We start from the raw sequence: 70784 nt of genomic DNA on the forward strand, positions 1-70784 counted from the left end.
AGTCGAGGGGGTGACACAGAGGAGAGGTTGGCTGCTCCTTCAAGACCTTATTCTTCCTCAATACTTTTACATGCCCATAACTCAAGCAGCAAAAGAACCCAGCTTGGGGCCTGCACCACCAAAGAAAGGGTGCAGAGAGAGCCCAGCTTCAGGCTAGCGCAGCCGAAGAAAAGGTGCAGGGAACCCAACTTGAGGCTCACACCGTTGAAGGAAAGGTGCAGGGAGCCGGAAGTTGAGGAGCCTACCCCAAAATTTGCCTGCGACAGGGCAGACGGCGCTAATGGCGGAGAATCTTTCTTCTGACACACCAAAAATCTGGCGTGAACAGAACCTGCTTCGGATTTTGACTAAAAGAAGGAGAAACCCCATTTCTCCCTTCATCAAGACAGAGTATTTTCTTGAATCTGTGCCCCCCATGCCCAAACCATACTACCTTGAATCTCGTAAGGACCCGGCGCCGCTGTGGTGGAGGGAGTGCTTTCACCCCAACCCGCGCCTCAAACATGTTATACTAAGGGAAGATAGCACCGGATAGTGGAGTTGTAATTATGGCTTAGGGATTATGGTTTGGGAGGAAACTGAAGGATTCGTGTGTAGGTAAAGCAACTTCCTCTCCTATTTATTTAAAAAGATAAGGAAGTGGCATTTAATTCGCGCAGTGTCCCAAGGAACGCTACAGACAAAATGGCTCCGGCCCAATCTCCAACGCCACCTGCAACCATAAGATTAAAGGACTCTCGTGAAAGCGCATCTCGAATACTGGGACGTCAAGGGGGACCGCGTGACCAAGGAATACCAGAATGCCTCTTAGTCCGATATTGTGGGGCTAGTGAATTCGCGGCCCAGGCCCGTTCTGCATGGAAGCCCAGGCGCTATGGCCCACGCCGAGGAATAGCCATTGCCGAGGACAACCTCCTGCTCGGCACCTCATGAAATACCTGAGGAAAGGGAAAAACTGAGTTCAAAGGCAGAACCAAAGCATTGCATGGTCCTCGGACTCAAGCCTATGGGGAAACCAACTACTTGGACGACGAAACTAGGTTTTGGACAGAACCAAGGCGTTGCGAGGTCCTCGGACTCAAGCCTGTGGGGAAACCAACTACTCGGATGGGGAAAGTCCTCGGCTCAAATACTATAAAAGGTTAAGACCAATAAGAGTGTTAAGAAGATGGCGAAACGCCCCAATATTCAGTGGCCTAAGGAGGCTGTTCATTTTGCGGGTGATATGTCTTCGGATGGTTATTTCCTACACCGTATCGAGCCTCCAGTTCTCATCTCGGCTAGTTTTGGGGTAAGTATCGTTCTTCACAAGTCGGCATTGTTGTGCCAAACAATTCTATTAAAGTTATGGCGACATCTTTTTCTTAGCAAGTATTTTGGCCCTAGTTGTCATTGATTCAAATGCTATATTATTGTGCCGAACAGCACTTACAAATTCGTAAAAACGCTCTTCTCTTTGATAAGGGGTTAAGGACCTAAGTATTGTACTCTAAGGTCGGCGGTATTGTGTCCGACCGATTCGGGCAAGATCTTTTTATTAACCGTAACTTCGGTCCTAGATGTCGGTCACGGTTTAAAAACAAAAAAAAATTTACAAGATTATATGTCTATGCATTGCGCTATCATTTTGGAAACATAGAGATAGAACATGCGAAGTAAAATAATAACAATTTTTATTAATATAAAGATGTATTACAACGTACAAAGAGGGGCTTAAACAAGCCTATACAAAAAGTGAACTGCCGAAACAATAAAAAAAAAAAAGAACATTAGCAATACAGATAAGTAAACGGTCAGGTGTCTTTTAAACTCGTCTCCGAGGTCCCTCCAAACTCTGCCTCAGTATCGCCCATATTGAGAGAAGGACTTTCTTTAGAAAAAGATGGAGGAAATGAATGAGGAAGATAGAGGAGATGAATGAAAAGAAGGAGGAGAAGAAGAGGGAAGAGATGAAAAGAAGGAAAAAGGAGCAAAAGAGGGAGAAGGAAAAGCACCAGGATGGATCTGGTGGTGGAAAGAAGAAGAAAGAGAGGTAAAGGGAGGCGCCAGTGAACGAAGAGAGGAAGAAGCAGGGGCACTTAGTCCCTGCCCCAGTCCTGACTCCTAACACACCGGTGCCATGTTAGATATGCTCATGAGAGAGCGGGTGGTACTGATAAGGGGTGTCCTCGACTCAGTCACGCCGAAAGTGAGACGTGACGAGGCCCTGCTTCGGATTTTGGCTGAAAGGAAGGTGAGGCAAATCTTGAGTCTCCGCCATCCTTGCCCTGACTGAGCCATTTCGAGCTTTATTAGAACATGGTATTTTTGGGAGGGGAATGACTTCTTCATTGCTTATGACTATGGTGAACGTATTACAGGTTAAGGTATAATCAGAGGGTAAAAGTAAACTTTGGGAGGAATCTAAGGATTTCGGATTTCTGGGAGATTAAAGGGATTCATATATGGGAGAAACAACTCTCGTCTTTCCTCTTTATATAAGGGACGAAGAGGAGGGTACTAAATGTGTTCAGATCTCCAAGGAAATCTGCAAACAAGAATGTGCCCGTTCCGCTCTCCCACACCATCAGTAACCATTGAATCTGAGAGGTCTCGTGAAGGGAAACCATTAAAGACATGTTTCGGATAACCAAACGGCATGAACGTATTGTGAATAAATCAAGAAGAACATCTCGTAGACCGGTGCATTTCCTGGGCAGGTGGAGAATTGCCAACGTCGGTAAAAGGTTGAATTAAATGAGCCGTAATAAAGACTCGGTATTATCAAAACCCCCCTCTCCAACCAAGAGGTCGGACAGCATGGTTTTGAGGGGCTATTGTGGGGCCCAATAATTTATGGGCCAGGCCCACTTATTCATGGGGAGTCCTAAGGCCCAAGCCAAAGAAGACTATAGTCCAAACTCAATAATGTAAAGCACAAAATGGCCCGGAGAAGCAGCCGAGGACAGTCCAGTCCTCGGCTGACCCAAAGCTCCACCGAGAAGAGGGGCAAAAACGGTATAGGGACAAACTTGAAAGAAAACCTAAAATATCTAGGAAAGGCTGCCCTTACTACCCTTCCCATACACGGCTTTGCACCTAATAGAGCCGTATTTTTCAGCTTTATCAACCACTCTCAACGACTTTGGTTTTGGACTGATGGGACAAGTATCAGTCTTGGAAAGGTCGACCCTACACGTGGACGAAGGAAAGCGAACACAAGCTAGTATAAAAGAAAAAATAAGTAATCTGGATAAGGGGCTGAAAAAAAATGGCCAAAAAAGAAGGGGCCTCCCAGTCCACCTCCAGGAGAAAGACTCCAGGGGTGAAAACACCTTAAACACATATGAACACCACAAAAAATCCACCGCTGGGTAACTAAGGCCTAGCCTTTCAAACCCACTCTCTACAAATGATATTGTATGGGCCTTTTTACGTGCGAACCCAACACTGTTGTGGTTCATTGCGTATCGCGATCCTACAGATGACTTAATTGAGAATAAATGAAACTTAGAGGATTGAAATGACAAAACTCAAACTTAGAAGACTGAAATTAAAAAAAAAAAAAAGGTGAAACTTAGAGGGTGAATTTGCATTTTGGCCTATATTTTATTATTTTACCAAAATTTTTGCATCTTCAATAATTTTAATTTCTCTTTATCAAATAATTGTTGTTTTTCATAGAAGTCCCAATCTCTTGAATATTTGAATTTAAAAGGTCTTAATTTTTTTGTTTGGAGAGCTCATAATTTTTTGGGGGCAAGAGCACAAAATAAAAAATAAAGGATAAATAAATTGTCAACATTTTTAAGGACATGGTCCCACCCCTCTCATAATATTTTTCTTTTGTTCGCTGTTTGTTTGCTATTAGGCTATCAGCAATATTTTTCACCTTGATGAATACGTTTTATCTATCCCAATATCCCTAAATTATTTCCAAGCTTCTTCGTTTGGAACTTCACTTTTTTTTTTTTTTTTTTTTTACAAGATAGAAATTTTACTCTAGTCTAATTTAAGTGTATATGTATGTGAAGTGTTGTATATATAGGTATATACAAGAAAATGTTGTAATAATAATGTTTAAGTTTGGAGAATATGGATTCATAAAGTGAAAATTCAAGTTCTGGAATTTTCTAAGTGAAAATTCGCAAAATCAGTATTTTCGATCGATCAAAACTTTGGCTCGTTTGATTGAAAATGGTAAGAAAATAATTTTGGAGTCTCTGGATGTCTCGATCGTTATTTGATTCTTGTTCGATTGATCAAAGAGAGCACTCGATTGATCGAAAGGAATTTTTGACCGATTGAAAGTCGTGAAAAAGGATTTTCTGAAGAATTTTTTGGTGATTGTTCAAAACGATTAAAGATGTTTCAAGCCATGTGAACAATTTTATGAAACATTTTAACTCTCTATACGTGCCTTTTGATGAAATATAACCCTATAGATATAAATAGAGGCTTATGTTCCACAAAATAGTAAGTTAGAAAGAAACACAAGAAATCCTGTGGTCATTCTCCAAAATTGTTATTTGTAGAACCCAATATCTTGGTTGTATCTTGGGGACAAATTTGCGATAACTCTTTAACAACAATAATGTAGGGGTGAATATTGTCTAAGGAAAACGATACTGTGCCTCTAACATTGTTCATTCATTATTACCTTGTGTAATAATCCTAACATGAAATTCTCTCCTGGAGACTTGAATCCTGACCCTTGTCCCTCACACCCCACAAGCACTTATACTTGTAGAGTGATAATTGCACCAAGTTTGGAACTTCACTTAGTACCATTAAAGGTTAAAAAAATTAAAAGATATGTTTTGTGCATTTTTTTCAAAGGATGGGTAATAGAATGAGTATTTTTACCTATTTAGAAGACGCGTTGATCACAAATTTCACATATGTAAAATTATGGCCAAAATGTAAAGTTTATCCTCTAAGTTTTACCTTTTATCATTTCAGTCCTCTAAGTTTATTATATTCAATTCAATCATCTGTTTACTATATGTTAAATTGCACCATTAAATTACCCAAAATGACGTTGTTTAAACTGTAGTTAATATACATTTTTTTTTTAATTTCTAAAATTTAAAAAATAAAAACATTAATTAAAAAAAAACATAAAATAAGTCCACTTCCGTGTACTGAGGACACCACTAAATGGAGTCCAGTTGAAACCCAATGAAATTCAGCAATACTCAATAAGTCTTGCTTTTACCGATCCTCAAGAAATGAGGAATGAATTTTTGGGGAAATAAAATCTTCGCTATTTTCTTGAAGGGCAAAACTTAGATACAGTACCTTAGGTGCAGTTCCAAAGATACCTCTCTTAAATTTTAGATATTTGTCAATTTTAAACATTTCTCTAAACGGCGTTTAAATCCTCTCTATTTGTTTACTTTTCTTTTTTCTTTTTTCTTCCTATCTCACAAAAACTGAAAAATCCAATGACTAGATTTCTTTGGACTTCTCACACCCAATCTGATGAAAAACTTCTTCAGCAAAATCCATAATCCATAGGTTGTTTTTGAAATTATGAAACATGTTGGCTTCAATTTTCATTTAAAATAGATTTATTGGTTGGAGAGATAAAATTTGCTATACAAAAACTTCCAAGACCTTGAACATCTGATTCTCTCTTTGGACCAACAATTTCAACACTAGAAGCTCCCATTGATGCCAAAAGAGAAACTATCACAGATATTGCGTTACCACCTCTCATGGATGTCTTCCACTATTATGTTTGCTGATTGAGATTGCTGTAAGAATTGAAGGAATTGCCGATGTAGTCAACGAGTTGGAAGGTCTGGCAGATTTCGCTTGCAGTGGACCAAATCTGAAGGATTACAAAGGGATTGTCGGCCAAATTTCTTATTCATTTTGAGATGTGGAGAGATTTGAAGCCATTGGGTTCTCTAAGAGAGAGAGAGAGAGAGAGAACTAAAGCAAGCCAGAGACTGAGAAAAACGAAAAAAAAGAAAAAGAAAAAAAATGAAGTCTTTAACGCTGTGTGGAGAGATGTTTAAAATGAATGTCTAAAATTTACAAAGCTACTATATTTAAGTTTTGCCTTTTCTTGAATATGGCAAGCAAGCATTTGGTGAATGCTGGAACTGAACAAGTGCAATGATAGAGACAAGAAGGAAAGTAGTAGTGTAAATCAGAGCATTATTCCTATGTTTCTCCTTAGTCCTTAGTTCATAAGAAAAGGGAATAGAATGGAATGAAATAATAATAACGGAATGGAAATGAATGGAATGGAATGGAATGTATTTAAGTAAGGGAAAAGAATGGAAAAAAATGGAATTAAGTAACCTTGATTGGATGTTTTAAAATAAAGGAATGAAAATGAATGGAATGTAAGTAATCTTGTTTGAAAGCAACATGGAGGGAATGGAACGGAATCATTTTATGACAATATTACTATTAGACCCCTATTTTAAAATAAAAAGTTGAATATACAGGGGAATTTTGGGAGTTTTAGTAAAAAAATCATTAAATCTAACTTTCATTCCCTCCAATTCTTCCCAATTTCAGGGGGAATGAAAATTTGAGGTTTTAAGGGAATAGAGAGGAATGAGTGTTCCCTCCTACCCATTCCATTCCCTCCTACTTAAAACTCCTAAACAAGGGAATGAACTTTCCATTCCCTCCATTAAAACTTCCAAACAAGGGAAGGGAAGAATATTCTAAAATGATTCTTTTCATTCCATTCCAATAAAGAGAAAAAGAGTTGCAATGAAAGAAAGCAAGGTGGTTGTCGCGGAGATGAATAGCAAGAAGAAGCCTATTCTCCTTTTGCACGGGAGATATTTGAGGAAATCTTCATACTCGAAAGGAGATGACAAGATCGAGAGGGTTACTATGGCGATGATGATATTGATTGTTGTGCCTATAAAGCAACAAGTCTTGTTTCTGCTGTGATTCGCTTCCTTTGTGATTTGCTTCCTCGACAGTGGGTTTAGGTTTTATTTATTTATTTATTTAACATTTTTTTTTCTAAAAAAAAAAAAAAAAAAAAAACTATAGTATAAAACAGCGTCGTTTTAGGTACTTTAACAATGCAATTTAACGGATAGTAAACAGAGGACTGAATTGAGTATAATTAAAACTTAAAGAACTGAAATGAAAAAAGTCAAACTTAGAAGACTGAAATGACAAAATGTGAAACTTAGAAGGTGAGTTTTGCATTCTGACTTAAAATTATTCTATCCATTCGGTGTATTACATCATCTTTTACTCTCACATAAAGGTAGATTTCAGCTATGAGTCCTACAAATGTGGACCATGTGTCTATTCTTATTACTACTAATTAATAAGTTTATGATGGAACTCAAATTCATGTAAAAGGAGTGAGCATTGGTATTGAATAATTTTTCATGTGAGAGGGAAGCTTAATAATGGATATTAGGAATGAATTGTCCTATAATATTGTAATATAAAGTCAAAAGGTATTTCAATGGAGACGTTTAGGTTCAAATCCTCTCCCCCAAAAAAAAAAAAAAAAAAAACTCAACCAAGCCCATATCAAACTTATTATCAAGCCAATAAACCAACCTAAGCTTACCTATTTTTTATCAAGTCCTATTGTTCACATGCTTTTTTATGAACAGTTTTTTTTTTTTTTTTGGGACTCAGTTCATTTATTAAATAAGCCTAAAATTAAGGTTTAAACTTGGCTGGTTTATAAATAAATAAACATAAACAAGATTTTTATTGAGTCAAGTCGAAGTTGTTTATAAACGGCTTATTTCATTTACAACTTTACATGATACTCATCTCATCGAGAATTATAAACAAAATATGCAGTTACTAGGCTCTAATTTGCTTCCTGGTTTTCGTTTGTACCATGCATATCAATTCTCAAATGAGATGTCTTAACTCTAAAGACATGTGGTACATTCAATTTGTTTCTTGTTCATGTAAGACATCTCACTATTCAATAAGGGAGATGTGATGCGAATAAAGTTTCTCTGCTATGGGAAAATCTGATAATAGTATTAAACCATGACATTCTTGACATTAATCATTGCCAAAATTAAAAGGAATACTTTTTGCTCTGTCATTAAATTATAAAATATATATGGATATTATGCCATGTCAATTGGTATGAATTACGAACTTGAGGACAATTATTTTGATTCTTTTATAAAATAAAGTTTATCCATTATTATCTCTTTTTTTTTTTTTTTGAGAAAGTATCCATTATTATCTCTATTGTGAAGTTGTCAATTGTTTTTATTTTTTTCTTTAAATTTGTTATGATCAAAATACTACCAAAAAAAATCACCATTATTTTGATATGATTTTTGATAGATTTATGTTTTCCTTCTAGCACTATCATTAGTAGCATAAAATCTTCCTTATTTAGTTATTCTTTTAAGCATTATAAGGAATTTAGTATTTTTGAGTATCAATCAAATATTTGCAAACAAAAATGAATTACAGAATGTGACTAAGGACGTCACTAAAGCAGGGTTGGATCATGGGTGTCACGTCTTTCCTTTAGAATGGGCAGGTTGAAGATATTTTACTAATCCTAATAATATAAATAAAAAGGATAAACATTAAATATAAATGAAAATGATAATTTTAAGAGTATTAGGAGAGAATTAGAGACAAGAAAATCCGGGAGAGACAGAGTGGCGCAGGGACAAGGCATTTTTGCCATCCTCAAATGTGACTCGTTCTTGTAACTTGTAAGTTTGTTACTAAGGAGTAGGCTTTAACAGGCCCAATTAAATTATAATGTCCAAAAGCCTATAGCCTTCCCCGCCAACCTCAAATCTATATATCATTCACTCTCTCATCACTCTGCGCTAAAATTCAAAATCATTTTGCAAATCTCTCTTTCTCTCTCTAGCTCTCACGTAGTAATATTTCCATTTCTAGGGCTTAGATCTCACCGCCTCTCCAGCAATCCGAGCGGTTAGGTTAGGGTTTCCTCTCCCGATCACTCTATGGCGGTGAATCTGACGCCGAATGCGATCGCGGCGATAATCGCCGGCGACGTGAACTCGAAACCGCTGGTTCAAGTCCTTGATATCAAGCTCATCGCCGCCACGGCGCAGCCTAAAGAGCGGTACCGGTTGCTCCTCTCCGACGCCGTTTCGTCTCAGCACGCCATGCTCGCCACTCAACTCTCCGACCGAGTCAAGTCCGGCCAAGTCCGCAAAGGCTCCGTCGTCCAATTGATCGACTACATTTGCACCTCCTCCCAAAACCGCAAGTAACTAAACTAACTAACTAACTTCCTCTTATTCCAATTACTTAATTAATTATTGCTTTAATTCTCAATGTTTTTGCTGTGCTCTTTGATTCGGTGGAAATGTGAGTTTGAGCCTTTGAGGTTTTGAAATTCTTCTTATGAACGCTCTGATAACTTTGAATTTGAAGCTCTGAGTATTTACTGCAATTCGTTTTGCTTTAATTCGTTTTTTTTTTTTTAAATTAATTGATTAATTATCGGCTTAATTGTTATCGTTTTGAGATTATCACATATTGTAGATATTAGTTGTCATTGGATTTTTCACTGCGTTTTTGATTTGGTGCATGGAATTTGTGTTTTGTGTTTGAGGAGGTATAATTTTTCTAGCCTAACGCGAAATCATTGGCATTTGAAGAATGTGTTTTTGAAGAGGAAATTTTGTTTTGAGAAGATTGTTAGAGCCGCCATCATCACTGGTGGAAATTATTCGCTAAAATTGATTATAAAAGGAAATGTTAATATGAACAAAGAAATTGAAATAAGAATTTGAGAACCGGGTTTAGTTTTTGTTGATTGATTGTTGCCGACTCATTTTTCTGACTTGGTGGTGTCAATGAATTTGGGGAGAAAATAAAGTCTTATTATTCATGCTTTAGAGATGTATAAAAAGTTGGATAAATTGTCTAAAGCATAAGCCATGATAAGGCAGTTTGTATTTGTAGAGAAAGAAGGTTGGAATTTATAATATTGGAAAATTTGTACGAGTGATTGTTAAATGATTACCTTGTTGCCTTAATGATTCATGGCTACTTAGCTGCAGGATTGTTGCTTTTTTCATTGATGGTCTTCTAGTGTGAATTTTGACATGTGCTCTTCGTACAGGATAATTGTTGTGCTGAACATGGAAACAATTATACTGGAATGTGAGATAATTGGGAATCCAAAGTCACTGGTTGAATCTGATTCAACAGCTCAAAAACCGTTGCCCAATAGTAGTTTAGATCACTCCACAAGGGTTAGCAATAACCGCTTCAATGCCCAAAATCCTGGTCAGAGTGTGCAGAGTTTTCCACCAACTGTTCAACCTCCATATCAACCACCTCCAAATTATAGAAATCATGGTCCAATGTTGAAGAATGATGCGCCAGCACGTATAATTCCAATTACTGCTTTGAATCCTTATCAGGGGCGATGGGCTATCAAGGCAAGAGTTACTGCAAAAGGGGATATGCGTCGCTATAACAATGCACGGGGAGATGGGAAGGTGTTCTCTTTTGACCTCCTTGACTCTGATGGTGGAGAAATACGTGTCACATGCTTCAATGCTGTTGTTGACCGTTTCTATGATGCTATTGAGATTGGTAAAGTTTATTTGATCTCAAAGGGAAGCCTGAAACCTGCTCAGAAGAACTTCAACCATCTGAAGAATGAATGGGAAATATTTCTGGAGACAACTTCGACTGTGGAGCTTTGCCCAGAAGAAGATGGTTCTATACCAAGGCAGCAATTCTCCTTCAGGCCTATCAGTGAAATTGAGAATGCGGAGAACAATTCCATACTTGATGTTATTGGCATTGTGATATCTGTGAACCCCTCAGTACCAATTATGAGAAAGAATGGGATGGAAACTCAGAGAAGAATTTTGAATCTGAAGGATGGATCTGGCAAAAGTGTTGAGCTAACCCTTTGGGGGGAATTCTGCAACAGGGAAGGTCAAAAGCTGAAAGAGATGATTGACTCTGGGTCGTTTCCAGTTTTAGCTGTCAAAGCTGGGAAGGTTAACGACTTCAATGGGAAATCAATAGGGTCAATTTCTTCTACACAGCTCTTCATAGACCCAGATTTTCCTGAGGCTCGTGGCTTGAGAAACTGGTTTGATCGAGGTGGAAAAAATGTTGCTTCTGTGTCCATTTCTAGAGAAATTATGCCAGGAGGATCTAAGAATGAGATACGTAAAACAGTGTCTCAGATTAAGGATGAGGGTCTCGGAAGATCAGATAAGCCAGATTGGGTCACGGTGAAGGCAACCATCTCTTTCATTAAGACAGATACTTTCTGTTATACAGCTTGCCCATTGATGATTGGAGATAGACAGTGCAATAAGAAAGTGACAAAATCAGGAAACATGTGGACTTGTGACAGGTGCAATCAAGAGTTTGAGGAGTGTGATTATAGATACCTTCTTCAAGCTCAAATTCAAGATCATACGGGACTGACTTGGGTGACAGCCTTCCAAGAATCTGGGGAAGAGATCTTAGGTTGCTCCGCAAAGGAGTTGTACTTGTTGAAGTATGAAGAACAGGATGATGATAAGTTTGGAGGAATAATCCGGAGCAGACTATTTAACCAGTATCTTTTCAGGCTTAAAATCAAAGAGGAAATGTATGGTGATGAACAAAGGGTGAAGATCACCATAGTTAAGGCAGATAATGTGAACCATTCTTCCGAGAGTAGATACATGCTTGATTTGATCTCAAAGTTTACTAGATAATTAGTAGTTACAAACCAAATTAAATGGGTTAAGATGCAGTAGCTTTCTATCTGTGGAGCTGATTGACGTCTTTTAGTTAACTCATTTGTTATTCTATGAATAAAAATCAAACGAATTTGTGCCCTGTAAAGTGTAAACCCATACTCTAGAATTGAGTTTCATTCTTTCCCCAGTTCGGTAAAATGGTGTAGTCTTTATCTTTTACTGACCTTTGAATTTTACACTGGCATTGATGTAATTCTTAATACAAATATTATGATGTTTGAATACCTAATACAATTGTTATAAAGCATTCCGACTTTCTTTGTAGGATATAATTCGTAGTTTGAGTTGCTTGCCTGCCGTAATTTCATTGCATGCATTCAACTGCTTTCCTCTTTGGAGTGCTTATTAGTTTGAATTGAAATGCTATGCAACAAGCAAAGTTTAGTTTTGGATTTGTTCTTGGCTATCAAGTTTTTCATTGGGCGGCTTTGTAACTCCTCTTTGCTTTTGGAGTTTTGTTACACAAGGAAGTAATGCTAGTGTTTCTGTACTGTATACTAATGTATGTCTCTTGGGTACAATTGATTGCTGAGAGGGGTTGCTTCCCCCTTAGATTCCCCAGACTCCTGATTAGCATTCTGCAGTACAGAGAATATGAAAGATGTATTTCTTTGTCGCACACCAAGATTGAAATTAAAATTTCAGAATTCAGTTCCCGGACAAATTACAGCTTAAAGAGTGACATATCACACAATACAGAGATCATTACTAAAAAAAAAAACATTAAACAGATACATGAAAGTGAAAATTTATAAATTTTCAGCATTCTGGGAATTGGTCTATCAGCCACGCTTGACTGGGTCAAAGTTGGCCACTCCAATCACAGCACCAACAATCACAGTAAGCACAACTCCACCAGCCACAATGCTGAGCAAAAAGTTCTTGAGGGATGGAGAAACCCCAGACCCAGCAGCTTCAGCCACTTCTGGGATCACCATCGAGGCTGTCAGCGCAGCCGCTGTGAGTCCTGTGACCGCCTTCTCCTTCAGAGAAGCCCTAACTTGAAGCCTCCCACTTGATTTTGTTGCAGCTATTGCCTTTGAGGGTCTCACTGGAAGTGGCTTGAAAAAGGCCTCTGAGGTTGGAACCCTCTTTTGGCTTGCATAAGATAATGGCATAGCCATTGAGACCGCTGAAGTAGAAGCCATATATTTCACTCTTAGTTCTCTGCCCTCTCTATGTGAATTTTACAGTGAAATTGAGGGGAAAGGGTTTAGTACGAGTGTTTTTGGCTTGAGAAGGAACGAGTGGGGCTTAGATAGAGATGGTGTTGGAGGGAGGAGGGAAATGAGAGGTGGAAATATTTATCATCTTTATCTCTGTCCTACGTGGCAGCTTCTCCGTTCGAAACCGTGGATAACGTTATCTTATTGGTCCAATCACCATCAAGTTTGATAGTTTGTTTGGGCTTCTCATAGTTGCCCTTATATGCCTGTGAGTGTCTGTGGCTAATAAAAATTTTGTTGTACTTCTAGTTCTGTAGTTGGGTCCAGGCCGATTCATGCTGTGCCCAATAGATGTCATGTTGGGCTGTAACTCATCGAAGAGAGATTGGTTGGAGCACAATCTTCAATCTTTTTTATATTGGACATTTGGACTAGTTCATGCTTAGGCCTTAGATACTTCAATTTTCAATTGATTGTTATATTTTAGTTTTAGTTTTAATTTTACACATTCAGAACTCAATTTTTGTACTTGTAGCACAGTGGAATTTTGGGACAAAAGAGCACTCATATTAAACTCTAGGTGTTGAGGCAACCTACCCTTATTAAGGCAAATGATTTTACCTTTCGCCCTAATAAACTCTTCCTGACAACCATTACAAAAGTAGGACACCTCACAAAACACTGGTATTGTATTGATTCGGCCTTGCTGTTTTAAGGGCAGCAAATGTCGTCACGATAGATCTCCAATTCAATTTACAACACTTTCCACTCGGCTGACAAAATATAATTAATTGTTGAGGGCGACTATGTATTATTATTGAGAGAATAAACTCTGCCTTAGAACTTGTGGCTAATAATAATTCAATTGATGAACATGAACTCACCCAAAACTTGTACAATAATTTTTATTTTTATTTTTGAAAAACACAACAATCATGTTTTTCAACAAATCATAATCACACTAGCGCCGCTCATTTTCATTCTCTGGCCAGAGAACATTGCTCTTTTTATTCATTTTACAGGTAAGAACTGGGATCCAGCTTGAATCAATCATTCTTCTCATCACTCTTCCTTTAGATGAATTACAAATCCTGCTCTTTGCTTTACAAAACAATGGAACTCTAGGCACCCCCCCTCTCATTTGCACATGCTCTTAACAAAGAGATGAAGCATTTAAAATTAGTCACAAGTCAATTGATCCAAAACTGTTAGTGATGGCAGTTTAATTAAGGCAACCTCATGAACAAAAATTAAGTGATTCTTTAAAATGTAATCAGCATGAGTGTAACAAAATTTGGGAGTCTACTCCTTGTGCATTAAGTGGATCATTAAGAGTGAAAGGAACAGTTGGACTACTGTAGTGGTTGAATTTATTTTGGTCTTGATTATGTCTTATTCCTCAGATCTCTGTATGATTGGATGTCTACCTTAGGCAGAATTCATTTCACATCCTTTATACAATTTATTTGATCTCCAAAACACTAGATTGTAATATTTTGGTTGTTCTAGAAAACTTCTTGTGAACAAGAGCATTTTTCTCTTTCTTAACAAAATAGTTCACTTGCCAAAGAATAAAAGAAAACGAAAAAAACCATTTGACCATTAATTGCTACAAAATCCTTTTGGTATCAGAAATTTTGAACCTTCTGAGTTAATAATATCAGAGAAGAACTACACGTACTTGCAGCAGAGGAGTATTTTAGCACAATGAAGAGAATTCGTCACCGCTAAGGTTGAAATGCTGGAGGTGCTGACCCAACATATCTGAGATGAACTTCTTGAGGCAGCAGATGATATTTAATACTAAGCTCTTGGAAAATTTTCTTCAGCTCTAAGACCAGTTCCGATCTCCGGCTGTTTCTGTCTCCAGCGTTCTGAAAGTTTATGGTGTGTGTAACATACAGACCCATTTTCATCTTGTTCACATCCTCAATCTCCTTAACCTGTATATTGTGGCCAGGACGCCAGTGTTGAGGCTTACTCTCCAAGTACCTAAAGATTTTAGAGAAGACCATCTCTATTAAACAAAGTATTTTATGATCCCAAATAATGGAAATAATGGGAATATGACTCAGAAATTTAGCAGTGTGACAGTACCTGGAAAACATTAGTTCATCATTATGTTTACCAAGATCAACAAATCTATGTTTGTTAAACCTATGTGTTCATCATTAGTTTCACCATAAAGTAAAAAAGTATTTTGTACATTTGACTATTTTTTAGTACTGTTGTCTCTTTTGATGTAATCTTCTTTAGATATACCCAACTGTACAAGGTCTAACAGAACATTATTTGGCTCTATGCATCCAGTACAGACAGTAAGTTTGTTACTTTTTCTTGCATCAATCCAGTAGAGATCAAATTCTTGTTATATGCTCAGTTGCAAACTCCAGAACAGAAGTCAACAGAGGCCACTCATTTCCACATTCAAAACCCCACAACATAAGTGCATTAAACAATCATAGTCATGAAGAGGCTAAAAAATGTTGACAATTAATTTTCGAATACTGGCAACTGATAATTAAGAACCATGGTAAGTTTCACATACGTTTTTATTCTTGCTTTTAAAGCTCCAATACTCTCTATTGATGTAGAAACATCAACAGCAAATTCCACAGAATCACTCATATCCGGGCTCCTGTAAAAGTTGCTGATGGGCTTTGTCAAAAGAACTGAATTTGGATAGAATATTTTCTCATTGTCATATCTCAAGAATACTGTCGTCAAAATGTTCATCTCTTCAACAGTCATCTGTGAGGTATCAACACGTCAAGCAAAGTGATGAAGATCTAATAAAATTAATGCATTCTTAGGATTTGGGAGTTACCTGAACTCCGTCAATAACACAACGGTCCCCTACATCAAATGGATGCATCACAAATACAAATATGATGGCTTCAAACACAGTCTTGGCAGTGTTACCAAACATAAACGCCACTAGTAGAAGTTGAGATGAAATGAAAACTAGTATCTGAGTTGTTAAAAATCCCATCAAAAGTAAACACACTATAATGTCCACAACAAGCACAAGCACTGAAACAAGCTTGTTCAGCTCATCTACGGCTGTTTTGGTATCATTTAAGGAATGTACCAGTGATTTGCGTTCAAGGTAAACTTTCACCTGCAAACAAGAAAGAGGTTACAAGAATATGATTGGAAATTTCAAACATGAAAGTTTCAATTTCATAACTGTGAAACAGATATCTCTAAGCTCCTATGCCTATGCTAACTGTGTGTTTAAGCTAAGGTTGTGTTGAAGAGGGTTTCTACTTTATAGATTTAGAACCAAAAAGTATGTGAAAAGTTGATGTCACAAATACTTAAATAGTTAAGTGTATCTTGTAGTACAACATAATAGTGTTGGGGGGTATTATATATGTACCATTTGTACACAGCACCAAGAAATATTATTGGCCTTCAAATAGCCATAACAAAGTTGAATGAGAAGGAAAATCATGCAATGAAGATACCACACTTGAGTAGAATTTTTTTTTTATTTTAAAAGGGATGATAAGAAGGGGTCATGGATGGGACAGGAAAATAATTTGCTAGAGAACTTACCAACCAGTTCTTCAAAGATTTTCTTTTGATCTTTCCACTTTCTACTGCTCCTTCAAATAGCGGAAACACATTGTCCACCTCTTCCTTTTTCATGAAGCGCAAGAGGTCCTCCTCTTCCATGTACCTAAAGTCCAAAATTCACAGTGGGGAGATAATTAAGAAAAAAAGTTATATCAGTAAATAAATCGGAGGAAAATCGGAGGAAGGTGATTTTCTCACTTGCTACCAGGCTTTGCAACATTATGAAATATCCGATAAGCAGCAGCCTTTGCTTCCCACTCACTCGTAATTTCCTCATCTCTCTGCTCGCCATCATCAGTATCATAACTGTCTAGTGTATTAGATATGGTAGACAGTCCAGAATCCCTTATCACATTAATCAACCCTTTCATGGTCCAAGCAGAAATTTTCTCTTGCTTCATTTTTTTGAGCTTGTCCACATCAATTACCTCTTCTTTTGCATCAGTTTTTTCTTTCAAATTCGTGAAACTCAAATGACCCGTACTTGCTGTGCTCCCAATTTTTTCCGCCATCTCCATCAATGGAGGCCCGGAAAGGGTTCTAAGAACGTACTGATGAAAGATTGATTCCTGAATCCGGTCAAAGAATCTTGTACACTGGAAAGAAGAAGCCAGTAACTTCACCAAAAGATTCTTCACAAGCCATATAGCTGCCCCAATAAAACAACCAGCAAGAGCCCTTGTAATATAATTTAGGATCCGAGAAGTTCTCTTCGTTCTGTTTGTACCCCCATCGAATAACAAGCCCCATGCTAGAAGAATCAAACCCAACCAAATAAAAACCTGAACACTCTTTTTCAACCCATACACAAAGTACAAGACCTTCTTCTTAAGCAGAAAGTTCAGTTCAATCAAGAAAACCAGAACATTTATGAACCATTCAGTGACCAATCTACCACAGAAGATTACCAACACCAATACACTCCATTTCCACAGATGCAAACTCCAAATCACAGCGTTTTGCAACTTATGAAAAATTAAGCTAGCAATCAAAACCCCCATAATACAAACAAAAGCAATCCACTCAACCAAGGCCATTTTTTTAAACTTCTTACTATTTATTTCATACACTTTAAGATTGGCTGTCATGTACACTTCCTCATCATCTTCCTCCTCTCCTGTTCCAATCAAAGGCGTTCTTGGTGTGATCGGTGCTGATTTCAAGTTCTCACGTGGATTACCCACACTGACTCTGTGACTTGGGGAAGCCACACTAGGTGAATTCCTATTAGAGGTACCTGTATTTGTATTCCCCAACTGGGTTTTCTCTGCAGCCAAATATTCTTCACCACCATAAGAGGGTTCCACAAACCTCGACTTGGGTTTTGAGAAGGCTGACCTTGCAAGTGATTTTCGTCTTGTTAAGGCCTCATTTGGGATCTTTGGAGGCTTATTGGCAGTTGGACTTGGTGCTGGAGAAGGAGAGCTCGAAAATGTGGACATTTGGACTCTGCTCTTGAGGTTCTCAAGCTCTATATGCTCAAGATTTTGATCTTTAATCGATTTAGGCGAAGACCCAAATTGGGAATTCATTGAAAAAGAGTATGAACCAGTTTCATTGACTGAAGGGCCTTTTGAATTGGAATCTTCACTACCCCGAATCTGTAAAACGACCTCGTTTGTTCCTTTCTTCTCTGCCACCACGCCTTTTCCTCTTTCCATGGAGAGCTCTCCCTGCCACTTTTCCGAGCTCTACTTTTGGAATTTCATTCACTCTGCTTGTAGAACAAACTCTTACAAGCAAAAACACACACAAACAGAGAGGAAGAAAGAGAGTAGGAGAAGAGTTTCAAAACCAGGAATAGCTAATATGGTTGTTTGGTTAGCAGGAAATTTTTTTTTTTTTTTTTTTTGGGTGTGCGCGCGCGCGCTTATAAAGGCACAATGCTTGATGATAAGAGGCTTTAGGGTTTAGGCTCTGTTTCAGTCTCTTAGGTGTTTGTTTGTTAAAATGCAGCAAAAGTGTTTGATTAATAATAGTAAGAACTTTTGGTTTTGGGTCTGAATCTGAAATGAGAATAATTGACTGAAACGAAGACAAGAAGTCAGAGACAGCGGAGTGGAATCACAGATTTTTTCAGAGTTGTAGGTGTTTATTGTCTTCCCGGGTAAGAGTATTTAAATAATATCTCACCACTACAACCAACAAATAACGTGTACTTTTATTGATCGTTGACAGAAAAAGAAAAAGCTAACTTGTACTTCCAAATAATCCTTCAATTTTTCCTTAAAAAAAAAATAAAAAATTATCCCTCAATTATATTCCTCTAATTTTAAATTAAATTATTTTTTATATTTCATTTGAGGATTGATTGCAAGGCTTAAATTGATATGATTTTAAAGTTCTAAGGTTTAATTGATAATTAACTACATTATAGTAGGATTTAATTTGTTACCAACATAATTTTAATATTTAATTATAAAAATTTAAATTATAGGGTTTAATTAGAAAACACCCCTAAAATAAAAGATTTAGAATGTAGTTACTTATGACATACGAAAATCAATACGCTAGAATACTTTGGGCTATGGTGATGATTGTAAGTCTTGAAAAAAGAGAAGGAATTGTCAAAGGTGATTGGTGTGACTCGGCCAAAGATTCTCCGACGGTTAAGTTAGTTTTCTCTCTAAAACACAAAGATGGAAAATAGTGAATGACTAGAACTTATCTTGGGTGAATGAGATTTGTTCCTTTTATAAAGAGTTGGTAGTGGGTTTACTTGTTTGGATCCAATATCATTGTGGATGACATGGGTGGTTAATGGAGAAAATGAGGTATGTGGAGTGAAGTTCGAGGAGTCCCTTCCACGTAGTAAGAGAAATGTGTTGAGTCATGATTATGTGGAACTTTTGGAGAATTCTTCATAGGATTTATCAAGTATAATTCAATCGTCTATGCCTATACATATACTCGTCCATATATTCTAATCGTCCATGAAGGAATTCTGGACTAGATCATTTCGTTGTTAAAGAATGAGTGCTGTTTCACCGTCATTCTTAGATTGCTTTCTTTGGATGTGATATGGTCATGGACGACATCCAAGGACGGGTTAACCTTTATTGATCCCCATCAGATATATACTAGTAGATTTGTGCCTATTGCATACTCTTTATTTAGGAGTAAGATCCAGTGCATTAGCTAGAACTATTACACCGTACAATCCCTCTCACACCACTTCAACTTTTTCAATTTTTTTTTAACTCTCTAACTTTTTTACTTTTTCAATTTTTGAAACGTAAAGATGTCAAATTATATCTGTCTGCATACTTATTGTACTGTACACATAGTATTTTACTAACCATATAGTCGCCAAGTTAGCAAATAATTGATGTAGCCAATTCTTTATAATAGCTAATTTCATTTATATGGTCATTAATTTTTTTAAAAATAACAATAATATTATAAGAATTTTCAATATATATTTTAAAAACGATGTTAACCTAAACCCACAAAAAGTGTAAATATAAATTTATAGATAAGAGTTGTAAGGACCAAATTTGGATTTTAGCCCAAATGATAAATGGACTCAAGCCCAAAAAGCCTAAAACAATGAATTTGTAAAGAGTGGGTTGGAAATCTGGATTTAAACGAGTTGGATGACCAATAGAGTGGGTTCCAATGGCAAGAACAAAAAGACAGATTGATTCAACTAAAGAAAATCGTCCTCGGCACAGTCCGAGGAGATTAGTTCTTATATATTCCTCTTAAGTTTGATTACAAATTTGTTTCTTGATTGCTACAATATTTCTCTCTTGATTTCTCCCCCCTCCCTCATCTCATTGCCTTCTTCTTCTTTTATACTCTCTTCCCCTTTCATCTCTATCCTCCACGTACAGGTCAAATGGTTAGTGTTGATACTTGTCCCATCAGCACCTTTCTGAAGTCTTTGGGGGTAGCTATAAGATTGAAAAACACTGTTCAGAGATTACTTCCTCATTAATGCAGCTAGATAGTTAGTTATAGAGCATTCAACGCGATGGTAGCAGCTTTCTCTTAGATATTTCTGAGCTTTCATCCCTCCTGTACGTTCATAATTCACGTCCCTATCAGTAGAATTTCCTGGAAGGTCACCTTGAGCGATAGGATATACATTTGGTTTGCGCTTCGTTTATCTAAGGATATACTACTCCTCAGACCACCTCCCCCAACCTTTCCATTTTCCACATACCCACGGGACTCTAAGCTTAACGGCCTTACTAATGTTTATTCGTTTTTAGACCAATCAACATTCTCGACCAAGGCCCAAAGCCCAATATATAGTTTTGGGCCCTTATCCCTACAAGAGTATTTTAGGAAATTTAAAATTTTGAAATACACATTCAGGGTTATATACTCATATGTATTTTTGGTAATATTGATTTTTTTTTTTTTTTGATAGATTGTAATATTGATGCTTATTTCTATGTAATAATCATTCTTGTTAGATGTTGGAGAGAGACTGTCGAATAATAGTATGTGGGACTACTAAAATAAAAGTATATATAGATTTGATTTTATTATGGCCAAACTTTGAACATTAAAGATTAAGGCTATATTTCTCTCAAGGGGAAAAAAAAAGGTTTAAGGCTATATAATAACTTTGTATTTTTATTGACAATTTTCTATATATAAAAGGAGTCTAAAAAGAAAGGGCTTTGAAATGCAGAATTAGTAGTAATATATTATAACTATCTCGGAAAAAAAAAAGTTTGAATTAACTTCTTCTTTTTTTTTTTTTCTTTTCATTTTTCATTATATTTTTTTAATCTCACTTTTTAGATATAATATAACTATATTTTATTAACTTTCAATAAAAAAAATAAATATGCTTTGAAAATGATAATAAAAATAATCAGTGGAATGGTCTAGGCTAGAGTAGTTGAAATAGCTGGTGTGCTGGAGACTGACATTTGTGAGGTTGCAGACCATGTGTTAAGCGTTTATTAAAATGAATTGAGAATGCATGTATATACATGATTAGAACACCGATGATATCATGAATCCTTCAAGGAACTTGCTTTTGAAAATTGCAAGTGGTATTCTCTTGTGCTATATATATCAAGTTGGATAAACATGGGGATATAAATGAATGAATCTCCTTATCATAGAGCTGAGTTGTCCTGTCTATAATTATTTTCTTTTTAATTCTTGAGTAACCTTTTGAATTTGTTCTCCACTTCTACAATGTGCAATTTTGAGGTCGACTTATCTATTCCGCAAATAAAAAGAATAGATTATGCATAAAATACAAATTATGAAAATAATAAAATTTAGAGACACGAAATAAGCCGTGTTGGCTCTAGTGTGGTTACTAAGAAACTTAAATTATACAAAAATTAGTAAAGAAATAACTTAAATATATCAACGTCACAAAAAAAAAAAAAAATCACACAAATATATAAAGTATTATAATTTCTTTCTACGAATAAAGAGTAAAAAAAATTTGATAAGAAATAAAGTGATAATTAAGAATATTGAAATGAGAGTAATAAAGTGAGAAAGAGTCTAAAATGGTAATACAAAAGAGAAAAATGGAGAGAGAGAGAGAGAGAGAGAGAGTGATGATATGTATTACAATTATGAGTTGAGTCGCTAAGGAAAGCAAAATTGTTAAGACTAAAAAGCCAAAGAGAGCATAACTATACACATTTCTAAGAAGAACTCACAACCATAATAATTATCTTTGCAATATCTTTAAAGGAAAAAAAATAAAATTAGAGTTTATATATATGTATTGGGTTGAATGAGTTACAAATTTAAATGATTAGATTTTCATTTTTATTATTTGTTTTTAAATAGGCTTTTTGTTGAATAATTTGTTCACTTATTTTTGTTTGAATTATTTTTGTTGCAATTCGGGCTATTTTTTATTATTGTTATTTAAGCCTCTTTTTTTTTTAAGGTGTTAAGGATTATGTTTGGGAGGTTAGAATTATTTTTGAAGTAATACTAGGTTTATAACATTTTCACAACAAATCTTATATGATAAGCTATTATTGGTGGGTAAAAAAATGAGGTCAGTATTAAGTCAAAATTAGAATCAATAACAACTTACTACATTTGATTTGTTTGTAAAACTATTGTGAAAATGTTGTGAATGTAATATTACTTTTATTTTTTGTTAAACTTAAATTATTGTGATTCTCAAGTCATGGTGTTTAACATTTTTATTAGAGTTTAGTATATAATTTTTTTTTCCACATATATATATATACACATTTTTTTGCAAGTCAAGGTGATCCTTTAACCACCCTGACTTAAATGTGGAGACTAGAGCTGCCATTAGAAATATGTTATAATTATTGAGATAATATGTTGCGACCAATACTAATAAAAGTAATGTCAATATTAGAATTATGTCAAAATGATGATATTTTAATTACAATTTCCTATATTATTCTAATTTATTACTTTTGAAACCATAGAATTTAATTTATTATTATTTTAAAACCTAAGAGTTCAATTTTATACGTTTAAAATTTTATAATTTAATTTGTATCCAAAATTTCCTAAAATATTTTTTGTTTTAACATTAGTTTGATAGAAAATAATAATAATAATAATAATAAAAAGGGGTCCCATAAAATAATAATAATAATGGGGAGGGGGTCATTTTCTGCTCTTTTGATATTTTACGAGCATCAAGTTTGATTCTTGCGGGACAACAAGCTTGGCTCATTTACGTCGTCTTCGAGGATAAGACTTGAAAAACAACTTTGAAATCTAAAATGCAGTGTTTTATTTTTTTTGGTGAACAAAAGCAGTGTTCATTGTACCACGTGATAACTCCTTTTCAATATTAAAAAACAAAAACGTTTTCCATATTTATATAGGCAATCACGTCACATGCTCGTCGTTTTGCAGATTAAACTTTTATTTTCCCTTATGGGTTTTCTTTTCTTACGATATACTAATAATATTATCCATTGTTATCTCTAATATGAAATCCTAACTCATCCTTGTGTTGTGGTTAGACGTTGCAAAAACGGACGGGTTGGGTTCTGGTCAAATCAATTAGGTTTGAGTTAAAAATTAGTCATTTTAAATGAGCTAAAAATAAATCGGATCATTTGAGTCACAGGTCGAGTTGAATTAACCTGTAACTTTCATATGAATTTTTTTTAATATTTAAAAATATATTTTTCATTTGGTAAATCATTTAACAAATTACTTAGTGTAAAATACATTATTTTGAATTTACCACTTATATCAAGAATGAGCTCAACTTAACAAATTAATACTTATTCAATAATTATAAAATTATACATTTATCAACATTGCTAACCAAAATAAAATTTCACAAAGAAGTATAATCTACCATTTGAACATCTAATTAAAACAACAGTCTAAATTTAATAAGAACCTAGTGTAAAAGCCTACTTTTACCTCCTCCAATAAAATACTGACCCATCAAATTTTTTCAAATAAAAGAATAAGCATGAACAAGTACTAACACTCCCACTAAAAAGTCGTTCACCCAAATATTTAAAATAAAAATATAAAAAAACCGACACCACCATCTGAAAGTCAAAACCCCAACAAAACTTCTTTCTCCTACATGCTGCCGGAAATGCCTCTGAACAGAAAAGTATCGTCAACTAAGTCGAAGTCTGAAATAGATGGTCGGAACTGCCATAGACATGCTGAATCTTGAAGCTTTGGTATTAATCTTACAACCTTTCCTCAAAACAAAAGGATTACAACAAACAATAGGAGAAAAATTCTTTTCTCCATGAAAAGAAAATAGAATGACGTTTAACTTTTGCTCTTCCTAAGCTTGGGTTGATTGACATTGATTTTTTTTTTCCTTTAAAAATCGATAAAATACCAAATCTAGAAGATCCAGCCTAGATCATTATGTGGTTCTGGCGTATTTTCTAGACTGACGTCACGTCGCCGATGAAGGCTTTTCGGTCTGGCAGCAACTCCAACGGCTTGTGGAGGAAGAAGGTTTTTTTTTTTTTGAGAAAGTGTGGAGGAAGAAGGTTAGATTGGGATTTTTGTTTTTTGTTTTAATTAGATAACAATGAAAGTGTGATCGTACGAGGTAACACCTAATTTTTTATTTAAAAATATATGATGTGGCATGATAATGTTGGATGGGTAAAAGTAAGGTTTTACTCCACGTCCTAATTGAATTTAATCTCAAAAAACAAAAAAGCAAGTTTCATTTATACACAATATCAACCTTCCAAAACATAATACATAATTACAAATGCCCTATTGAAATAGCTAATTTGAAAAAGAATATAAACATATAAGAAATTTTTAATCTTGAAAACTAATTTTATATTCTAATATCAACTGTAGTTGGTACTTTATTTCAATTTGAGAATATAGATTCTCTAAAAAAAAAAACAAAAAAATATATGCATCAAAATTTGATTGTTTACTTATTTATACATGATATTTTTAAAGAATATTATGTTATTAAACAACACATATTTTAGGAAATATCATTTTTTATTTTGAAAAACAGTTTATTTTGGCCATGGATTGTTAAAAATAGGCCTAAACATCCATAATTTAAGCCAAGTTTCATCGATATACTTTGGCTCACTCTTTTCACACTTATGAATGCTTCTCATACATGCTCATAATTTCAAATATATGTTTATAATTCTATTGCAACCAAATTATCTTGGTATATACTTTTTATATAATATCTAAAAAACTTTACTTTTCACATTATTCAAGCAAGAGAATGCCTCAATCATTCATCTTTCAATTCATTTGCATGTAGATAAATAAATGTCTCAATTGTTTTCTTGAGGCCATTGTCATTTAAATGACGTTAAATATATACAATATTTGAACGACGTTACTAAAAAAAATGTAAACTATTGATATTTTTTTTAAAGCAAATAATAATAATGTGCATTATATTTGTCAATTGAATTTAAGTTGTACACTATAAAGCTCACAATAAATAATTAAACTAATAATGTCTTAATTTTATTATTTTTTACCAAATTTTTTTAAAAAAAATAACAGTTTGAGTTGACTTGCAAAAAAGCAGGTTAGGTTATGGGACAATCTGTTTTTTACTTTGGGTTAAAATATTCAGTATAGGTCAAGTATTTTTCTTTGGGTTTGGGTTGAGTTGGCGAATTTTGACCTGTTTTGCCATGTTTACTTGTGGTTGTGGATCTAATGACTTTCCTGTTAAATTATTAACTCTCTCAAAAGATTAAATTATTGAAAAATGATAAATTTAATTATTTAACCACATAATTCTAATATTTTTCCCTCGTGCATAGACTTAAACTCTCTTTTAATAAGTAATGCCCAACACATGAGATTTTACATGGCATTAGATAATTCTAATATTTTCCCTAATTCCAATGGAAGATTCCAAGTCCTTTTTTTTTCCCTCTCTATTTTAGTTTGAAAAATGATATGTCTATAACATTTTTACAACAAATCCTAAATGGCAAGTTATTACTAGTTGTTATTGTTGGAGCAAAAAAGTAATCTTAACGTTAGTTTGAAATTTGAACTAATAACAACTAACCACCTGTGATTTGTTGTAAAAATATTGTAAAAATGTTATTGACGTAACATCTCTCAAGTTAGTTTCTCCAAGGTGCTTACTGTTTTAAATAGTTAATTAAGATCTAATTTAATAGTGTACGGTGATCACACGGCCATGTGATGCTTACAAGATCTGGTGAGATACCGCCACCTAAGGTGCTGAGAATCCCAAAACCTGTGTGGAAGGCCCCTGCAGCTAGTGTGTTTAAAACAAATTTTGATGGTGCCATTTTTTAGGATTTGCATTGGAGTATTGGTGCGAAACTCGCAAGGAGAAATTATGGCCGCTCTGTTTGAGAAGATCCTTACTCCACCTTTTGTTGTGATTTTGGACTCTCGTTGCTAGACGGGTTGTGCAATTTGTCAAAGGAGATTGGGTTACATTGTTCTGGCTTTGAGGGTGATTCAGAAATGTCCATTAACACTCTTAGACTTGGTGTTATGTTACAATCCTCTTTTGGTCATATTGTGAAAGATGTGCTGTCCTCTACTAAGGGTCTGTTTGGATTGAACTTATTGTTGCTGAAACTGAAAACTGAAAACACTATAGCAAAATAATTTTTAAATGTGTAAATAGTACCGTGAGACCCATTTTTAATGAAAAAATTGAGATTTGTGGGTCCCATAAACAGTACATGGGACCCACTAACAGTATCATAGCAGACAAATATGTGGACGTTGAAAGTGGTGTGGGTCTCGTGCATTGTGCACGGGACCCACTGGCAACTATTTTCACGTGCTTCTGGGTAAAAAATAAAAATAAAAAAATAAAAACGCAAACGCAAACGCAGGATTCATCTCAATCCAAACTGCACCTAACTCTTTAAAAAGTTTTTCTTTTTCTCATACTTATAAGCAAGGTAATGTATTAGCACTGTTGGAAACATATTTTGAAAATTGCTCAAATTAATTAACAAAAGTGTAAAACAAATACAATGATATCAATGCTATGAAATAAGAATGTAGAGAACAAAAACTTATCAATAGCCGAGGCACAAAATTAAATCCACTATTCTTAAGAAGCGATTTCGCCCCCACTGTTAAGATATTTGGTGCAAATGGCTCGGCGGTCACTCTTCAAGATACAACGGCAACCTTGTTAGTGTGCACTCACAAACAGAGCTTCAAACTTGTCATGGATGCCTAATTGGAATTTTCAAGTATATGAGAGAGTGAAAGAATTAGATTTTGTTATCTATTGATCTTTTTGGAACAAGTCTTATATAGAAGAGCTGACTTACATATAATAAGAAATTACCCACACTTTAGGCAATTAACTGGCTCCATTTGAATTTGCTTTCCATGGAAAAATCCCCAATTGCAACCGGTAGTTTATGAACGTTGAAGGATGTGATTTTTCCAAGAGTGAATAAGGAAAGAAAAGAATGGTAGAGTTAAGGAGATTTTACAAACAAAAGAGGGCTTTAAGGGATTTCATCCCTTGATACCGTTGCTGCCAAAATCAAAGGTTTTAGGAAAGGAAATATAAGATATTAGGGGATTTATTTCTACTAGGTTATCACGTGCAAGTTATCACAAATAAAAGAGGGCTTTATCCAGCAGAGACAAAGTTCTAGAGGTCAAAATGACAAAGCCCTGTGTAAACACACAACAAAATGACTAGTATAATTTAGATTGAATGAAGGTGTTTAAATTGTTTATTTGCTCTGAACTTTAGGAGGTGTTATGCATGGACAAATCAGCTGGTTTGCCCTATTAAACGCTAGTAATTGAGATTGATTTGTACATACTATAATCTACAAGGAAGAAAGTCAAGTTTAATAAAATTATATCTCGTTTCGAGTGTATATGTCATCTCTCTTATTGCAGGTGGGTTCCATAGATGCCCCATCCCCTCTCGCCCATGTGTGTGTGTTTGTTTCTCAAGAAATAAAAAAATAAAAAAATAATAAGAACCCCACTAGAGAGCACTAGATGGCAAAAATAAGCATATTGGAAAACCAATTACAAGAGCTCTAATTATTACATATTGGTGTGTATTTGGAGTATGTACGTCATGTTAGTTGACTTATAACTGAAATTATGTTTTCAAAACACGAATTTCAAAGTTGAGTGCAATTAATTGTTATAACAAGTATTAACACGATTATAAACGTCCTTTCATAGAGGTAGAACGCTTTCTCGATAGATTGTAAGGTTGGAAAGTCAATCCTTTGCCAAACTGATTTCCCTTTTCCTTTGGAAACCCTATAGTCTTTATTATTTTCCAGCCTTTCCAAACCAAAACTTAACCCTAAATCCTCAAAACCCAAGCTGTCCAGACCTAACTCAGATTTGCTAAATCTAATTTTGCTTAGTCCCCCCTTGTCCTATGTCACGCTTGAAACCCTTTTAGATCATTTTACTGACAGAAATGCTTAGAACTTATTCACGGTCTTTCCAAACCACCTTCAAACAATTGAATATAAAAATATTTTGAAACAGAACAGACAGGTAATTCAAAGCTATATTTAAAGGAAGCATAGTTTTAGACCAAGAATAGCAGCAAAATCATATAGAAATCAATAAATCAACCGAAAATTTATCTAGAGTTTTGCACTGAACAGCTTGTGTTGCTCCAAAGCAGATTATATACTATGTTACTAACAGCATAGTTTGTAGAACGCCATAGGCCCATAAGCTATAAGCAAAACCAATGCTGACAAAAAAATGAACTAAATAAACAAGTTGTGGCGCTCAAATCTCATCCTACCAGCCAATTGGCAAACTATTTGTAGAAGCTGAGGTAGAAAAATAATAATGGTTGAAAGACTAACATGGATGAGGCAAAGAAATTATTAGTGCAATCCTTATTTGATAGAGTAACTGTGTAAACATTGAGAATGTAGTAAGCATTGCACCTTTATCTCGTAATTAAAAGTTCTCAAATTATGAATGTTTGTAGTGATTATTTAAAAGATTGGAGTATCCTGAATGTCATTTGGTTTCGCTTGATTAGCAGGCTTACCTTAACTCATCTTGGTTTCAAAATTGAAAGTCTTCATATAAGTTGGTTTAATGATGGTTTAATTTGGAAATTTTTATTTGCCTAGATTTGCTTAATGATAAGTACTTAACTATTTCCTTTACGTTTTTGCAGTTTGGTTGTGCAAGTTTGAACATATTGGAATTGGAGAATCACGTTTTAAACTGGTAGAAATTATTAAGGATGCACCGTAGGAAGCTATCTCTTACGTTTTGGACGACCTCTGGTACGTGATTTGTAGACAAAGCTCTTATCACTTTAATACTTTGTCAGGCTTATTGACAAAGCTTTATGCAACAGAATGGCAAAGTTCTAGAGTGAAAAATGACAAAGCCCTGTAAGCGATTTGTAAAAACTACAAAGCTAATGGATGAAGCTCGACTCACATATATCGTAGAAACAAAAATATAATATGTCATTGAGTTCAAGAAGAAACATCGTGAAACAATAACTAGAAATTTCTACAAAGGCAAGTGAATTTGGTTTAAGAAAAATTAATGCCATGATAAAGCTGTCACTTGGCTACAATTAATATATTACTAAGGACCTGTTAACAAGTGCCACAATTGTTAATAAATCATTGTATGAAAGTCTTAACATCATTTTTATATAAAATATAAAAAATCGTCAAAAAAATTAATTGTTTTTTTCCTATAAAAAATTTAACAAAATATATCCTAAACCAATTTTCTTAAAGAGAAGAGTTATATGTCCACAACAAATCCTAAGCGACAGATTTTAACAGGTTTTTAATTTGAATTCACTATTGAAATTATTTTTTTGCCTACCAATAACAGCCTGTAACAACCTACCACCTAAAACTTGTTATAAAAGTGTTGTGAACGTAATATATATATATATATATATATTTTTTTTTTTTTAATACAAGATAGAATTTCTACTCTAGCTTAATCTAAGTGTATATGCACGTGAAACTTCCTCCTAGAGACTTGAACTTCAGCCCTTACCCCCCACACTCCACAAGCATTTATACTTGTAGAGTAACCACCACACCAAGGGTGGGCGGTGGTGGACGTAGCATTTCTATTCCTTAAAGCATCCATTAACTTTTCTTTATTATTAATAGCATTTACAATTTTTCTTTTGTAGTAGAAATAGCCTTTACAGTTGTTATTGACATTATGATATTGTTCCCATGAAAAAAAAGCATATATGCATACATAAATAAATATATGAATTATACATTTTAAAATTTTTCATTATATTACACAAGTCTGTGATTAGTATAATTCCAATAGAGTAAAGAAAAGTAAAAAAAGCCTTTGGTACTTTTTTTTGTTAATTTTGTTGATATCCATTTTGGCGACATATTTTCTACAAGCCGATTCAACCAAGCTCAACCTCCTTGTGGGTTCAATTAATGTATTATATTTTATTTTATTCTTTAAGCATGACTTAAGTGAGGAAATGTGGTTTGGAAGGTATAGGTCGATTTCTTTCAAACCTTTTGTATGAGCCAGTCCATGCATGCTAACAAGTGGGCAAGGGATACTGGTAGCACCTTAGGCTCATGGAGGAAGTCTTGTACCTGAAATTTCCACCCAAAAAGAGCTTGTATGCTCTTGTTGACTTTGGCCCAACTTTTCTAGCTCTACACTCTTTTTGCCTAAAACACATAGCTGACCCTAATCGGCTAGCTTTGTCTGCTATAGCAACCAAATTCAGACTTCAAAGGCCTGTTATGTCTAGGAAACATCAGCCCATGAATTTAAGCCACTTCACTTCCTAAATTATGCAAAAAACAAGCCAACCCTCTTACCCAATTAAAACAAATCTGATTATAACCTCTTTGATTGAGACCTTGGGGCTCAAAGCCTCTTTTATCAACAAAAATCTAGTCACTTAGAGCACCCTAAACTCAATACAAAATGCCCCAATCAGATTCAAAATGAGAGAAGGATGTTTAAGCAACAAAGCTAAAACTTCATAGCAAAAGCCCATTCAAACAACAATGATTCTTAGAATTCCAAATCTTGGGGGTGGAAATATGGGTAAAAGAGAACTTTCCTCTCTTTCTCATAACCTCTCTCAATTTCCTCTTCTCACTGACTGTGGGTCGAAATTTCGGATCTATTGTATTTCTATGCATTTTTTAGTATTTTTTTTTTATTGGTATTTTGATTTCTCTCTTGTTAAAGCATCATTGGCCTTTGTTTGCTAAACATTGTGAATTTTGGATTTGCCACTCTCCACAAATAATCACTTTTAAAGAACCCAATGAGAGATTTGGGTTGTTCTCTCATTTTTGGCTATTGTCGCAAAAATGTTCCCCAACAAACTTTTTTATTTTTGAGAAAAAACTTTATTTGTTAACTTAAATCTTGAAAAATATTTGGACCATGACAACAAATATTTCTCAACCAAACGGAAGTTATGGCATTTCAAAACTATAAAACTTTTAAAATACTTTAATACGGAGTGGGGCTACATATTTCATGATCACAACTCATTTACTCAGGCTAAAATGGCAAAATGCCCTTTTCGTTGAAACTTTTCAGTAAAATGCCCCCTGTCTGAAACTATTTAAGGATATGCCCATGTTTTGAAACTCGATTTAAAAAAAAAAAATCAAGTTTCAATGAAAACTCGATTTGGTGAAAATCGAGTTGTTTGAAAAATCTTGCATGGAACTCAAGTTCCATGCAGGATTTTTTTTTTTTTTTTTTTTTTTTTTTTTTTTTTTTTTTAAAGTTTGATTGCCTATAACTCGATTTTCGCCAAATCGAGTTTTTCATTGAAACTCGATTTTTAGAAAATCGAGTTTAAAATAAGGGTATATCCCTAAATAGTTTCAGACAGGAGACATTTTGCTGGAAAGTTTCGACGAAGGGTATATCCCCATTTTGGCCCATTTAATCATATAGCCGCCTTCATAAAACTTCAATAATAATGTCCTTGTAATGAAGCTGGGGCCTCCGTTACCAAAACTATTTATTAAATCGACAATTTGAGTTGTAAAGACGAAGAAGAAAAATAAATTAATGAAGAAGAGAGAGAGGAGCACCAATGAGAATCGAAGACTCAATTATTAGACAATTACCGATCTCGTTTCAGCTTAAGCAGCTTGTAAATTTCTTTAATTCCTTGACCGTACCGTAGAGGATAGAATTCTAGTACTTCAAAGAATTGAGAATAAAAACAAAATTGTTTTTCTAAAATGGACAAACTAGTTTGAATAATTGTCATATAAATAATCACTATATATATCCAGCCAGCCACCTTTCCTATTATCAATAATCAACCTGTAGCTAGAGAGAGCCTATAGCATCTTATCTTCAACTAGAAGTCGGTCCCTCTCATTACCATCCTTGTTCTTTCAGTCTGCTGATTTGGACATTACCTTGTCTTCATTCTTTGGCCCAAAGATTCACAATTTCGAATACTTTATTTCTACGATTACATAACCACCGCTATTTAAGATTAACTACTTAATTTATTAATTAGACTAGGACATAATTGCTTGCAAGACGAATAGTCATGCCTACCTTTCTTTTTTTTTTGATGAGATAGTCATGCCTGCTTAATAACCTTAAAACTATAACCTATAGGGTCGCTAAAAAGCCTTACCAATTGTTTTTCTTTTCTTTTCTTTTCTTCTCACAAACCCAAAAATGGGAGATCTTCATGTTCGAAACCCCCTTACACAGCCAAGTCCCCCACCACCACTACTGCAACCAAAATCGAACATGCCCATGTTATATTATGGTCTTGTGGTTATTGGGACCGCAGCTCTTGTGTTAGCACTATACAACCTTATCATCATCAAGTGGTGCACACAGCGCAATAGCCAGAGACAACAGAGACCAAACCCTTTCTTAGAAATCTCAACAAGTAATCATGAGGGCTATGAAAACAACTTGAACAGGAACTTGTTGTTGTTGTCTAGTTTCAAGTACAAGAAAGAAAGTGGATTGGCACAAGATCAACAAGGTGGTGGTGGTGGTGGTGATGTTGTTGACTATGAATGTGCGGTTTGCTTGTCGGTTTTTGAGGAAGGCGAAGAAGTGAGGAAACTGCCACGGTGCAAGCACTCCTTTCATGCTTTGTGCATAGATATGTGGCTCTACTCTCACTCCGACTGTCCTCTTTGTAGGGCACCCGTGGGTTTAAGGTGTCAACGACATGTCGTGTATACACAGCAAGCCAGTTCTCGAGGTTTGGTGGATTCAAACACCACCGTTTGATTTTGATTTTAATTTATTTCTTCTTATAAATTTCTTTGTCCATGTTTGTTGATTGGGATGGGAAATTTGATAGCCTTGAGTGTATGGTGGGGGGTTGGTGTCTGTGGGCCTATTAGGAAGATAAGAATGTAATATCTAGGAAGCAAATTGCACTAATGGGATATAAGATGTTTTGTATCATTTATGCCTGGATTAAGTTAGATGAACCAACCGTGGAGGTCCACTATGTACATATCACTCATAATTTTTTGTGCAAAGATCTTAGTTCCAATTAGCATTCTAATAGTACATTTGATTTAACTTTTATTTTTTAGTTTATTTAGCATTTTTTTTTTTATATTCAACTTTTTAAGGTTTCAATTATTTTAGGTTAAGCTAAGCATACTTTTATGTTTTATCCACTTGCAACAAATAAACAGAAAGCTAATCCGAACCTTTACAAGTTTCTAAACATAAAACACTTTTTATTAGAAGTGTCTGTATCCGTATCATAATTGGGCTAAAACATAGTTTCTTAATTGGCTTAGACTAGGCCTATTCCGCAGCTAAGGAACTAAAAAAAGAAAATAAATATAAGGCTTATGCAAGATCATGTTGTATGCATGAACCTAAACAAGGAAATTGGAGGAGGATCTCCGAGGGGAACGGTGTCACCTAGTGGCATGAACAACTAGAGTTATCTGATCGAATAGAAGTTTCCCACTATAGGGTGCTGGTCCTCCCCATCGGAGAGCTTTATCAAGATTAATATTAAAAGCAGCAGCAATAAGAAGAAAGCACGGCTGCCCGGCAGTTATGGTACATAACCATCCATAAGGCAGAAAGATAAAGCTTGGACAAATATCATTAAATCATGCGATGTTGAATTGGCTGAAGCAATGGCTCTGAGATGGGCAGTAATGTTTGACAATCTAGAGGGAATGGAATAGATAGTAGAGTTCAATGCGGCTATCATGGTTGAAGCAGTCACAAACTCTCAAAAAAGGATGCAACAGTCACAAACTCTCAAAAAGGATGCAACGCCTCAACGGAGCAACTTAGTCTTCTGTTAAGAGAGTTAAAAGATGTGGCTGTGGATGCTCTTTTGATGTAATCTCACTTTTGGATCAATCTAAGTTTATTTCCAAGCAAGGGAGATAGAGCTTAGTACACAGGCAAAGCTTAAGTTCAGTGCCTCCAATGCTGCAATGCAATGGATCCATTAGGATCATGACATGTGGTCAAAATTAGACACATGTCACCATCTTGTCATTTGTTTGGTTGGCTAGCTAAACATGGGTTAGTTCATAGATCTTTGGGCTTCTGACTACCAAGGAATAGAGACTTCACAAATAAAGCCAAGAGGATTGGCATTCCATTGCTGTCACTTTATATGCATATGGTTACAATTATTTACATTCCCAATGTGCCTATGAAATAGCACCGGGGCAAAGTGTATCATCTTAGACAAGTCCACTGCATTGGAACACTGAACCCCAGCCAAATCCCCTAATATACAGGGGAAGACATTCTATATGACTTCAAGAGCATAGCAGTACTTGCAGTTGAAAAATAGTTACTCCACATAAAAAAAACCTACTCTGCTAGCTAGTCTTGAAAATTCAAGGTTTTAAACCCTAAAGTCACTACCAATGGTCAATATATAAATTTTTTATTCCTCGCTGTATCTTTTTTATGAGCAAAATCGGAAAGCAGTAGTTATCCAATATCCCAAGTATCATGCAAATTTAGATATAATTTAAACATTCTGCAGAGGTTTGAACACCAATAGAATCACACCAGTGATCACCTCCGTGCCTGCACGGGCATATTTGGCCAATACTTCACACATATCATTATTCATTCATTTCCTGATGTATAAAATTTACTAAGTATGATTTTATTCAAAACTCCACTGTGATTCAAACCATGAGTTGATATATTCTGGCACAATTTTCATAAATATCATACAGCCAAATGGACTTTCATTTTATACAGCAGATCTGAAGTTTATATTATACAAAATACTTCACTTACATTCTTCTTAAATTATCTAACCTTGCCTGTAACTCGCTATCTATTCCAGTGTCATCAGTACTAGCTGTTTCCACTTGTGGAACCTTAGTCTTGGTTGGCGGTGCAGCAACGGCAGATGATGGTGCATTAACAAGCTGTGCATCAAATTAAGACAGGTTAAGACATTGTAATTATGATCCAATAGTTTGATTTATACACACAAGGATAACAGCCTTGTTTGCAAAGTCAATCACGAGGACAAAGAAGGGGAAAACTGATAGAATTACCTCTTGATTAACGTCAATCCCAATCTCATCAAGAACTTGACTGACTAGTTCTTCTGTTTCTTCCTCTTCCTCATCCCCTTCCAAAGCATCATCAATAGCATCTCCCATCACTTCTGTTGTTAATTCCATTCTCTCATTCTGCCTCTCAAATTCTTGCATAATTTTCTGCAATGATGGTAAGTTCATCTGTCTATTCATCTGGCCCATTGCCTTTGTCACACCTTTCATTGCCTCCCCCATCGCTTGTGTTGATTTCAATGTCTAGAAGTAAATCCAAAGTTTAGAATTACAATGGGATAAACACAACATTCTGTCAACTCATGAGATCAAACAAGACCCAAACCATCAGGCTCAAAGTAAGACTGAGATACACATTACTATAGATATAGATATTTTAATATGATACATCCCTAGCAAGAAAATGTTGGTTTCATAGCCAACCAGAATTTTTCTTAGATGTTATTTTTTCTTATTTTGATAGGCAAGTATAACTTAAACGCCCATACAGGACATGTATCACTTCTTCTTTTTTAATTATTTTTAAATTAGGTAGTTAGCTGTCCTCACTAGTGGTAACCGGAAAACCTCAAACAGTTATATAGCATAAGGCTAATAGTTCCCCCCTATCGAAAGTAAAAAAAAACACAATTATCTTCTGCTACCATGTTTACAAAAGAATAAGAATACAACAGGCTCTCAGATATAGTAGACAAAGAAGTATAGACAAATAGAGGAAATACAAGCCATCAATATGAAACAATACAAGCATATCACAGAAAGCATAAAATGAAATACCTGAATTCTGAGGGATACACCCTGTAGTTGCGATTTAAGCTTATAGAATTTTTCAATCTGATGTCGCGTTCTAACAAGATCTTTCGCCATCACCTTCACAGCTCCCTGGAAGAAAATTACATCAAATTAAGGATAATTTTAGTGAGGTGGCCTCCAAGCCTGTTTTATCGGCCTCCATTGAATGAAAAAAAAACAAAAAAACAAAAAAAAAAAAAACAAACGTAAACCAGGTTCAATATCGGCCATAAATTAGGCAATTCTGGGACAGACAGATTTGTGACCAAAATATGTTCTCAATATTTCACAAATGGAAAAACAATAATAAATTGGACCCACTTCTTTCTCAGAGTTAGATAAAATTAAAGGATAATACCCACAAATACATTAAGGAAAGCAAGTGGAAGATGAAAGTGGCGGTGAACTAGAAACATGAGATCCAATGAGTCCTAACACAAATGGCACTTCCTCCCCCAATAAGAACAGAGTGAAAGGTGAGGTTATGGGTTCAAAACCCAATAGGTGCATATGAAACTTACCAATCCAGGGAGAGAGAGATCATGTTTTAGAAGAAGATATGAACTTCTGCATTTGCTTGAAAGATCCAAAATACTCTTAAAGCTAGAAATTCACCTCCTTTTTTGTATTGAATTTTGTAGGAATTGATGACTAATCAGACAACAAAGCTCATTTTTTACGTCGAACAGACATCGCATTACTCCTGGGTTTTAGGACACTGATATGTCAATAAAAGACTCTTTTATCTTATAACCAGAGGGGGGGGGGTGGGGGAGAGGGAGAATCCAACAATACACACTTAGAAAGAGATTATGAAAATTCATGTGACATACTGTTCACCTAGAGAAGCACCATATGTCATATTAATTTGTTGTTCCCTTTTTTTACCCTCTTTCTTAAGTTAAGAATTAAGAGAAACACTTTATGAATATCTAAGACACTATAACAGCACCAGCATGCTTGAACATTCACCTCAACCAAAGGTGGAGCAATTAAAACTCAATATGACATCCATTCCACCATGAAAGCAAACTCAGAAATAACAGAAAATAAGGTAACAAAAGATTTAAAAAATCCTAACAAGCATAGACTTGTCAAGCCAATGTATAAGAGATATTAACTCCGTAAAATGGAATTCTTGCACTGAGATTGCCTATGTCACAGTTGAGCAGTATTTGGATTCCTCATCTGCTTCATGGACCAGTATGGTAAAATAAGGAGTAGCTCAACCAGTACGTATATGGAGATAAATAAAACTAGAGATGCTATTCGATGAAACAAGGAGTACACACAAGTAGTAGGAAACTATGACATACCATCTGCCCTTGCTTGGCACTTTTCTTTATCTCCATAATTAGTTTCTTCTCCTGTGCTTGTAGACCTTGTCTCTCCCGTTCAATTTCTCTAATAGATTTGTCCAGCATCCTCTTATTCTCCCGCAGAAGTTCTGAAGAGAAAAAAATTTGAAACCATGCATACTTAAGTCTACAAACGATATATCAGTTAAAACTAAAGCTAATCATAACTACAAACACAATGCACTGCTCCCAATTATACCTAGGCACATAAACAATAACCCAAAATGGAGCCATAGACTACACAACACAATTTATGTGAGCCTGTACATGAATAGGACGCTTGCAATTCACAAAATTCTGACATCCATTACCAGATAGAATAGGGCTCATATACAATGATATTGTTATTACTTTGCAAACCATGCTCGTTATTAATAGATTGTGAGGTGTAGCAGTGAAGCAATCTTCAATATACTCGTCAAATAAATTACCTATGAGTTTGCTTAATCTTAATACACAACATAATACTTCAATAATCGATAATCACAATCAAAGAAATTATATTTTCTTTTTTCCAATCAAATTAAACATACCCAAATAAAAGACAATCACAATAAAATATATATATATATATATATACTTCAATTACCTTTAAATCTGTTTAATCTTCTCTTCAATCCAATCAAATTAAATAAATACGCTCCAAATAATGATAATCACAATCAAACAAATTATACATTCAATTAACTATGATTTCGCTCAATTTTTTTTTCTCAATCAAATTAAATCCAGCTTGAACAATAGATTAATTTCACAATCCACCAATTCACTCGTTGAAAAAGCAGTCAAGCTTTTCAAAAACCTAACAACGATCGCAAAGTTGACTCCGAATCAAAATTAAAACATGTATCTAATTGCAAACTATCACAGACACGCAATTCTATATAAGATAACAATGAATTTGTACAATTTATCAAACTTATATTGTTTCTATAAATCATTTCATTAACAAACTAAACAAAAAACCAAAAAAGAACAAGGTCCGAGGAAGAAACCTGCGGGAGTTTTTCGCTTTCCGAAAAGAAAACTCATGACGAGGATCGAAAACTAAACTGTGAATTTGAAGATTTTGGAGTTCGTGTTTTGTTGAATAATGTCTTTGAAGAAGCAAATTCGATCTGATCTGATCCGATGCTTATAGTTATAGAGGAAGAGAGAGAGGCCTTTTGATCGTCCAACGCTTTTACGCGGTTTACAGTCGTTAAGGTCGTTCACACGTGGTGAGCTGAAGTGGTAGGGCCCAATTTCTTCGTTTGCTTGATACAATAGGCTGTGGCGCTGTGCTATTCGTTTTTCACACGTAAAACTGTAAAAGCCGTGAGGGGTCGAGTTGATAGGGTTTTTTGACCCAACTCAATCCATGTTGAGTTGATAGGATTTTTTGACCCAATCCAATTCATTATATAAGTTCAACCCAACCCAACCCACATGGGTTGGATCGGGTTGAACTCCTAGGTTAGTCATTTTTTTTTATTATTAAATTGAGCAGAAAAAAATATATTACACTTACCGCTTGAGTTGATAAATATACATTAATATATAAATTAATATTCCAACTCAGTTGTAAACAAAATATGTCTAACTATCCAACTAAGTTGATAAACAAAATATAAATAAACTAGTATCCTAATTCACTTATAAACAAAATATACATGAGTTCCTAACTTAGTTATAAACAAAATATATCTAAAATTTTTAAAATTTTTTATTAATTATATAATATATTTAAATATATATATTAAAAGAACTAATATGATTTTATATTATATATGATAGAAGGAATCGAGGAAGTGTTCTACCGTTGTTTTTTTTTTTTTTTTAATATTAAATATATAATATATTTTAAACATATATATTAAAATATGAGTGGGTCGGGTTGGGTTTGGCAGGTTTGTAATTTTATGACCCAAACCCAACTTGACCCGCTATAAAAAAAAAAAATTGTAACCCAACCCGACAGGTTGGGTTGGGTTGGGTCGGATTTGATGGGTTTGCGGGTTTTCTGCACACCCCTAACTGTGAAGATGGTGGTGAATACAGTTTTGGAAAACAAAACAAAATAAAATAAAACACTTTATAATAGCGTTATTTATTTTAATGGATTTGTCACCATTTGCATACAATAAATACAAATTTGAGAATACAAATTTAAGTAGTGTAATTTTTTTCAAATTATAACAAATAATGTTATACCATATGTGATTTAAACCTAACTCATAAATATGTATATAAACACAGGTGTGTGCACGTATTTTTGAAGGCTAACGCTAAAAATTTAATGAAATATATTTGGTCCCATTTGAATAATGTTTTCCTAATCGAAAAGTTTCAAAACAAAAATGATTGTGTTGTTCTTAACTAACATAGTTCTATGATATGCATGTGAAACACCTCCTATAGAATTAATCACTTGATGTATGATAATGCAAAAAATCAACAGTTGAGCTCCTCGTCATAGCGGATGGACGATGCTGCAAATGAAGTCGTCTTTGTAGATGAGAATCCTACAAAATGAACTGGGTGGAAGAGTAACACACCTATGTGGCGTTAGTCAAACCGCCTTCGATGCTTAAGTCAGTAAAGGAGCAAGATTCTAGAGAGAAAATTAGTATAGAGTGATTTCGTAGAGTATTTGTGTGTACCTTTAACTTTTGTTGTCTTCTCTTTCATAGTTATGTGCCTCATTAATGGGCAATGATGTGCTGCATTTATGTTCAATGGCTAATGCGTTACAAAATCATTGTCTAGAGATCACAGCTCATTTTGTGATCGTTACTCCGTCCTTTACGTTTCGTCATCAATGTGCGTAACAAATGCGTAACGCCTTCTCTGGGTGAAAGACGATTTGCGTATAATGACGACCATAAATTTTTGGTTCATCAACTGCCCCTTTTGTTCGTTTTCTTATCTTTTAGTCGAGATAAGAACAAATTCGTTCGACGCTTCATATTCTGTGTACTGCGCATTTATAACGACTTGATGTCTGAGTGGTTGGGCGCCACATGTACGGCTATGATGTGCTCGACGTGTGAACATGTCTTGGTTTTCCCACATGAGTTTTGGCCACTTGTTTGCATTTTTCCCTCCTCTTTCCTTTCTTCTGTACTTTTCCTTATTCAGTTTTATGTTCTAGGGTTTGTCTCTCCTCCAAGCTTCCTTTCTCTGTTCTGCGTTTCCTAGTAAGTCCTTCACACTTCTTCTTCTTTTCTGATTCTTCCATGGTAGATTATTCTGCTATTAGAGTAGATTGTCCTTCGATAGCTTTCTTTTTCACTCATTTAGGTAGTTTACTTGAGTCCGTAGAGGGAAGCGTCTTGAGAAGGTTAGTTCCTTCGTAGGGAAGGACTATCCATATACTTTTTTCCTTTCTTCTTTGATTCCTTTAGTCTCCCATTCTGTTGAGGTAGCTAGGTTGCTGAGGATGTCTGACGTAAGGTTTAGTGACCTAGAGATAGGGTTATCCTCGTTTGATGATCATGTGGTCTCGAAGGCCACTTTTGTTCCCACCCCTTATAAAGCCTGGAACATCTTGTGTTCCCTTACGGGAAAAGACGAGCAATGAATCAGGGATAGGTTCCAGTTCCCTGACTCTGTAAAAGTTAGGATCTCGAGTGACGAAGAGAGGGCTTGTCACTCTTACGCCGATGAGGTTTGTTTTAACGAGACCAATTTTACCAGTGGCCTTCGTTTCCTTGCTCATCCCTTCGTTAGGGAACTTTTTTTCTTATTTGCATCTCACTCCGGCACAACTAGTGCCTAACTCTTAGCGGATCCTTGTTTCTTCCATGGTGGTGTAGATGTCCGCCAATGATGGTGATGTCATTAGGAGGGACGAGTTTCTCCATTTATATCTTCTGAGGAAATCTAAGGACTCTGGCTATTATGAGTTTAAGCCGTGGGATAGGGCTTCTAGGTTAATCCTTGATTACCCATCTTCTCTCTAAAACTAGAAGCCAAATTTCTTTTTTATCTCTGGAAGTGATTGGGAGTTCGTCCCTAGTGAGGACTTAGACAAAGCCCCCAAGTTTTTTCATAGTTGGGGAGTTCCTGTGTCTGGTGTGTCTTTCTCATCTTTTCAATTGCTTTTCCCCCTTTTTTTTATGAGTGACGATGATAGATGGCTTACTAGTACTCTTGTTTTTCAGTTTCCCAACATCCTCATCTGAAGAAGAGGTACTAGCGTCGCGTTGAAAAAGTAAAGGAGTGTCTTCAGTTCGTCAAGGATTTTGACGAACTTGTTTCTCCTTAGTCCTTGTTTTTACACTTTTTGGGTCCAAAACCATCTACTAAGATTCGGAAGAATTTGGAAGTTGTGAGAAAGAGTACGTGTTTCTGCCTTCTCCTTTCTTTTTTTTTCTTTTTTTTTTTCTTCTCTCTCTCTCTCTCTCTCTCTTTCTCTTAACTTTTTGCCTCGTCCTTTCAAGAATGACGACTAGATTTAGCAAGCAAAAATTAATTGAGGCCCAAGAGAAGAAGGCCAAGGGTGGCACTGTCAGTGGTCTCTTGTCGAAGAAGAAGACTGATGATGTTTCTAAGAAAGACCTTGTGACGACAATTCCTCTTGCTCATTCACCTATTAAGCACCCTGCCTCTCCTACTTTGTCACTGGAGATGATTGCCTCTGGTGGAGAGGAGATTAGGAAAAAGAAAAAGGCTGGTGGTAAATCTTTCCTTCCTAACTTCTGGGATGACGCTAACGCAGCAGCTTTGAAGGCCCATGAGGCACTTTCTGTGGATGATTTGAGCCCTCTGATGGCGAAGTCATCCAGTGAGGTGATGTCGTCTCACATCCAAAAGCTTGTGCAAGTATGTGTCGTTGATCATCTCTACTTCTTCTTTTTCCTTTGCTTTACTTCTGCTGAGAGAAAATTTCTTTGTAGGCTTTGGGGGAGTCCCTATTCGTCTCCGGGAAGCTCTTGGATTTAGAAAAGAAGGTGGCCACGTCTGAGCCTTTGGTCAAGTCTTTATCTGCTGAGAATGAGATGCTTAAAAACAAGTTTGCTATTTTTACTGCCGAAACTAAGAATGACAAGGAGCGCATGGCAACCTTAGAGAAGAGCCTACAAGTGGAGAAGGACTTCTGCAAGCTGAAGGACAAGCAGATTGGTGACTTGGAGCTAAAGCTGCAGAACACTGGGGCCATTGTTGTCAAATCATGAATCGATTTTTGATTTTTTTTGTATCGTGTATCGTAAAATACACAAACACCTAATAAAATTATAAAATAATTATAGATATACATATATAAAAGGTATATTCATTATAATTCAAAATATATTCAACAAATGACCAATTTAATCATTACTTATGTAATAAAATTTAACAAAGCTAACTAAATAAATCAAATTAACTTATGTTTATAACATGCACATTCAAATTGATTAAACTCAGAAGTAATACATGATATATGAACCAAAATAATAATATATTTTCATCATCTTGGCTAATCAACTCCGTCTAAGTCAATGTTATCATCATGTTCAGCATCTTGCAAAATTATTTTTTCATAGACATTTTTTTTTTTTTTTTATTATCAACATTTACTCTTTTTTTTTGGTTTTTTTATTCTAATAATTTTTTCTTTATATTTTTTCTTGGCATTCTAGCTTTTTAGACTCAAAATAATAATAACAAAATAAAAAATAATTATATTTTTATTTAATACATTATTAATAGCATAGAAAATAAATTTGCACATATAAAAGTGAGTATTATGAGTATAGTCTAAATTTTGTAGGAGAAAGAGAAGGGAGGAAAAAAAAAAACTCATGGACTTGCTATTTCATTAGACTCAATTAAATTTCCCAATAATTTTGTGTTAACAAAGTCTAACAACTTATTTAAATCAAATAAAATCACAAATTTTAACAAAAAAATCCATTTTAAACCTACATGTCTATGTATCGTACGATACGTACGATTCACCAATACGATACGATTCACCAATACGATACGATTCATACGATAGACACCTATGTATCAGACAATTCATGAGCATTTACAATACACCCTTACGATACGAAATTTTTTGTACACGATACGTATCGCGTATCGTACGATACTGACAACTATGGTTGGGGCCACGGCAGTACAGGATTTTATAGACTTTGACGAGTACTCTGATGAATTGTGAAGTACTACATGGAGGGCTTTAATCTTCTCGTGAAGTGGATGGCAAAGCACCACCCTGGCTTGGACCTTTCTGGCTTGGTCGTGGACAATGTCAAGAAAGAGCTCATGTCCTCTGAGGCTACAATGGAGAACATGACAGAGGAAGCCACAGACGTTGCTAAAGGAATGAAAGAGGCCACTGTTATAACCCCTGTAGACCCTGTCCCTGATGAACAGTAATCTTTTATTTTTTTTTCTTTTCAATTATTTTTTTCATTTCTTTGCAAGGCAAGAACAATATTTCTCTTTGGGCCCATTGTTTTGGGCAACTAAACAATTCCTTTGACGATGATAGATAAGTTTATGGATTTCCTGCTTTTAGCTGTAGTAAACAACTCTTTTGTGCTTGGACAACCCTTTATGACGATGTTAGTTGTGTTGAGACAACCATTATGTTTAGCTTGCATTTGAGCAACTCTTTCGTACTTAGCCTATATATGAACAGCTTTTTACCTTCGATTGTGTTGGAATGATTTTTTTTATTAAGTCATATTCAAATGATGGTCTTAGTTGTGTTTGAACAACTTGGTACCTTTTAGCTGCGTTTAAACAGCTTTTTATTGAGTCATGTTTGAATGACGATCTTAGTTGTGTTTGAACAACTTAGTATTTTTTAGCTGTGTTTGAACAGTTTTTTCTTGAGTCATGTTTGAATGACGATCTTAGTTGTGTTTGAACAACTTAGTATTTTTTAGCTATGTTTGAATAGCTTCTTCTTTTTCTTTTCTTTTTGAGTCGTGTTTGAATGACAATCTTAGTTGTGTTTGAACACCTTAGTATTTTTTTAGTTGTGTTTAAACAGCTTTTTCTCAAGTCATGTTTGAATGATGATCTCAATTATGTTTGAACAACTTAGTATGTTTTAGTTGTGTTTAAACAACTTTTTATTGGGTCATGTTTGAATGACAATATTAGTTGTGTTTGAATAACTTAGTATTTTTAGCTGTGTTTGAACAGTTTTTTCTCGAGTCATGTTTGAATGACGATCTTAGTTGTGTTTGAACAACTTAGTACGTTTTAGCTGTGTTTAAACAGCTTCTTATTGAGTCATGTTTGAATGATGATGTTAGCTGTATTTGAACAACTTAGTATTTTTTAGCTGTGTTTGAACAGTTTTTTATCGAGTCATGTTTGAATGACGATGTTGTGCTTTACTCGTGATTTAGAGTCGTGGTATTGGAGCGTCTTTTAGGTTAACTATTTTTTGTTTTGTCTTGAATGACAATTATATTGGTTGTGTTTAAACAACTCTAATTTAGTCGACTTTGGTAGTTGTGTAACAAAAACTTCGATGGCTATGATGCCGTTGGCTGTGCGTGAATAGCTTTTGATTTGAAATTTTAATGACGGAGGTCCTTGAGACGTCTCTCAAGGACGACTCCTAAACGTTGCACACATTTTGATAGTGATAGATCATGGATAATCATTGATAAATACGTATAGCACATGACAAATCATGGATAATCATTGATGAATACGCATAGATAATGCTTTCATGTATTATTAATCATATGAATGACAAAAGTGATGGTTGTCACAAATACTAATATGAAGATTAGGCAACTTGAAATGTAAAGCATTTCTTACTGATAAGATTTCTTCAAGTGTTCTATGTTCCATGATCGAGGCAGTTCTTGGCCGTCTAGAGACTTCAGGTAGAATGAGCCTTCTCTAGAATGACGGATTACCTTATAAGGGCCTTCCCATGCTAGTCCCAATTTTCCTTGGGATAGGTATTTTGTTGCCTGTGACACCTTCCTAAGGACGAGGTCTCGTGTGTTGAACCCTCTCACCTTAACCTTTATGTTATAGTATCTGGCCATTACTTCCTTGTGCTTGGCCATTTCCTTCATAGCTTCTTCTCTGACTTCGTCAATTAGGTCCAAATTGCTGTTAAGCTCCTATTGATTCTTTTGGTCTTCATATGTTTTGACTCGGTAGCTCGTCAGTCCTACTTCCATCAATATGATAGCCTCAATGCCAAATGTCGGTCTGAATGGTGTTTCTCCTACTGGAACTCTTGTGGTCATCCTATATGCCCAAAGGAAGTTTTGTAGTTCTTCAAGCCATGCCCCCTTTGCCCCGTCAAGCCTAGTTTTGATAATTTTAAGCAAACTTTTGTTCGTCACTTTTGTCTGGCCGTTAGCCTGAGGGTGTCTTGGAGAAGAATAGTGATTCTTGACTCCTAGGTCTTGGCTAAATTTTCGAAACTTAGGGTTGTCAAACTGCTTTCCATTGTCTAATATTATGACATATGGGACTCCAAACTTGCAAATGATGTTTTTCCACACAAAGCTTGTGACTTTAGCCTATGTTATCATCGTCACTGGCCCTACTTCTACCCATTTTGTGAAGTAATCAATTGCGACAATTAGAAATCTGAGTTGTTTCTTCCCTAGAGGGAATGGACCCATAATATCAATTCCCCATTGGGCGAAGGGCCATAGTGAGGAGATGGGTGTCATTGTCTCTCCTGGTCTCGTCTGGACATTTGCGAAGCGCTGACACTTATCGCACGCTCTAACAATGTTGTATGCATCTTTCTGTAGGGTTGGCTAGTAATATCTTGCTCTAAGCGCCTATCCTGCTCTAAGCGCCTTTCCTGCTAAGGATCTTGCCCCAGCGTGGTTTCCATTAGTTCCCTCGTGTATCTTGTGGAGCACATAATCTGCTTCTTTTGAATTGTCGCATCTTAGATATGGGAGCGAATATCCTCGTCTGTATAGCACATCGTCAATAATGACGAAGCGAGCTGCTTTGATCTATATCTTCCTTACTTCTGTTTTATCTTCTAAGAGCCATCCTTCTTTCAAGTAACAGACGATGGGAGCCATCCACTTGTCTTGTTCTTTTATCGTCAAGACTTGCTCACCTTCTGTGCTTGGCTACCCCTTTATCTCTACACATAGTTCGGAGGTCACATTGTAATTGTTTGACGAGGCCAATCTTGCTAGAAAATCAACTTCTACATTTTTGGCTCGAGGGATTTGCACAAAGTTTAAACTGTCAAAGTGTTGTGAGAGACGTTGGGCAATCTTTAAATACTTTTGCATCCTTTCTTCTTTGGCTTCATAATCTCCCTTCACTTGTCCTATTATTAGCTGAGAATCAGCTTGGGCAATGAGACTCTTTGCTCCTGTCAACAATGCCTCGTACTCTGCCTCGTTGTTTGTTGCTGAGAACTGCAATCTGACTACATATTTTAATGTTTCTCCTTCTAAAGGTATAAGAACTACTCTTGCTCCTCCCACTTTCTTCGTGGCTGACCCATCTGTTTGGACCGTCCATATTTCCATAGGGGATTCTTTTTCCTTACATGGGTAAGTGAATTTTGCAATGAAGTCTGCTAGTACCTGGGCTTTGATTGCTGCTCGAGGCCGATATTCGATGTCAAATTGGCCCAATTCAATTGCCCATTGAATGAGTCGTCCCGCTGCATCTATCTTGTTCATCATCTTTCTTATGGGCTAGTTTGTCATGACGACAATGGGCTGTGCTTGGAATTAAGGACGGAGTTTTCTAGAGGAGACCAATAATGCGAAAGCTATCTTTTTCGTTCTTAGGTAACTTGCTTCTGCTCCTTGAAATGCCTGGCTAGTATAATAAACTGGCTTTTAGATGTTCTTTTCTTCTCTAATCAATGCCGAACTTACTGCAGTGTTGGATACTGCTAAGTAGAGGTATAGCTTTTCTCCCATCACCGAGGGGCTTAGTAGAGGTGGCTTTGCCAGGTACTCTTTTAACTTGGCAAGGGCTTCCTTGCATTCGTCAATCCACTGAAAAGCTCTTTTCAATACCTTGAAGAATGGCATGCACTTGTCCGTTGCCCTAGAGACGAATTTGTTTAGGGCTGCAACCTTTCCTATCAAGCTTTACACCTCTTTCACTGTCTTTGGTGATTTGACCTCAATTATTGCTTTTACTTTATCTGGATTTGCCTCTATACCTCGTTGGGACACCATGACTCCCAAGAATTTTCCTGAAGCAACATCAAAAACTCATTTTGCAAGGTTTAACTTCATATTGTACTTTCTTAGTGTGCTGAAGGTCTCTTTTAAATCATCCAAGTGGTTGGCTTCGTCCATGTTTTTCACCAGCATATCATCCACGTACACCTCCATATTCCTCTCGATCTAGTGAAAGAACATACGGTTCACCAATATTTGGTAGGTGGTTCCTACTTTCTTCAGTCCAAATGGCATAACCTTGTAGTAGTATAACCCTTGGCTGGTGACAAACGAGGTCTTCTCTTGATTATCTTCATTCATAAGAATTTGGTTGTATCCAGAGAATGCATCCATGAAACTTAAGAGCTTATGTCCAGCAGTTGAATCTACCAGCTGGTCAATCCGTGGCAAGGGGAAGTTGTCTTTTAGGCAGGCCTTATTCAGGCCTGTGAAATCAACGCACATTCTCCACTTACCATTGCTCTTCTTTACCATGACCACGTTTTCTAGCCAATCTAGATAGAAGACTTCCTTGAAGAAATTAGCTTCGAGCAGCTTCTCTACTTCTTCAGTTATAGCTTTGTTGCGTTTTGGTGCAAATATTCTCCGCTTCTATTGTACAGGTTTGCATTCTGAGTTGACATTGAGACAATGTTGTATGATCTTTCTATCAATTCCAAGCATATACTCGTGTTTCCAGGCGAAAACATCTTGGTTTACCCTTAAGAAAGAGATAATTTTCTCTTTCTCAGAAGTTGGGAGTGTTGTTCCGATCTTCAATACCTCCGTCGAATCTCTTGGGATGATCTCAACTTCTTGTGGTGTTTTTGGCGGTTCGGGAATGGGTTCTTGATATCGCCTTAAAATGTATACTTGTTATATGTTTATGTGGGTGTAATCTCCTTATTACTATGCTTAATTTATATAATTAAGCCATGATTTGCATTAGTCCCTATTATTTATCTTTACATAATTTCTTAAATAAAATGCTATTCATTTTGTGTAATTTTTTATTTTCAGGAAATCATGTGAGAAAAATGAGTTTACAGGAATTTGTGAGAGAATAGAGGCCAAACTAGAATTAAAGTGGAGCTAAAGGACCATGCTTAAATGTCTAAGGAGGTGCAGTTGGAGTGCTTAGATCATCTACCATGATTGGAAGCTTCAAATAAGGAAAGAAATCAAAGAGGCAGAATCTGAAAAGGAAAAATCTTATTTGAGCACTGATCAGTATTTTGGGCGTATCTCTCTCCTCAAAAATCCAATTGACACAAGGCTAGATGGGTTGGAACCGTGACTTAAATATCTACAACTTTTCAGTTTTGAGTTTTTCGAAATTCGGAATTTTTGAAGGCCGAAATTAACTCATAAATTACTGCTGTAAACCTGGACAGAAATTAAAATAGTAAAAGTTTTATTTTCTTTGGACAATTAGACATTAGGGTTTTGAAGGGAGGCTGGTTAGAATGAATTTTGGAGAGAAAACATTGTATTTTCCTTTCTCTAATAGCAGCCTAAACTCTTTGCTAGGGCTAGGGGTTATGTTTCTTCTATACGATATGAATATTCAATGTGATTCTTTCTAGGATTTTATCAACAACATATTTGATTGTTCAATTAGATTTCTTTTGATGTATTAGTTCTTCCATGCTTTCAATAAGTTCAATCATGTTTTTCTTATTTTTTAGATGAATTTCTAATAGTTTCAAATAGAAATCAGGTTTTAAAGTCAATGAGTTTTTCTGAAAACTTTTCTAACCGCATTATTAATCGAGGTTATCATGCATTCTTGAATTGTCTCAGTTCAACCGAATCATAAGTTTTTAATTGTATAAGAACAATCAATTATGAAGTAGATCTTTTCTTTGATCACAAAGAATTTCATATCGATATAGGGAAACACCCCGATGCCCTAGTATTTACATTATTGATTTAAATCAGTTTTTATTATTATTCTTGTTAACAATCACCAAGCAAAAGTATTTTTCTTCTTTACTCAAATTTTTGTTTAATTATATTGTCTTTAAATTTACCCCGCTCTTTGTGGTTCGACCTCGGTACTCCGAGAATTATATTGCTACGAGCTCCTGTACTTGGGAGTGAGCAAGCAATTCTGGCTCATTGATTACCCATGTGTGGTTTTCTCCCGATACTATGGCAGCTTAATAGCACTCTCTTGCCAGAACTTGGTCTCCTCTAATTTCTCCTACTCCATGGGCTATTGGAAACTTCACTTTCAAGTGATATGTTAACATCACTGCTCTTAGTCTGTTGAGTGCAGGTCTTCCGAAGATGATGTTGTATGTTGAAGGGCAATCAAATATGAGGAAATCAATTTCCTTGTTGACCTGTGCTAAGTAAGTTCTTGCGATCACAATTAGAGTGACGATGCCTCTAGGGACGATTCTATCCCCTGTAAAGCTTACTAGAGGCGAGGTAAAAGGCCTAATCCTTTTCTTATCCAGCTTTATCTGCTGAAATGCGGGCAAGTAGATGATATCTGCTGAGCTTCCGTTGTCAATGAGCACTTGATGGATGTTAAATTCTTCCACTCTGAGCATGATTACTAGTGGATCATCATAGGGTTGCCTGATGCTACGATCGTCTCTCTCTGAGAAGACAATATCAGGCTCGTCATTCTTTGGCATCTTCATTGGAAGGAGACGTGAATGGACGCTGTTTATTTCCCTTCCCAGTGCCTTCTTCAAGGCTTCAACGTTCCACCTGCTACTAGTCCTCCCGAGATCGTCTTTATTTCTCCTGCAGGGGGTTTGGTATCCCCTATCTCCAGAGTTTTGTCCTGGTCGTCCCTTTGTTGGTACCTATGTGGTTCCATCATTTTGATGTACTTTTGCAACTTCCCTTGCCAAATTAAAGTCTCCACCTGGTCTTTCAAATGTCTGCACTCATCAGTACGATACCCGTGGTCCTGGTGGAATCTACAATACTTGCTCTTGTCTCTTCTTTCTAATGGAGTACTAATTGGCTTTGGCCATTGTAGGGAAGGATCATCTCTTATCTACATAAGGACCTGCTCAATTAGCATTATTAGAGGAGTGAAGTTGGTGAACTCGGGTTTCCTGTCTAGAAGCTCCTTCTTTTTCCTTGTGGCATGCCCAACACTTCGTGTCTCCTTCTTCTTATCGCAATTACTGCTTGTTCCTTTGTCTCTCTTCCTCTTTCCCTTCATTTCCTTTGTGAGCACCGCATATTTTGCATTCATATACTTCTGAGCCTTGCGGAGCAACTTCACAACTGTTTTTGGTGGACTTTTAGTGATTGAGAAGAAGAAATCTACTGGCAGCAACCCTACTTGGAAGGTGGTTAAGATGACTTGATCTTCAGCTTCATCTACTTGCAGCAGTTCCTTATTGAATCGAGTGACGTACTATCTTAGTGATTCTCCTTTTGCTTGCTGAATTTTGAGAAGATGGCCAGTTGGTTTTTTGTGTCTTTGCCCCCCAATGAAATGACAAACAAAACCCTTGCTGAGTTGTTCGAAGTCTGCAATAGTTCTTGGGGGTATTTTGCTAAACCATACTTTGGCTGCTCCTTTCAGTGTTGTTGGGAATGCCCTACACATCACTTCGTCTGGGGTCATCTGCAACAACATTAGCTTCTTGAATGATTTGATGTGGTCTAAGGGATACTTGGAACTGTCATATGACTCCAATTGTGGGAGACAGAATTTTGGTAGGAGGGGACGATTTAGCACTTCATTGGTGAATGGCAAGTCCGTCCGTCGAATCATCCCATCCAAATTCTCTCCGCCTTTGTCCTTCATGGCATTTTTTAGTTTGTCCACCTCCTTTCTCATGTTGTGGAGCTCATTCTTCACCTTACTGGAATCTTCTCCTGAGGTTCTGTCTTGCCTATTGGCTTGAGAGTTTGATTCTTCTTCATTTTGGTTTTCACCTGTCCACCGACGTTCTGCGTTTTGAGACTCCATTGTTTTTCACAGTTCTTCATTCTAGCGAGTTAGTTCTTCCACATTGGCCAAAAGGGCTTGGATTTGTTGTTGTTGCACAACATCTGGCTGAGGTCTAGTTTCTGCTTCCATCTCGTACTTCGAGGAACTCTTTTGTCATTGGGAAAGATGGCTTGAATGATTAGCATTCCCCACAGACGGCACCAAACTGATGATGCAAAAAATCAACAATTGAGCTCTTCGTCATAGCAAATGGACGATGCTGCGAATGAGGTCGTCTTTGTAGATAAGAATCCTGCAAAATGAATTAGGTGGAAGAGTAACACGCCGGTGTGGCGTTAGCTAAACCGTCTCCGATGCTTAAGTCAATAAGGGAGCAAGATTCTAGAGAGAAAATTAGTAGAGACTGATTTCGTAGAGTATTTGTGTGTACCTTTAACTTTTGTTGTCTTCTCTTTTATAGTTATGTGCCTGATTAATGGGTAATGATGTGCTACATTTATGCTCAACGACTAATGCATTATAGAATCTTTGTCTGGAGATCATAGCTCATTTTGTGACTGTCGCTCTGTCCGTTACGTTTCATCATCAATGTGGGTAATAAATGCGTAATGTCTTCTTTGGGTGAATGACGACCATAAATTTCTAGTTCGTCGATGTGCTTATAGTTTTTGCCACAAATCAAAATTTTTGAAATGTCATTATTAGAGTATTCACAAAAAGTTCAATGCCCTTTCAACCAAATTTGGTTTGAAACCCTCTTCTTTTTTTTCAATTTTAACTAATCTATTATTCACAAATCCCATCAACTTCAATACTCTATCTCTATTCTATTTAAATCTTTTTTTTTTATAATCCAAATTTCATTTATTTTCTTCCACCTGTCTCAATGTTCCCCATATCAACCTAAAGACTCGCTATCAACTTAAAACTCTGTCATTGATGCTCTGCTTCTACCACAATTGACCCAGATCAACCCAAGCTCCATTGATAGCTCCGTCAGCATTGACAATCGGCTCCTATCTCAAGTCAACCCAAATCAAACATCAAGGGTGGGATTTTTCATGTTGATTTGCGTGCCGCAAGAAAGAGAATCAAGGAGAAAGAGTCAGAAGATTAAGGAAATTTAAAAAAAAAAAAATTTATTTGATTTGTCTTAGTAAGTGCATTGAGATATTGCTTGATAGTTGATAGTTGTAGGGGTGATAGGCCTAGGAATGCATATATATATATATATATATATATATTGGGCCAGGGGCCCAATCCGAGGATATTAAGCAGTCCGAGGACAGGTAAACACCTTCCTAAGAATCTGTGTTAGTAAGTAAAGAGGTGAGGTCTGATCATGACCATCCGAGAAGGCTGTCCGAGGAGGAATACTTCCTCAGCTGATCAAAGCCGAGGTTAGAAAGTGTGGTCTGACACCAGGAGCAACATTCCAGACGATTCCACTAATGAGGATAAGTATCCAGAAGGAATGGAACAGAGGGAGACCATGAAATATTTTGAGGGAAAGCTGCTACCACTGCATTAAATGCTCTGTAGCTAACTTTCTGGCTGCATTAATGTGGAGAAGACCACTGAACAGTACTGCCTTGGCTACCCCACTATAAGAATCAAGAAGTGAAAGGCCAAGATCGTCTAAAGGGAACTATATAATGTAAGAAACCCTCCATGGAGAAGGGATCGAGAAATAGAAAAAGAAACACTATAGCAATCAAAAACTAAACTTGAGATCAAACTTGAGAATCAATATATAAAAATTGATCTCCTCAGATTGTGCCGAGGACAGTTTTCTTTACAATAAACCAGTCTAGTTTTATTTTCTTGTCATCAAAATCTACTTTACTTGTTGTTTAATTCATTAAAACTCAGTTTTCCAACCCACTCTCTACAAATTCATTGTATTGGGCTTTTTGGGTCTAAGTTCATTTATCCTTTGAGCTAGGGACTCAAATCTAATCCTTACAATAGTCATAAATAATAATGATCAAACTAAAGATGGACGAACCAACAAATAATTAAACACTCACAATAAATGATGAGTAGCATGAACTCACCAACGAATGGCTATAAATACCATCATAAAAATGACAGACGTTCACTCCATAAAGACAAAATTCAATGCTCCAACGGGAGGAAAAGTGAAGATAGTATAAAACCAAATCTCCACCTGAAGAGAAAAAGGTATGCGACTCAAGTAGAATAACTATTTTATTGCTTTCTTAGTACAATCTAGTATTTGAACCACCAATTTCTAACTTTGTCATCTAAGAGCCCTCTATAAATACCATCATAAAAATAACAGACGTTCACTCCATAAAGACAAAATTCAATGCTCCAACGGGAGGAAAAGTGAAGACAGTATAAAACCAAATCTCCACCTGAAGAGAAAAAGGTATGCGACTCAAGTAGAATAACTATTTTATTGCTTTCTTAGTACAATCTAGTATTTGAACCACCAATTTCTAACTTTGTCATCTAAGAGCCCTCGGCTAGCACCACACCAATGTCTAGATTCCACATTTCTTTCTAATTTGAAACTACAAGTTATTTGAGAGATATTATGATTGTCTATCTACCTAGACAAACAACTAACTAACAATATTTCACGTCATCACTTCTCATTTATACAATTTTTGGACAAATTATAGATCCGATGCATGAGAATGGAAGAGGGTTTTAGGTGAGTTTAGTTATACTTTCGTTAAAAACGAGATTTGTTGAGTTTGATGGAAATGCTCGCCTCCAACTACATGTATTACGTGTAAACAATAAAATTTCATTTACTACTCTAATAACTCAAGGTTAAATAGTATTTGATTTGTTACAAAGGGGGGGGGGGGGGGGGGGGGGTGGGGGGGGGTGGACAGATCCAACGTAAGCCCAATATTGAAATCTCTTTCCATATGACTGTCTAAAGCCCACTAACATATTGCACGTCTCATATTGGCGCGGCTAGAAACAATTTAGTCATCTCGTCAGCAACGATTTCAGAGCTCCATGAATTATTTTTCTAAAGACAAAGCCCATATAATGGCTCCAAAAATCTAGGTTTTGTTCATAGTTCAAATTCACAGTATGGTCCATGTTTTGAGCTCAAAAGGACTAGCCCAAGACCGACAAACTAAATTGATATAATCGGCTCAAAATTGATTTTTTTTTTTTTTTTATTAGTTTAAAGCTTAAGTTCCGTGTCTAGTTAGTCATATGTCATTGGACGACTGTGTATAAGGGTATTAGTAACTTCATTTTTACATTGTATAAATAAAATTGAAGGAAAACAAATCATTCTTTCTTTTTTGTTTTTTGATAAATGAGATTTTTTGTGAGTAGATGTTTTGTTATAAAATTAATCAATGAATGAGATTAATTTTGTAACAAACATCTATTAAAAAAAAGAAAAGAAAAAAGAAACTAAGTACAAACATATTAAAAACCATATCAACCTTTGGCTGCAACCAAAACTAAAACACACACATTTGATCAAAACCAGGAAATGTAATTATCTAAAATTGAAGGGTATTGGTAACTTCATTTTTACATGGTATAAATCTAAAATTGAAGGAAAACAAATCATTCTTTCTTTTTTGTTTTTTTGATAAATAAGATTTTTTTTTAATAGATGTTTTTTTATAAAATTAATCAATGAATGAGATTAATTTTATAACAAAACATCTATTTCAAAAAAAGAAAAAAGAAACCAAGTACAAAAGGAAATGTAATTATCTACAACCCACTGAGCACTATATTCTGCATTTTCCTATATCTGCTTTGATGAGGTGCAAACTCGTCAGTTACAGTAGGCAGATGGAACTCCCCGTTAGCACCTGGTTCTCTTCAAGAAAGATGGTCACCGGTGTGGTGCCTGCCACAACGTCTCTGATGCCAAAGTTAGAACAATCAAACCACTCGCAAAATTAGAAAGTAAGAAGTATATTTTCAGAATCTTAGTATCCGTACCTTATGCTGAAAATGTGAGAGCTTTATATCTGTGAGCCTGACTGCTAGCCGTTGGAGTGTAAATGCCCTTCTTTCATAACGCCTCAAGCCCAATTATGGGGCTTTTATTAGTCTCTAACGGTCTGCTTTGCTGGTTTCGTAACTGCCCAGGTTACTTGCTGGCACCATTGAATGACCTTCCTTTCCTCGTCGTTGATGGCTTGTTCGTCATCAGAGGGTAACCTCGTCATTACGTGACCTCGTCAAGGTAACATGTTCTCGTCAATCCCATCAATTGCCCCCCCAGGTTCTGTGGTCGTCAGTGACGTGTCATGAGGGCCACAGAAGGTGAAAAGTTTCTTTCATTGAGTTGTTTGTGACGCTTGGGGTTTCGTTTCGAAATTAATGAGAGATGGCGGCGCGGTATGGAACGTGGCCACGTGGCATATGCTGATTGAGGGTATTAATGGCATGACCCTTGGGTTTCCCGCTGCTTTTTAGTTTCCTTGGGTTTTTGGGTTTAAAAAACTTTTCCTTTCTTTCACTCTGGTTTTTCTTTCCCTTCCTACTCCGAGCATTTGTCCCTTTTGTTTCGTTTCTGTCATTATTCCATTCTCATTCCAGTGACTTCGACCTTGCTCCGACGACAAATTTCTCCGGCCTCGACTGTTCCTCTTTTCAAGGTACGCTATTCCTTCGATTTCTCAGATTTTTTTCTTCATGAACTTCTTTATAAATTCCTGATTTTTCCTCTGTCTTTTATTTTTGTTGTTTTTGTGTTTGGGCGTTTAGGATTGGGTATCCCTTTTCATGGTTAATTCCTCTGAGGTTTGGGTAGCTTGCCCCTCAGTTTCTTTCTTTTTTGCTCGCTTAGGGGCGGCTTTGGGTGTTTCTGGGGACTTTTTTCCTTTGATTGGGGATTATCTCTTTGAAGGTAGTGGTTTGAGTGTAGTTTTAGGGGAGATATCTCCGATTTTGGGTCGGTCATTGGCTTGGTTTGAGAGAGAGACGAAGAGGATGTCTGAGGTGAGATCCAGTGAGTTAGACACTGGGTTGTCGTCTAGTGGCGGCTCGGTCGAGGGTGATACAGCCGTTTCTACCCCTCGTCAGGTTAGGGCTTTTTACACTCTCAACGAAGAGTGTGGGCTGGACGCTGATACAATGGCCAGGTTTAAGGATAGGTTTCAATTCCCTGCACGGGTTCGCGTTCGTCAGCCTGGTCCTGATGATCGGGCTTGTCATTTCTTTCCTGGTGAAGTGTGTTTCTACGAGGCTGCTTTCACCTCAGGACTTAGGTTACCCGTCCATCCTTTTGTGATGGAGTGCCTAGATTACTTTGGCATTGCCCCCGGGCAGCTTATGCCTAACTCCTGGAGGATAGTTGTTAATTGTATGGAAATCTAGCTAACGGCTAATGAGGACATGATCAAAGTAAGTGAGCTCGTCCATATCTACCGTTTGAAGGAATCAAAGGAGTATGGGTATTATGAACTAGTTCCTTGGACGAGGGGGACTAGAATCATTAAGGGTTTAGCCTCGTCATTCAGGTACTGGAAGTCACGTTTCATTTTCGTGTCCGGGGATGACTTTGAGACCCCTTCTAACGAGGCTTGGGGTGATATCCCAAGGTTGCTTCGTCGGTGGGGAACCCCAAACTTAGGTGCGTCCATGTTTCTTCTTGTCTGTTTATTTTTGTCTTGCATGTTTGGTCATCACTAACCACTTGCTCATTTTCTTTTGCAGTTAAGAAACGCCCAAAGTTGAAGAACAAATACTGGGGTCGCGTCCAGAAGGCGACTGAATACGCGAAGACGATTGAGAGCTGGGACGATCTTCTTGATCTGCAAACACTCTCTTTCTATTGTTTAGGCCCGGATCCGTCTCCTTACGTTCTGTGCAGTATTACCATCGAGGAGAAGAAGAGTAAGTGTTTTCTTCGTCAGTACTGTCCTTTACTTGCATACTTTGGATTTCTTAGTTTTTTTTTTTTTTTTTTTTTTTTTTAGAGATGACGACCAAGTTTAATAAGGACATGTACGCCAAGATGAGGGTCAAGAAGGATGAACCCTTGTCCAATCTTGGCAAGAAGGTAATTCGCGTTACGGGGAAGGGACCATCTATCGTTCCCCCCTGCGGATGCCACTCCCATCGTCTCAGGAGTTGAAGGTGCTAGGGTGGCTTCCCCAGCCACCTCAGTTGAGGAAATCCCTACCCCTTCGTCGAAGAGGCCGAGATCGTCTGCCAAGGACAAAGAGAAGGAAAGGGTTGGTTCGTCCATCTTTGACGACGAGGGAGCGGCTGTGGAGTGGGCACATAACATTGTGAGGGCTAAGGACCTTAGGGTCTTTTCTAGAGTGCCTGTCAACGTGGTTGCAGGTCAGCACGTCCATAAAATTGTACAGGTAAGGTCGTCCACACGTTTTCCTTGGTTTCCTCTTATATCAATCTTCCTTTTTTTTTTTCTTTTTTTTTTCTTTTTTTTTTACTGACGCACTTATCTTCCTTCGTCAGGTGTTGGGGGAGAGCCTTCACCTTGCTTCTGAGTATCTTACTCAAGAGGCCAAGGTGGCTTCTTTGACGTCCAGGATGGAGGCTCTGGAAAAAGAGAATTCCGCACTAAAAAAGGACCTCATAGAGTCCATGGACGGGGCTGCAACCTTGAAGGAGCAAGTCAAGGCTTTGAACTCTGATCTTAGGGTTGAACGTCAGCTGAATTTGGAGAAGGACGACCAGCTTCAGGCGACGAAGGAGAAGCTGAAGACGATTGCGGCTAGGTCCGTCGAGGCTTTTCAGCAAACTGAGGAGTATTCCACAGTACTCTTCAGTTGGTACTTCAAGGGTTTTGAACTTCTTCGTAGATACCTCGTCAAGCACCCTACAGGGGTTGATCTGCCGAATTTGGATTTGGAAGCGGTGGATCAAGAGATGGCTGCTAACGAGGCTGCCCAATCCTCTGTGCCTGAAGGTGATGCTCCTAATGACGATGTCCCTAATGCTGAGAACGCTTCTGCTGCTGACGACCTGGTTACTGATGCTCCAGACGCCCGAGCCTGATCCTTAGAAAAATTTATCACTTATATTTGCCCATTATGTTTTAGGCCCTTTTTGGAGATGTACATATATTTTTTGTTTTTATTTTAATTTTCAGAACAATATCTTTTGGCCCTGTTAAGAGAACAAGGATAATTGCCCTATGTTTTTGGGCTTTTCTATGATTTAATGTTTACCTGCTTTTGTGGTTACACTACTGTTTGTGTTTGTGCACATGTGCGTGATTTAGTATAAACTTCTTAGCGTACCTTGTATTTAGCTGGTACTTAGTGCAAATTCCTTGTGATTTGCTCGTCATTCTTTATCCTTGTTGTGGGTTTCTATCCTTCTTCTTTTTCTTTTTGTTCTTTTCCTTGCAGGTTCGCCAGTGTCCTTAGTTCGTTCAGTGGGACTTTGCCATTCGCGTAGGCCTTAGGATTATGTTTATATCTCCAGCACGTCTCGTGTGCCTTCGTCAGTGATTTACACCCGTCTCGGCGGAATCTTATCACTTAGGGCTTCGTCAGTGATTTACATCCTTCTCGGCGGAATCTTATCACTTGGCCACCTTTTTTTTTTTTTTTGGTGACTTACATCCCATTAAGGAATCTCGTCACTTAGGGCTTCGTCAGTGATTTACATCCGTCTTGGCGGAATCTTATCACTTAGCCTTTTTCTTTTATTCGTTGGTGTTGTCGTCGGTGACATACACTCGTTAAGGTGGACTCTTGTTAGTTTGACTTACAATTGACTGGACCTGTCTGCATAAAGACATCAAAGGATAAGAAATTTTTTATTGAATTCAGGAGCAATTGCCTTTGTCTATTACATTTACTGGTGGTACTTTTTTAAATGCTCAATATTCCATGGTCGAGGAAGCCTTTGTCCGTCCATGGTTTCCAGGTGATAACTTGCTTGTCTTGAGTAGTCAATGACTCGATAGGGACCTTCCCACGTAGGACCCAGCTTTCCCTGGGTAAGGTCTTTAGTTGCCATGGTGGTCCTGCGTAGGACGAGGTCACCTATGTCCAAGCGCTTCAATTTGACCCTTTTGTCATAGTATTCGGCCATCTTTCTTTGATACTTCGTCATCTTGCTGGATGTGTTGTCTCTTATTTCGTCCAGACAATCCAGGTTGAGTCGCAGCTCGCCGTCATTGATCTCTTCGTTGAAGGTTTCACGCTTGATGCTCGCGACCCCTACTTCGACTGGGATTACTGCTTCTGTGCCATAGGTAAGCCTGAAGGGGGTTTCTCCTGTTGGGGTTCTGGCGGAGGTTCTGTAAGCCCACAGGACATTTGGTAGTTCTTCTGGCCAGGCACCTTTCGCATCGTCCAGTCTGGTCTTGATAATCTTGAGCAGTGTCCGGTTCGTCACTTCCGTCTGCCCGTTTGCCTGAGGATGCCTTGGGGATGAGAACTAATTCTTGATCCCAAGGTTTGAGCAGAATTCCCTGAAGCCTTGACTGTCGAACTGCCTTCCATTGTCTGATATGATCGTCAAGGGAATCCCGAACCTGCAGATTATGTTCTTCCACACAAAGTTCTGGATCCGAGCCTCAGTGATCGTTGCTAGGGCCTCTGCTTCAACCCATTTTGTGAAATAGTTAATAGCAACAAGAAAGAATTTTACCTGACCTTTACCTTCGGGCAGAGGACCGACGATATCGATTCCCCATTGTGCAAATGGCCATGGGGAAGCTATGATCGTCATTTTCTCTGCTGGAAGCCGCTGCACATTCCCTATCGCTGGCATTTGTCGCACCTCCTGATGATCTCAACAGCGTTCACCTGCATGGTTAGCCAAAAATACCCTGCCCTTACCACTTTGTTTGCTAGGGATCTGGAGCCGGCATGGTCGCCACAAATTCCTCCGTGTACTTCCTCCAGGATGTATTTGGCCTCTTCCTCATCGACGCACTTCAAGTAAGGTATAGAGAAGCCTTTCTTGTACAAGACGTCATTCAGGATCGTGAACCTGGCTACCCTCTTCTTGATCTTTCTGGCTTCTTCAATGTTTTGAGGTAGGTGCCCGTCCTGGAGGAAGGACATTATGGGCATCATCCAGGTATCAGTGCTCTGGATGGTGAATGTTGCAACTTCCTCGATACTAAGGTGTTTCTAGACTTCCATCGCCAGGTCCGTGCTAGTCCCTTCTTCTTCTGATGACGCTAGCTTTGACACTTCGTCAACCCCCATATTCTGACTTCTTGGGATTTGTATGAACTCCACTGTATCAAATTCCTGAGCTAGTTGTCTTGCCAACTTGAGGTACTTTTGCATCCTTTCTTCTTTTGCCTCGTATTCTCCCTTGATCTATCCAATCACTAGCTTTGAATCACTTTGGATCAACAAATTTTTGGCACCAAGGGCTTTCCCAAGCCTCAGTCCCGTCAGTACTCCTTTGTATTCAGCTTCGTTGTTGGTGGCTGGGAACTTTAGTTGGACCCCATATTTCAGCATTTCTCCGTCGGGGGTGGTTATGATGGCCCCTACTCCCCCCTTCTTTTGGGCTGACGAACCATCAGTCTGTATTATTAATTTATCTGCTTCGTCGGTAATCATGTCTTCGTCAAGGAGTGTGAATTCTGCGATGAAGTCCGCCAGAGCTTGTGCCTTGATCGCTGTTCTTGGATGGTACTCGATGTCAAATTGACTAAGTTCAATTGCCCACTGGACCATTCTCCCTGCTGCTTCTGGCTTGTTCATTGACTTCTTGATTGGTTGGTCCGTCATTACGAAAATAGGATTTGACTAGAAATATTGCCTGAGCTTGCGCGAGGCCACTATTAGTGCAAACGCAATTTTTTCGATCCTTGGGTATCTGGACTCAGCTCCTTGGAAAGCTTGGCTGACGTAGTAAACCGGGAGTTGCTTCTTACCTTCTTCTCTAATCAAAGCTGCACTTACTGCCGAGGCTGACACTGCCAGGTATAAGTATAAGTTTTCTCCTTCTTTGGACGGGCTTAGGAGAAGTGGGCTGCTCAGGTAGTGCTTTAGCTCTTGGAACGCTGCCTCGCACTCATCGGTCCAGGCAAAAGCCTGCTTCAAGGTTTTGAAAAAGGGGAGGCATTTATCTGTAGCCCTAGAGACGAACCTGTTTAAAGCCACTATCCTTCCTGTGAGTTTTTGAACGTCCTTGACGGTTTTGGGTGAGGCCATGTCGATGATAGCTCGCACTTTCTCTGGGTTTGCTTCTATTCCTCTCTAGGACACCATGAATCCCAGGAACTTCCCCGAGGCTACCCCAAAAACGCACTTACTTGGATTCAACCTCATCTAGTGTTTTTTGAGGGTTGCAAAGTTTCCTTCAAGTCGTCCAGATGTGCAAGCTCTTCCTTGCTCTTGACGAGCATATCGTCCACATACACTTCCATGTTTTTGCCAATCTGCTGGCTGAACATTTTGTTCACGAGCCTCTGATACGTAGCTCCAGCATTTTTTAACCCAAAAGGCATTACCTTGTAGCAGTAGAGTCCTTGACTTGTGATGAAGGCGGTCTTCTCCTGGTCTTCCTCAACCATTTTTATCTGGTTATACCCCGAGAAGGCGTCCATGAACGTCAGCAACTTATGCCCGGCTGTGGAGTCCATGAGCTGGTCTATTCTTGGTAGAGGGAAGCTGTCTTTTGGGCATGCCTTGTTCAGGTCGGTGAAGTCTACGCACATCCTCCATTTCCCGTTTGCTTTCTTGACCAGGACAACATTGGCGAGCCATTCAGGATAATACACTTCCCAGACGAATCCAGCTGTCAAGAGCTTGTTAACTTCCTCTGTAACTGCTTGATCCCGTTCTGGAGCGAAGGTTCTCCGTCGTTGTTGGATGGGCTTCCGTTCTGGGTCCACATTCAACCGGTACTGGATGACTTCTGGGGATATGCCCGGCATGTCCTCGTGACTCCATGCAAAGACATCTAGATTTTCTTTGAGGAACCTTATGAGTCTTGTCCTCATCTCGGGGCTCAGCGTCGTCCCTATCTTGGTCGTCCTGTTCGCATTCCCTTCTACCAATTCCATTGTTTCCAGGGCCTCTATCTCGCCTTTCTCTTTCTCTTCAATCGTCCATGTGTGGTTCTCCCTTCCAGCTAGGACAGCATGATAGCATTCTCTTGCTAAGACCTAATTGCCTTTCACCTCACCAACGCCGTTACCTGTTGGGAATTTCACCTTCAAACAGTAGGTTACGTCGCCGCCTTCCACTTGTTGAGGATGGGCCTCCCAATGATGACATTGTAGGATGAGGGACAATCTACTACCAGGAAGTCTACTTGTTTGGTCAACTATACTGGATAGGTCCCTGCTGTCACCGTCAACGTTACTATGCCCCTGGGGTAAACCCTGTCTCCACTGAAACTGACGAGTGGAGAGTCAAAAAGGCGAAGCCTTTTTGGGTCTAATCTTAATTGCTGGAAGGCTGGGAAGTAGATGATGTCCGCGGAGCTTCCGTTATCAACGAGGATCCTTTTGCTATTGAACCCTTCTATATTCAGCATTATAACCAGGGGATCATTGTGGGGCTGCTTCACTCCCATGGCGTCTCCTTCACTAAAAGACATATCCTGGTATGTTCGTCTGTGCTTGGATGGAGGCATGGTGTGGACGCTGTTCACCTGTCTATGGTATGCCTTTTTGAGTGATCTAAACGATCCTCCTGAGAATGGTCCCCCTGTGATCGTGTTTATCTCCCCGATCACCTTGCGTGGAGGCTGGGACGTATGGTCGTCATCCCGCGAGAAGGCTTCATGCTGGATTTTACTGTCGTCCCTGAACTTGCTATATTCTCCTTTCTTTACATATTTTTGTAATTTCCCTTTCCGTATTAACTCTTCTATTTGCTCCTTTAGATCTCTGCAATCCTCTGTGAGGTGGCTATGGTCTTTGTGGAACCGGCAATACTTGTTCTTGTCACGGACATTGGGTGATGAGTGTAATGGCCTGGGCCATTTGAGATAGTGCTCGTCCTTGATCTGCGTGAAAATCTTGTCAACAGGCATAACTAAGGGAGTAAATCTTACCGTCCGAGGATTTTTATCGTCCTTCCTCCTATTCCCGTCATTGTTCCAACGGTTCGGTCGATCTCTCTTCTACCCTCTACGGTCATCTTCTTTCTTGGCCTTGTCTCCTGGCCTCCCGGTATCTTTAATGGCAGCTAGGGCATCTTCCGCATTCATGTACTTTTGTGCCTTCAGGAGCATCTCCGCCATCGTCTTTGGGGGGTTCTTTGCCAGAGAGGCCACGAGGTCTCTAGATCTCAACCCTGCTTTGAAGGTCGTCAGCTGCACCTTGTCATCAACTTCATCTACCTCCAGAGTTTCCCGGGTGAATCGCTTGACATATGACCTCAGAGTCTCCTTTTCTCCTTGTCTTATGGTGAGTAAGTAGTCTACTGGCCTCCTTGGGCGTTGCCCCCCTATAAAGTGGCGCAAGAAGGCACTACTCAACTGATCAAAGTTGTCTATGGATGAGTGTGGCAACTTAGTAAACCATTCCCTTGCTGCTCCTTTGAGAGTTGTCGGGAAGGAACGGCACAGTATCTCATCAGGTGGTTGTTGAAGTCCCAAAGTCGTCTTGAAGGTATTAAGGTGATCCTGAGGGTCTTTTAGTCCGTCGAATGGTTCAAGCTGAGGTAAGCGAAATTTTGACGGCACAGGGCATTCGAGTACCGCAGTGGTGAAGGGTGAATCCGTAGCCCTTACCATTTTGTCCACACTTCGGTCCGTCTTCTCCTTAATGGCGCTCCTCAGCTCGTCCATTTCCTTCCTTATTTCTCGAAGGAGGTCCGAGTTCTGTTCGTCCGGAGTAGTGTGCCTCTGAGGGGTTCCTCTCCGTTGACTATCCCCTTCTTCCTCCACGTTACCCTTGGACCGGTTTTCTTCCTGTTGAGCCTGTTGAACCTGCTGGAGCCATAGCTTCATTTCCTGGTTCTGTTTGGTGAGTTCTTCAATGGTGGCTGCAAGGGCCTGGACTTGCTGTGCCAAGGCTGCTGAATCTGGGTTGGGTTCCATCTGAATGTAGAGAGTTGTCGAAGACTACGTTTCCAAATGTGAATTTGAGAAAATCGTTCCCACAAACGGCGCCAAACTGATGAGGTGCAAACTCGTCAGTTACAGTAGGCAGATGGAACTCCCCGTTAGCACCTGGTTCTCTTCAAGAAAGATGGTCACCGGTGTGGTGCCTGCCACAACGTCTCCGATGCCAAAGTTAGAACAATCAAACCACTTGCAGAATTAGAAAGTAAGAAGTATATTTTCAAAATCTTAGTATCCGTACCTTATGCTGCAAATGTGAGAGCTTTATATCTGTGAGCCTGACTGCTAGCCGTTGGAGTGTAAATGCCCTTCTTTCATAACGCCTCAAGCCCAATTATGGGGCTTTTATTAGTCTCCAACGGTCTGCTTTACTGGTTTCGTAACTGCCCAGGTTACTTGCTGACACCATTGAATGACCTTCCTTTCCTCGTCGTTGATGGCTTGTTCGTCATCAGAGGGTAACCTCGTCATTACGTTGACCTCGTCAAGGTAACGTGTTCTCGTCAATCCCATCATGCTTAATCCTTATACTTGCTTATTACATCCTAGTCCTACTTTATTGCATTCAGAAATAGCCTCTTCAAACTTGATCTAAATCCAGTGTCAGCTCAATGGTATAAGCAATTGATGCAATCGCCTAAGTCCCCAAGTAAAAAAAAAGCTCCCAAATTTTAACAAATAGTGTTATTTCTATCATTGTAATAGTATTAATTAAGCTCAAATATTAGCCAATAAATAAAATAATATTTTTTTATCAAATGAAATACAAACAAAAAAGAGAAAAATGTCACGTCCACAATATTTTTCACAACACTTTATTACAAATCCTAAGTAGCAAGTTGTTATTGATGGCAAAAAAATAATTTTAGTAGTGGATTCAAATTAGAACGAGTAACAACTTAACACCTAAGATTTGTTATGAAAAAAATTATGAATGTAGCACTTCAAAAAAAAAAAAAAAAAAAAAAAAACAATACACAAAAAAAATCGTAACATTTTTTCACAATAATTGAGTTGACAAATTTTTACTAATTCCCATCTAGGTCCACCACTGGCATCGCTGTTTTACCTACTACTATCAATCTACCATATTAACAGGTAAAAAGTTTTATCAAATTTTTTTATACTTATAGACTTTTTTAAAAAGAATTATATATGATTCATATTAATTAATAATAATTTTACATTTAAAATAAAATAATTAATTTTCGTCTGAAGTCTCCAAGTAAATCAAGCCACCCCTGTCTAGATCCCATGCCGCATTGCAAGGCATGAATCTAGGTGAATTCCCAAGATTACAGATCCCCTGCCCCTACGCATTTCGTCTCTCCACTTTATCAATAGGACGCTAGCTAATAGCTAAGCACCAACTTCCGGATCTTTCTAGTGAAGGAGTATTAAAAAAAAAAAAAAAAAGTGATATATATTATTCTCTCTCTCTCTCATGTACTTTTTTTTTTAATAATTTTTTTTAGCTAAAAACAGTTTTATCTCATATCAAAACGAAAGTTAGAAGATAGTTGTTCTTTAAATAATTATTTTTTTCTTTAAGATATTATATTATCAAACATTAAAAAAAAAACATAAAATTATTTTCACATAAAGTTTTCTATCAAATCAAAGATATCGAATGATGAGAATGACAATATTACATCCCCTAGACGAAACCAGCACTCATGACGAAGTCGTCCTAAATGATGAAGAAACTAGTCATCACTGACAGATACAAAAGAATCATTCAATACAGTCAATCGATGACTTGGGTCGTTACAAAACCAGCCAGGCAGACCGTTGGGAGCCTATTAAAAGCCCCATTATTTGGCAGGAGGCGTTACTAAAAAAGGCCTTAACGATCACAACGGCTATCAACCAAAACCACATATATAAAGCCCTCACATTGTCAACAGAAAGTATATACACACTCTAAAAAACACCTATTATTATCTTGCTTATCTATTTCATTTCACAAAAGTGTTTTCCTATTCTAACTTGGGCATCGGAGGCGTTGTGGTAGGCACCACACCGGTGACCATCTTAGTGGATACATTCGCACTAACGGGAAGCGGGTTCCATCTGCCCATCTTGACTGACGAATTCACGCTTCATCATCGAAAATACGCTATAATTTATATAGCATGATCGCTTGTTAACAATAAGGCAAAAGATATATCAATTACTCTTAACATTATTTCATTCATCAAATTTGGTTACTTTTACATATCAAAGATATAATAATGATATTTTTTTAGAGAGTTTGAGATTGTTTCAATTTATGGCTTTTGCTCCTGATGTTAGTTTTTTAATTATAAGATGAAAACACCAATCAGTTTTTTGGGTGTATGTTAGCTCTCTTATCATCAGACCAAGACACCAATTAATTTTTTGGTGTAAGTAGAGATTGAATCTCAAATCTTTTATTCAATCATTAGAAACTTTACCAGTTGAGCTAATTAAAACTCACAGATATAATAATAATTTTAAACGAACTATTTTTTTTTAATTGGATAGCATTGTTGTGAAAATATATATTAAAAAAAAATTTAAAAAGGAAAGAAGCATGGAGATTTGTTTAATTGAATAAATTCCAATTGGGTGGGGAATAAAGGTAGAATGAGGAAGGTGGTGAAATTAGGTCAGACAAAGACGCATTACTGCATTAGTTAAAAAGATCCCCACAGTGCTCACGCGCGAAACAAAATAAAAAAATATTAGAAAAAAGAGGTCCGTCCGGTCTAGTCCAGTCCTGGATTCTGTCTTTCTTTTATTACGGACGGTCCCTTCCTCTTATCTCATCTCATCTCATCAGTATCAATAACTATCAATTTGTGAAAAAGCTGCGGTGATTTTTTTCTGCAAGCCAATTTCACCTCACCTCTCCTGATCACTGATCTGACAGCTCAGAACAGGAGCAACACCAGCGCACGTGGGGCATTTCCTTTTCGAAAGCTAATAGTAGAGTTAGAGACTACCCGTACAGAGACAGCCCCAGGTGGTCACGTGCGCTTCTGCTTCTACCTCTCTTTCTTCTCACGCTTCAACATTTTCATTTTTTTATTTTAAGGTAAAAAGACACCATATTTATCATAATAGACAATAAAAAACAATGATTTTGTTTTTGTTCACATAATTCACTCCAGAAGATATATGTTATCTTTTTATTAGTGAGCGTTTATGAGTGAGCGAAACATTTTCTTTTAAGAGCATTCATAATAATAAGAATGTTAAAATTAAAAAAACGCTATTTTTTAGCAACTTATTTCAAAAACACATGTTACAATAAGAGTATTATTGTTAGAAAAATTTACCACAGATGGGTGTTTGGTAGAGATATTTAAAAAACAGTTTTCGTTGTTTAAATAACATAACATATATTCTCATAATACTTTTTTAATCACACATATTTCCAAAAAAAAATGGTCCAAAGTTATAATTAAAAAAAAAAACGATTTTAATGTGTTAATAGTTGTGATTATTGTTTATTGTGTTGGATATATATTTTTATTATATTTATATTTTTTATATTATTTTAATGTGTTCAATGCTAAAATAAAACCTTTGGTGTGCATTTGGATAGCAAACACGTTTAGTGCTTGCGTCCAAACCTAGATCCCGTGCACTGTTCATTGGACTCACAAACTTTTTTTTTAAACAAAATTTTCATTAAAAATGGGTCTCACAATACTATTCACACATTTAAAAATTATTTTGCTACAATGTTTTCAGTTTTCAGTAATAAGCGGTATCCAAACAGACCCTTAATGTTAGATGTATTATAAAGTGAGATGTTGAAATAGATAAGGTAGTGTTTTGAGTTGCTAAAAGCTATATATTTTTTAGCAACTTTGTTGTGAATGCTTTAATGTAGTTACTATAAGACTTATGTTGTTAAGACAAGTTATTAAAAGAAAGCAAAGAACTTCAATGAACTAGAACTTTCAAATGAAGTTAAGTGTCGTTTGTACTTAGTAAATTAGATGTTTTTGAAAAATCTTAATAATACATGGTATTAGCCCAAACTTCGGGGATTATATTGTATTTTATCACATATATCTTATAACTAGTGATACAGTCTATTGTGATTGGATGAACATTATTTTTATCAAACTTATTTAAAAAATATCACATATATTATTTTTATTATGCACCAATCACAATATACCACATACATCCCTGTGAAAAATATTTTGTTTTATGACTTATTGTTTAAGTTTAAGGATGACTTTTAAATTAGTATTTCAACTTTCTATACCACTTTTTTTTTTCAAGTTAAGGATGACTTTTAACTTTCAAAAGTTAAATTAGTATTTTTAACTTTCAAAATTTATAATTTATACCATCCATTACCAGTTTATCACAATGATATTAATGTGTTTCTTCCATTATAATTCATCACAATTTTGCGGTAAAACCCCTAAAAATAACGTCATTTTTCTTTATCTTTTTTTTCCCCTAAAACAATATTGTTTTGTATGGGTTAGTAACAAGCTTCTAATCAAAATTGATGAAAAGAACAGATTAATATTATTGTCATATTCATTGGTGTAAGTGTAAATGGCAAGTTTTCATGATTAAGAAACCAATTTAGAAACAACATGTTTGATGTAAATACTATTTTTACCTAATTTTTACCATTACTAAATTCTACTATCACCTCAATTGTCAGTTTTAGGAACCAGAGCACGTGCAAAACCCATGCTTTCACCTATATATGATAATATGATTCAATCAACATCATAACAAATAACAAGTAGCCAATGTGCTAAAACATAATGACTTAGCTGCTTTAATGAAAATGAGACCCTGATCTCCCTTCCATCACCACCGAATTAGACTCTAAAACGTTTCAATTTGAAAAGGGATTCCACCTCGTTTACAAAAATCATTATCATTGTCATTATCTGAAAATTCAAGAATGGGCCCATTTGGTAGTTAGGTTCATAATTTGCATTTGGTATGACAGGTTGCCATTACTTGGTGATGAGACTTGCAGTTTGTAACAACACTGAACAAACATGCATCGTCGTATTCCAACATATACACGGAGAGCGATCGAACCCATTAGCTAGATTACTGGTACGCGGTCCTTAGCTCTGGCCTCAGAGTAATGCGTATATAATTGCACCACATGCACTTGTTTTACAACTTATAAATCTACAATGTATGTGCTTGAAGATTTGTGCATGGTTGGTAAGAAACATGTCCCACCAGTTCTTACTGGCAATAGGTATAGTGGGATCAATATGGGTGTTTTCAATTTCCTATTTTATCATCTATTTGTGGGTATTAGTCTAAAAAAAACTATTAGATTTTGCATTGTGAAGACATTCAAATAGAATAGCAGTCATTTTCTATAAGATTCATCCACTCACCTTCTTCGTTCACATAGTAAAGAATTATTATCATTTGCTCACCTAGACAGTATCCCTAGAAGGTGTACAAAACGAATCTAATGTCTTAAGTCTTTTCTTTATGCTTTTTTCTATGCTACATACATATTGATTACCGTATTTCTTTCTCTCTCAATCTTCGATATTTTGATTGACTAGATAATTGAGGGAAGGTATTCAAGTCAACCATGATGGCCAATGGTGTCCCAAATCATCCCTAGAATATATACTTGGTCACAAACCTTTAATTTTCTCCTTTGGTGGAAAAGTTAGTTTAGATTTTTGCCATCATGTCTGATCCGGCCACATTTTTGACTTCTGAGATTCCTTATGTGAGACCCTACTTGTCGGCCAAATGTCAAATATTGTTCATTTGGATTTTATGGTGGTTGTGATACTAAGATAATTGATATGGTGCCATTTTATCATAGCTGAAGTTTGAAGCATAATGTTAAGCAAGTGAATCATTGTTCAGTTATAATTAAAAAGGAAGAAGTTGATATGAAGCTAAGTTTTGTGATTGCTTCTGATATGTATGGTTCAGAATTTGCATTGATTTACAATGGATAAACTTTAGATTGGGAGGGGAGGGAAGGGGAAGTCCTGTCTCTTTGGCCTCTAAACTTGCTTGCACTGCTCATATTTACCAGATTTCGAAAGAAATTAACTTCATGTTCTACAAGAATAAATGTCAAGATTTACCAAACTAGTTTGAACATCAATATGC

The 70784-nt window shown here is 36.9% G+C and overlaps 7 protein-coding genes across 8 annotated transcripts; 2 read left to right on the forward strand and 5 right to left on the reverse strand.

Annotated features, from left to right (window-relative positions):
* Window positions 1-8725: 8725 nt before the first annotated feature.
* On the forward strand, window positions 8726-12451 carry LOC126714154 (replication protein A 70 kDa DNA-binding subunit A). The gene is made up of 2 exons (XM_050414166.1): window positions 8726-9208; window positions 10070-12451. Exons 1-2 carry the CDS (start codon window positions 8940-8942, stop codon window positions 11676-11678), a joined length of 1878 nt encoding a protein of 625 aa, XP_050270123.1. The 5' UTR covers window positions 8726-8939; the 3' UTR covers window positions 11679-12451.
* On the reverse strand, window positions 12351-13009 carry LOC126714155 (uncharacterized). Its single transcript, XM_050414167.1, has one exon. The coding sequence runs from the start codon at window positions 12869-12871 to the stop codon at window positions 12506-12508; it is 366 nt and encodes a 121-aa protein (XP_050270124.1). The 5' UTR covers window positions 12872-13009; the 3' UTR covers window positions 12351-12505.
* Window positions 13010-13833: 824 nt separating this feature from the next.
* On the reverse strand, window positions 13834-18557 carry LOC126714152 (mechanosensitive ion channel protein 10-like). 2 transcript variants are annotated; one of them, XM_050414165.1, is made up of 6 exons: window positions 16670-18557; window positions 16451-16574; window positions 15717-16010; window positions 15438-15640; window positions 14571-14881; window positions 13834-14041 (listed from the first exon to the last, which is right to left on the reverse strand). In XM_050414165.1, exons 1-5 carry the CDS (start codon window positions 18130-18132, stop codon window positions 14617-14619), a joined length of 2349 nt encoding a protein of 782 aa, XP_050270122.1. In that variant the 5' UTR covers window positions 18133-18557; the 3' UTR covers window positions 13834-14041; window positions 14571-14616. The 2 variants fall into 2 exon arrangements, with proteins under 2 accessions (XP_050270122.1, XP_050270121.1); XM_050414164.1 differs by lacking the exon at window positions 13834-14041 and having other exon boundaries at window positions 14407-14881.
* Window positions 18558-32286: 13729 nt separating this feature from the next.
* LOC126714157 (RING-H2 finger protein ATL46-like) lies at window positions 32287-33449 on the forward strand. Its single transcript, XM_050414169.1, has one exon. The coding sequence runs from the start codon at window positions 32603-32605 to the stop codon at window positions 33173-33175; it is 573 nt and encodes a 190-aa protein (XP_050270126.1). The 5' UTR covers window positions 32287-32602; the 3' UTR covers window positions 33176-33449.
* A 1582-nt stretch (window positions 33450-35031) lies between these two features.
* On the reverse strand, window positions 35032-38801 carry LOC126714156 (vacuolar protein sorting-associated protein 2 homolog 1). The gene is made up of 5 exons (XM_050414168.1): window positions 38621-38801; window positions 37584-37714; window positions 36253-36357; window positions 35458-35718; window positions 35032-35325 (listed from the first exon to the last, which is right to left on the reverse strand). The coding sequence occupies exons 1-5, from the start codon at window positions 38655-38657 to the stop codon at window positions 35188-35190; spliced, it is 672 nt and encodes a 223-aa protein (XP_050270125.1). The 5' UTR covers window positions 38658-38801; the 3' UTR covers window positions 35032-35187.
* Window positions 38802-49905: 11104 nt separating this feature from the next.
* LOC126701118 (uncharacterized) lies at window positions 49906-51692 on the reverse strand. Its single transcript, XM_050399254.1, has 3 exons — window positions 51222-51692; window positions 50775-51110; window positions 49906-50565 (listed from the first exon to the last, which is right to left on the reverse strand). Exons 1-3 carry the CDS (start codon window positions 51690-51692, stop codon window positions 49906-49908), a joined length of 1467 nt encoding a protein of 488 aa, XP_050255211.1.
* Window positions 51693-63725: 12033 nt separating this feature from the next.
* On the reverse strand, window positions 63726-64646 carry LOC126701125 (uncharacterized). Its single transcript, XM_050399260.1, has one exon. It carries the CDS (start codon window positions 64644-64646, stop codon window positions 63726-63728), a length of 921 nt encoding a protein of 306 aa, XP_050255217.1.
* Window positions 64647-70784: the final 6138 nt, after the last annotated feature.

Source organism: Quercus robur, chromosome 2 (assembly GCF_932294415.1).
Source record: "Quercus robur chromosome 2, dhQueRobu3.1, whole genome shotgun sequence".
NCBI lineage: Eukaryota > Viridiplantae > Streptophyta > Magnoliopsida > Fagales > Fagaceae > Quercus > Quercus robur.

What these genes read in the sequence shown, in the direction of transcription:
- LOC126714154 (XM_050414166.1), top strand. Translation starts at nt 8,940, where the DNA reads ATGGCGGTGAATCTGACGCCGAATGCGATCGCGGCGATAATCGCCGGC. An exon ending in ACCTCCTCCCAAAACCGCAA is followed by an intron (nt 9,209 to 10,069) that starts GTAACTAAACTA and finishes CTCTTCGTACAG; the next exon opens with GATAATTGTTGTGCTGAACA.
- LOC126714155 (XM_050414167.1), bottom strand. Translation starts at nt 12,871, where the DNA reads ATGGCTTCTACTTCAGCGGTCTCAATGGCTATGCCATTATCTTATGCA.
- LOC126714152 (XM_050414165.1), bottom strand. Translation starts at nt 18,132, where the DNA reads ATGGAAAGAGGAAAAGGCGTGGTGGCAGAGAAGAAAGGAACAAACGAG. An exon ending in GTGTTATTGACGGAGTTCAG is followed by an intron (nt 15,641 to 15,716) that starts GTAACTCCCAAA and finishes GATACCTCACAG; the next exon opens with ATGACTGTTGAAGAGATGAA. An exon ending in TTAAAAGCAAGAATAAAAAC is followed by an intron (nt 14,882 to 15,437) that starts GTATGTGAAACT and finishes TAAAATCTTTAG; the next exon opens with GTACTTGGAGAGTAAGCCTC.
- LOC126714157 (XM_050414169.1), top strand. Translation starts at nt 32,603, where the DNA reads ATGGGAGATCTTCATGTTCGAAACCCCCTTACACAGCCAAGTCCCCCA.
- LOC126714156 (XM_050414168.1), bottom strand. Translation starts at nt 38,657, where the DNA reads ATGAGTTTTCTTTTCGGAAAGCGAAAAACTCCCGCAG. An exon ending in GTGCCAAGCAAGGGCAGATG is followed by an intron (nt 36,358 to 37,583) that starts GTATGTCATAGT and finishes ATTTTCTTCCAG; the next exon opens with GGAGCTGTGAAGGTGATGGC. An exon ending in GTGTATCCCTCAGAATTCAG is followed by an intron (nt 35,719 to 36,252) that starts GTATTTCATTTT and finishes ATTTACTTCTAG; the next exon opens with ACATTGAAATCAACACAAGC.
- LOC126701118 (XM_050399254.1), bottom strand. Translation starts at nt 51,692, where the DNA reads ATGGAGTCTCAAAACGCAGAACGTCGGTGGACAGGTGAAAACCAAAAT. An exon ending in AACAACTCAGCAAGGGTTTT is followed by an intron (nt 51,111 to 51,221) that starts GTTTGTCATTTC and finishes CGATTCAATAAG; the next exon opens with GAACTGCTGCAAGTAGATGA. An exon ending in TAATAATGCTAATTGAGCAG is followed by an intron (nt 50,566 to 50,774) that starts GTCCTTATGTAG and finishes GGAACCACATAG; the next exon opens with GTACCAACAAAGGGACGACC.
- LOC126701125 (XM_050399260.1), bottom strand. Translation starts at nt 64,646, where the DNA reads ATGGAACCCAACCCAGATTCAGCAGCCTTGGCACAGCAAGTCCAGGCC.